The 72,089-nt window shown below is 37.7% G+C and overlaps 2 protein-coding genes across 2 annotated transcripts; one reads left to right on the top strand and one right to left on the bottom strand.

The window, feature by feature from the left end:
* The first annotated feature begins 27,414 nt into the window (after nt 1-27,414).
* LOC115760353 (rabankyrin-5) lies at nt 27,415-67,466 on the top strand. The gene is made up of 8 exons (XM_030701642.1): nt 27,415-27,492; nt 27,700-28,451; nt 42,346-42,480; nt 42,534-42,628; nt 42,694-43,562; nt 51,354-52,776; nt 54,561-54,727; nt 67,260-67,466. The coding sequence occupies exons 1-7, from the start codon at nt 27,489-27,491 to the stop codon at nt 54,685-54,687; spliced, it is 3,405 nt and encodes a 1,134-aa protein (XP_030557502.1). The 5' UTR covers nt 27,415-27,488; the 3' UTR covers nt 54,688-54,727; nt 67,260-67,466.
* On the bottom strand, nt 29,946-32,709 carry LOC115760354. Its single transcript, XM_030701643.1, has 3 exons — nt 32,093-32,709; nt 30,556-30,800; nt 29,946-30,241 (listed from the first exon to the last, which is right to left on the bottom strand). The coding sequence occupies exons 1-3, from the start codon at nt 32,172-32,174 to the stop codon at nt 29,996-29,998; spliced, it is 573 nt and encodes a 190-aa protein (XP_030557503.1). The 5' UTR covers nt 32,175-32,709; the 3' UTR covers nt 29,946-29,995.
* Nucleotides 67,467-72,089: the final 4,623 nt, after the last annotated feature.

Genomic DNA, 72,089 nt, shown 5'->3' with positions numbered 1-72,089 from the left:
AAAGTGACTGATACTTTTCCGATAACAAGTACCAAAATTTGACGCTAAGTCTCCGCCGCTAATTTGACGCAAGTTGGAAACAAACATATGTTCAAAATTTCAGGTCTCTAGCTCTTTTAGGTTCTGACATCCTTGCGTTTATACATACGGTTGAACGGACGGACATACATAAAGAAAATATATACTTTATGCGGCTGGAGATGCTTCCTGCTGCCTGTTACATAAATTTGCGCAAATACATTATACCATTTTTAACCATTTTCAATGGTTTCAGAGCATCAAAAGATACTTAACAAAATTTTATAGCAATTTTGTCTCCGTAATATGTTTGTTTGTTGGTAATAACTCTTAACTCAGCTCGGTGTTGCCACACCTGACACCACTTTAGTGACCAAGTCGGGAGCGACTTGGAATAGGTGCGCAAACACTTTTGGCTGAGAATCGTTGACAGCATCATCTTCCTTTGGTATAAAATCTGGCTTCAGGCGGTCTGTAAAAACGGCCACATTTGACCTTTTATTTAAGTGACACACACCCGATCTATTGGGCGTTCGACCACTTCCTACGGTCCTGAGTACGGTAATTCTACTGAATCGGATCTCAACATGACATGCTCGCCAATCATATGTTTGAACTCAGACGTGCCCTTGTTGGGGCTCAAGTAGTGTAGATGAAGTGGCCTAGACATATTGTCATAAAATTCGTTTGGTAGACGGATATGTGTACCGTAAGCCATTTCAGCCGTTGTAGAAGCCAGAGCTTCTTTATAGCATGTTCGCAGACAGATCGATACTGTTTACAGAATTTCAATCCTAAGTGTCGATGGGGAACCCATTAGTGCGGCTTTGAATGAACGATGCTGTCTTTCAGTCATTCCATTTGATTGGGGGTGATATGCTGTAACACGTATTCGTTTGCTTCCAAACAAATCGTGTAACGCTCCGAATAGTCTGACTCAAACTGTGCCCCCTGGTCTATGTGATCCAATTCAACCAAAACATCGAAGCAATAGGGTCAGCATACCTTTCAATGGGACATCCCCGAACCACCTTGAAAATTCATCAATAATGTTGACAGTAGCGAAATCCTTTTACTTCTGGCATTACGACAATCTCTAGATGCACATGGTCAAACCGGTTGTCCGACATTTCGATCTTTTCTGCGATCATTTTATTATGGCGATGGTTCTGCGTTCGTTGACAGGGTTATCAGCCCACGAAGTCACAACCATCCTCATAAATGGCCATACGTATTTGCGGTGTATTTGCTGATTGGTGACTCTGCTGCTGGCATGAGAAACACCATGAATGGAAACAAAAACACTATAGCGCAGTGGCTGTGGTACGTACGGCCTAAATGCTCCGTTGAAACTGACAGATTGCCAAAATTTATGAACTGCAATATGTTGTTGATCACTGTCGTTATTTTGTGCCTCTTTTTTTCCGAGCATGATAGCATTGGTCATTGTAATGGCATTTAGGCGGGACAATATAGAATACTGGGAAATGTGTTACTGCTGTCGTTAATCTGTCGATTAACAATGCAGGCCTAAATTGAGAACCAGAATGTGCTTGACATAGGGTGAATTGTCGATTGATTTACAGCAAATAGATTACGATTTTTCGCTGTGGTCTTTAATCGGACTTTTGAACGTGTTATAACGGGTTCTACTGAGCCACAGTCGACAAGGAAATATGTCTTTCAATAGCTGTCGAAAATGTGTAGGCAAGGTTCAATTGGACGACTTGCTATGTCATGCAAAGATGCGCTACCGTGTTGCTGGAAGAAAGAAGAATGTATGCAGGCGGGGCGGCATTTACGCGCAGCTGTACCAAATTCTTGGTCTTGGAACCAACATATATTTCGTTGCTCAGCTTCATTGTCCGTTGAATTTTTTGCACTATGAGAACTTTTTGAGACTTTTGATTTCAAGGTGGAGCTAATTCGCAGAGGCTATTAGCATTTACAGTCGAATTGATGTCTGTAGACTTTGGAGTTCGTGAAATAGCTACCACGCTAGCTGATAATTAAATTTGTTTCTGCTGTGTGGTCATCTCGCACATAGCCATTTTGTTAGTTGCTTCCAACATTTTATCAGCAACTTTGGCAAGACTGCTCAAATCATTTTCAAATCATTCAAATCATTTTCATTTTCCAGACAAACAATAGTGGCCGTATCGTTTGGGGCATTTGCTACATGCGTATGATGGGTTTGCTTCAAGCATCTAGAGCAAGACGCTTCATCGCTTCGAACCAACATTTCGGATGACTTCAAGCCAGCAGTTTCTATTCCTTGCAACAGGCGCTGCAGCATGCTTTCCTGTGTTTCTAAAAAACGAACCATCAGACGATCTTATAGTGTTTGGTAGTAATTCGTTAGTGGCTGCGAAGAAACCAGATCCGCAAGTTTTTCACAACTTCGTCTACCAGGTGGACTGCAATCACTTCAAATCTTAATTTCGGCAGGTAGACACGCTACAGGTTCGAGTGAGAATTCAACTGCTGTCTTAAGGAAGCATTAATTTGCTGCATCTTGTTGTCCATGACATCCACATCAATTTTAATCTCTGATGTCAAAATGCTGTCGTTGGATTCAAAAAATTGGTTTTCGTCGAAGATTTCGTTTGATATCGGCTGTACAAAACGCAAATTGTAACGTCACTTTTAGAACCGATCTGTTGTGAAATTCACACAAAGGAATGTGCTTCCGATTTTGCGATGTTGCTGCGAAATATGACGACTGCAGACAATTGCTACGATCGCCGCGTTAGTTATCCTGATATTATTGGTTTATTATTAAACATGCAAGTTTAGTTTTCTTTAATTAGTTGTAGTCTGAACCAATGCAATTTGCGATTCACCATCTCTTATTGGTATCGATTTTTCAAAGCTAAACTCGGCGTTGCCACAACGCTCGGCTAGTTGGCTATTGAATATATTTATTTTTCTTAAACGATTACAAAGTGTCAAAATATACTTTATCTATGACGTCTGAAAACCCTTGCATCTAGCATGTGCTATACCTGTCTTCAACCCTTTTAGAAAAAAGCCAAGTGGCTCCCTTGTAATTCTATTGTCTTGCTCCAGTACCGCATCGATGGCTCGAAGGCTCAACGTGTGGTCTAGGATGAGCAAGAGTGGCTGCATTTGCAATTCTGTATTAACAATTTGCAAATTCCCCAATTCCCTTCAGCAGCCACTCCACAGTTCGTTTGTAATTCTTTTTATGTTGCGTGTAAAATCATTGAGCAGTGCCTACGATTCTGATGCACGTGGTATGCATATGCAGCGCCAATACTATTTCACTATAGCCTGGAAGCGGCCTTGCTCGCATATTGTTTGTTTCCAACCATACTCGGAGATCACCAGGACGCGTTTCTCTGGAAGTTTAATAACTTTGTCATTAACTGTGTAGCATAAAAACAAACCGCAGTCTTTATAAATTTGCATATTTCGTCGTTAAATCTGAGGCCGTTTGCTTGCAGAATCCATAAGACACTATTCACGTGTTGCTTATTCTCCCAAATGCGCTTGACGTGATCAGGCTATTTTCTATGTAGTTGATCACATAGTTGACACCACGGATGAGTTGGTCCATGTAATGCTGGCAATTTGGCGATGCATTTTTGATTTCAAACGCCATTCAAACAAATTCAATCAAACCAAAAGGTGTACGCTATGCAGTTTTGTCGATGTCTTCTGCTGCCATTGGTACTTGATAGTAAACGCGTTCTTAGACTAAAACGTGTAAATGTGCTTAACGGTCAGCGAATAGAACAACGATTAGGAGTTATTATCGCCTTTAGCTTCCTGTAAAGGAAGCTCGCCAACCACTTGCCTATGGACTTTTGAAATAGCGACAGATTCCTTAGTCGATCAGTTAATGGATTTGTGCTTTTGAAGATGCCAGTTTTGACCCATCGCCGTGGACGAGCTGCTGGTGCTACAGCTGTGATGATGTAGTGGCAAACTACTTGTGATGGAGGATTTTCGCATAAGTTGATGACCATGTTGACCGGATGGCCATGTTTTGATGAGGGCTACGGTTGTGTGGCTTTTGTGAATTATTTGCAGCTTCGAAATACTGCGAGCTGAATGAACTGCTAAAAGTTGGGTGTTCCTGTGTGCGGGTTAGAATAACCACTTGAAAGCTCGACCCAGGCTAAAGTAGAACTCTAGATGTAGATAACCGTATATTTGTACACATACAATTGCAGTTTACCTTTTTGTAGCTTGCTGTTTGTCATTGTGCAAGGCCCAACTAACATCACAGATAAAGAATAAGCAAGGAAGATATGACAATTATGCAGATCCTGTACGTGAAGACGGTTGTCGATATTCGATTTTACTACTTAAGTACTGAGTAAAATATAAGTTTAATAAATCCATGCATATATAAATATATATTTCTAGGCACCCCGCACCTACTCAAAATTCTTTTTCGGATTGTCATCTGAAAGTACGTAGAAAGCATCTTGTAAAAATGGCAACATCATGTTGCCATGTTTTGACCACGGAAGGGACCCGCTGCAATTAGCGCAGAGTACTGCAATCGGCTCTGCTTCGTGTCTCGCTTAAATGCGACCGGCCGGTTTCAGTTGTTCGCTCTTAACTTCCTGGTAGACTTCGGAGCATTTTACATACATGATTGCACCATGGTGTCCGGCATGACATTCCCGCAGCACTCTTTGTCGTTTCCAGCTTCCAGGAATGTAATCCCCGTCGTCTCTCCGACGGTCCAAATGTCTATACAGTCGCCTATTTTTCTCCACATAGTCAGAAAACTTGGTCGGCTCTGCGGCTATCCTACTCGCGACGCCTTCGCATGGGCACTCGGCCACCACTGCTTGCTGACAGGTCTCCGGAGGATGCCTTAATAGTGCATCAGCCACGACGCTGAGCTTACTCGTCGGTAGTGGACATCAAACTGGAATTGTTGCAGTTCCAGTGTCGAGTTGAGCAATTTGATTGCCAGGTGATCGACTCGCGCATGCTTTCATCCGCTTCGTCTGCGTCAGCAGGGCATAATCACTCGCGTCACTCTGCTAGACGAATTTGGAGGAAAAGTCCGGACAAGCCAAAACACAGTTGTCAAGCTTTCCTTCAATTGACGCAATTCCTCCTTCTGCTCCTCACCCCATGACCCTTTCCAACGCTTCTTCAGGAGCGCTGTCAGTGGCTGTACTAGAAGGGCATGGTAAGCATCCGGAATGGAGTAGGCAGTAAGTTGCCGGAAGTTCACAAGCCACGCGACCGATGCAACCACCGTCTCTATGTGTACCACTTTCTGCATACCCAACAGAACACGACAACCGCGGTGGGACACTCCCTGGCAAAGTGGACCTCCTGTACACACCTGTGTCATGCCTATCGTGAATCTTACCCTGTTCCAGGCTCTTGGCTCATCATTCTATGGGCAACCTGCACATGGGCCATGTCATGGGAGGTGAAGACCTTTTCGTTCGTACCCGTCGCTTGAGGCCCGTAGGGCAGCGGCCCGCACGGGTCGGGGTGTCCACCTATGGGCTATACTGTCCTCCCTATTTCGGCGCTACCAGTACTCATGGCGACCTGATTTACTAAATCGATTCTGCCTTCTGCTTCATGACCGTCTAGTACTCCACCTTCATCTGTACTAGTTGGAACAATGTCGAGAAATCGTACCTTCGAACGTAGAACCTGTATTCGGTGTAACCCCCACTTCGGATCATACGTGGCGTGATGCATTAAGGGCCTCAACTCTATCAGGCACTCTTTGAACTATTCGTCTTCAAGCCGCCAGCGGAGCTGGATTTTATAGTCGACCCTTTCGAAATAGTGAGGTGGCCAGAAGAACTCTAAAAATCCTCTCCTAAACACCGATCATGGCATATCCCTTAGCCCAGTACTCAGGAACCAACGGGCGGCCCAGTTGCATTATACTTCGCTCATTGCTCTAGGCATGCGATCGAGTATGATACCATACGTGATAGCCCGCTCTTTGAGGTCCTCATGAAATCCAAATGAGTCGGATTGGCCATCATACTTCACACTCCACTTCCAGACTTATTCCGGAACATTTAGAAGTGGACTAGCATCCGACTGAGGACTTTTTTATATTTTTTATACCCTGAACCCATTAAAAATGCGTATAAGGGTATATTGTATTTGTGCAAAATCCAAATGTATGTAACAGGCAGAAGGAAGCATCTCCGACCCCATAAAGTATATATATTCTTGATCAGCATAAATAGCCGAGTCGATCTAGCCATGTCTGTCTGTCTGTCCGTCCGTCCGTCCGTCCGTCCGTCCGTCCGTATGTATGAGCCAAAGGATCTCAGAACCTATAAGAGCTAGAGACTGAAATTTTAGATGTAGATGCTCCTAGTTCCCGCGCAGATCGAGTTTGCTTTCGGTAATCGTTAACTTACTCCGTTTCCAAGCAATCGATAAAAATCGATATCGACATCCTGTTTTTTTTAGCAAATTGGGTAAATAATAAGAGCTAGAGCCACCAAACATGATGTGTTGCTTCTAGAATATTATAGATATTTCAAGTATCTTTCATTTCATACCTATCGCCACCTCCCCACTACCACCCTAGAGCTATAAATCAAGTTAATAACCCAACTTTTATTGCCAACCAATTTAAACCACAATTTAAATGCAATTGATTTTTTCAGAATACACAAATATTCTATGGTACAATAAGATATACTGTAGAAATTTCATAAAGATCGGTTAAGAAAAACCAAAGTTATATGCAACTGCTCAATTGAATGGGGCAGCAGCTTTAAGAATTTCTGTATACATGTACACACACACATTCATGCGCGTCTGCTTCGCATTCTAATAGCATGGTAATTGCATCTTTTTTTTGTAATGTTATTTTAGTTCCTTTTTTTATCATAAGTACTTAATTATTGGTGTGGCTGTTGAGTAGAGGCATAGCGAGTGGTGCGGTCTCTCGCGAGTTCAAGCCCTACCGGGGAAAGTATTATTATTTTTTTTTTTTTGGCTGGTGTGGCTGTTGAGTAGAGTCGACAGTAAGTAATGCGGTCAGTTGCAAATTCGAGCCCTGCCAAGGGAACTTTTTTTTATTAATTTATTTGGTGTTGGAATAAGAGGGTTCAGGGTATCCCCTAGTCGGGAGCTCCCGACTAGAACCTCTTGTTTTTTTTAATCCTTATCGTTTTTCTAGGGTTGGAGTTCCTGCCTTAAAAACTGTAGGTTAATCTATATATGTCTTCTATTTCTTTAAAACACTAATATGGGCATACCTGCAGGGCTTAAATTCGCAAGCATGCCACGCCCTTAAACGATGCCAAGTCCCTGGTCGAGCTCCATTTATCAAGGCCAGGGCACAGATCTCAGTCTTACCAGGGCCAACTAATTTCAAGCCATTTGTAATTTCGCTAGGACGTTTTATATCACGAGCCGTTCTAGATTACCTTCGAGGCTCAGCGGCAGTCACTTCACATGTGAACACACCTTGCTTCGTCTCGGTGTTTTCGCTCATCGCCGTCGAGGTAAAATTGGCTCTCGAAAACAGTGCTGAGTAACCGATCAACGACGCACGGTAGCAGCGGCGGCCGGCGGTGGCATTCAAAATTAACTTATGAGTGTGGCTTCTTTGAAGTTAATTGAAAAATTAAGTGCTAAAAGTCTAATTTGAATAAACAATTACCTCCTACCGATGGAGGTGTTTTGTTTGCCAGTAAAAATTAAAATTATCTTAAATTACTATATAACTTATGAAAACATAATAGTTAAGAAAAAATTAAAAAAGAAGTTGTTAATTAAGTAATGAAATGTATACGAGATGTATAGAGTGTTAAGTAGATAGGAACAAGAGATAGTAATGAGAAGTCAGTGACACGGTGAAGGATAATTTCGATAGATTTAAATACATCATGTTGTACAGAGACAAAGGCCTTTCTGAAGTCAGTGTAAATGACGTCAGTTTGCATTTTTGAAAGGAAAGCATCATTTACCAAGAAAGTAAATTCTAGCAAATAGGTCGTACTAGTCGTAGAAATGCTGCAAATTCGAAGTTATTATTTTTCAAATAATTTAGGAATTGCAGACAGATAAGCAATGGCCCTGTAATTTTGTATATCAGACTCTCTATTTTTGTCGTGGAGAGGAATGATATAAGATTCTTCCCTGATAGTCGGAAAGACATACAAGGAAATTCAAGAAAAATTAAAAAGCTTTAGCAGTGGACGAAGAAGGGAAGAACTACACTTCTTGAGGAGACAACTAGGAATATTGTCAGGACAGGAGAGTAAGAAGATTTGAAAGCATTTATAGCAGAAAGGAGAGAGGAATGGGAAATAATATGAGCAGGTATAGAACTAGGGGAATTAATAGTATAAGGGTAAGAATTATTATTTGGATAGACTGAAGAGTATTTAATTTGAAAAAATTAGCAAAGAGGTTAGCAGAATCACGAGTCATTATTGATTTATATTTTTCCCGAGAAAACAAAAGGAAGACAAGCTTGAAGATTTACGCTTTAAATTTACAAAATTGTAAATCTATCTCGGGAAAACAAGTTAGATAATTCTCATAGCTCTGAGAATTCAGAAAAAAGAAGTTCGATTTGGCTATGGAATATTTAGCCAAGTCAGAGCTCGAACCAGCCTTATTAAACTTTTAAAAGTATTTCGATTTTATTTTTTTTAGGTTTGATAGTTTAGGAGTAAGCCTGGCTGGCTTTGAATAAGCAGTCGAAGGAATTGAATTGGGTATGCAAACATCAAAGAGGGAGCTTAGAGTGTTATAAAAATATTGATAGCAGAATGCATATCAACCGTGCTATATAAAAATGGTAACTGATGAATAAGAAATAAGAGGTGAGCATTGCAACCTCTAATGAAGGATGATATCCATCCTCTGAAACAGATAAAGGACCTAGACGCGTTTGCAATAAGGTAGTCGTTAACAAATACAAGCTCAGGTGTTCTATTCAAATGATTAGAAAATAAATTAATTTTAAATAACGAAAGGTCTAGCATGCAATTTATAAAATCTTGCTGAGGTTGGGGTACTCTATAATTTTCGGCAGTAAAAACTGACTAAGAGACGTTCGCCAAATAAAAATCAGCCAACACTATAAATGGGTCATTATGACGCACGTGAAAGGAATATTCTTTAATACAAGTAATATGTTTCATTGAATATCAGAAGAAGGGCATGTAATATAGATATCGGGTGATGGAAAAGGCACCTTAACTAAAACAATCTCAGCGTAATTAGGCGTAGTAAAACAGAATGGATTTGACAGAAAAGTGGCCATATCGGCAATTAACAGTTCACCACCTCGAGTTTTTCAATCATTTTTATGCAAATAAATGTTTAGAAAAAACTTCAAAATCAGATATGGTTGAATTTAACCAGTTTCTGAAACTGCGATTCGAAAGAAGCTTAAAAATGAGACCTCTGACATTCTGATAATGAAAACTAGGTCGGAAGACGAAGCTAGTTTTTGCGGCAGTAACAGTACCCTGTTTTGAAGGGACCGAAAGGGTGACAGGCTGGTTTTGCGTTTTGTGCTTAACCTCGTGAACAATTATGTGTTGAGGCAAAAATTTAGGAAAATCAGAAAACCCAAAATCTTGTCAAATTTGCATCGGACAGGCAGGCAGGCGACCAACAAGCACACAAACGTATAAATGCTTCTATTCATATACGAAATATGCAAGTGGAAGTGAATATAGCAAGTCCAAAAAATCGTAAATGCACACATTCCTGCGCTTAGGTACCCTTACCAATGATAACGAGCTCAAATGCGGGAAATTCGCATCGATGTGACAAACCCTTTCTTTATTTCGTATTTTCATGCCTTCAAACGGGTAGAAATTCCACCGACTTTTAAAAAAATTGAATTTCTGCGCATTTTTGCTTGTGCGGTGCTGCGTGCAGCGATGGTGTTCTATCGTACAAATCACACGGAAGAGTGTAAGCCAAATCAGTTTCCTGTAGTGAAAGCGATGTCTTCGAATTTTTTTACCCAAATGGTTGTTCAGCATGTCCAGTCTATATGTTGTTTGGTAAGTAATTCTATCCATTGGTTTGGGTGACAAATCAATAGCTAGGACAAAAGAAGAATACCCCTATTCTTGTCTGAATAGTGGGTCAATTCTGTGTGAAACACTGCCGTAGAGTTTCAACTGAAATCAAGAAATTTGTGGTTCGGTTACGATGAGCATGTGGCCACAACAAGGTTGAATCTATTAATGAGGTCTAAGCAATCGTCGGCAAGATTGAAGCGAATCAAGAGGTCAATATAGGATAGCAGATAGGAGACGAATTAAATAGCAAAAAATGGCTTATACAAGATAAAAAATTAATATTAATACACGGATCACCAATATATTGATAGTCATTAAGAAGATATAAAAACCAGAAGCAGGTGATAATAAAATTGGCACCAGATATTTTCAGCCTTGTTATCTTTTACTTTAATGATTCGTTAAAATATATCCGTTAAACAGGCAAACTGAAATATACATGAAATGTTGCTCTTGGCACTTGAATTTTAGATTCAACATCATCCGATGAGAAATGAAAGACAAGCCTAAAAAAAAACAGTATTCTTTACTAAAAATTATATATAATCTTAATTAACTATATCAAGATAAATATAATTTATTGTCAGTACACATTGTAATAGAAAATTGTTGATTGTATTAAATATAAGCTAACAAGATAAGGCCTAATACTTTGGAAGTCGTAAGCATATATTTTAAATAATCTAAATGCCAATGATTGGCAAACACAAAAATTGCTTTGCGTTGAAATCAAATTGGAGACGAGCGTATTGTAAAGAACCAGTATACGAAAGAGGGAATTGCACATTGTCAGTATGTGTTAGATGATAGATAATTTATAAATAAAATAAAAAGTAAAACTCCAAGATCACTAACTAGTGGTACATCAGAGATTAACTGAACCTGTGTCGAGGTAGTATACCTTCGGGCCCTCCAAATTAAATAAGAGGAAACCCAAAATTAAAGAGATAGAATTTGCTTGCTCCAAAATCACGAATTTGGAAACCGATCTTGCCTTTGCAGCTGACCTTTTAGCTTCCTGGTAGCAAACTGGATGAGCTCCTTTGTGATCGGAGTGGTAGGCTGCTGAAAAGTTGACTTTTACTCCTAAAAAACACATTCAACATTGCTCACCTATCAAAAAGCTTGACAATTGCACATCCCATTAACACGCATCAGTCCAATTCATCAGACGCAACCCTTGTGCAGTTCGTATTGATAGTTTTAATATTTAGGTTGGGAACAATAAAAGTAAAAGTCTAGCAGTCTGAGAAAATTTATTAATCAACATTTTGAACAATCGAGCGGAAGCTTCAAAGGTGCCTTGGTTGGCAGCCGCGCCACTGGCCGGGCTCTGCACATGGCGCAGCCAAAACCCAAACATTTTGGTTCGTTCTGTGGGGTATAATTCTTGACGATTGAATGCAGTGCACTTCGATAAGTGCATACGGAAACCCGTCATCCTTAGCTTGTCCGATTGCGAAACAACGAGAAAATTATAAAAAGTCACCTTGATACAATAATTAGGACTATGTTTGACGAGATTTGCATGAGAAAAAAAGCAAAGACTGTGAATGAACAGTGTATAACACCTCCTAAGGCAGCCAAGGTAACCACGGATAGGCTGGCGACTTTCAGCGGTAAATGCATAGATTGACCGGCGACCTAGGAGGTGTTCCTGTCACTGTCAAATTCTTAGTGACTCATGTCGCTTCCATTCTTCAATAGAAATTCACTATCAGAGGAAGTTGCTTAATATATAGAACACTCGACCTTGATAGCGTCGAATCACCTTGTAGCATGGAGAACGCTGGTAAGTTTGTACGTCAATTAACGAATAATCGATGCATTTGATCATCAATTACCAGTTTAGCATGGAGGCCGAGTCTCTAAAGCAGTTTGTGCAGACCTGTTGTTGATGTAAAACAGCAGTCTCCAATTTCGGTCAATTGTATGATGAAAAGGCTACCTAAACACTGGATTCTCAATGTTCATTATCGTCATCGCCAGAGTTATTGAAGTTTGAAAAGCTTTGTGAACCTCGATTCATAATACAGAACGGGTAGTTGCGAGGGTAAGCTTCCGTGTATGGCTTACCTGCAAATTAAAGAGATGCAACAGCTTATTTTATCAGTTAACAAATGGATGTATGCATAGTCTGCGGCAAAAAGAACACCCCATTGGAGCACGATATGTATGAATGGATCGTAAGCCAGTTAAATTGAACCATCGGTCATATTTTAAGTGTCTTAGTCCGAATCATCAAGTGGATAAGACAGTCACATGGATGCGCCTAGACGCAGCAAGCGAGCCCAACGAAATTCCCAGCGAGTATCTACAAGTTTAGTCAATGGAAAGGAAGAAGACCTCTGGTAAGAAGGCCTTGTTACCAACAGCAATGCTGCTGTCTGGGTTGTACAATGATGATGATGAACTATGACTAAATAGGAAATGTGTATATAAAAAAATCAAAATAATGAAATAATTCACCAAAGCGTCAACTGGAATTGAGGTGAACTATAATTCCTATACGATCCACAGGTAAAGAACAAGGTATATGCGTAAGTCCTTTCCAAGGTGAGTCAAAAACGAAGTGGCCACAACTAAAAGACTTTTTAGCCGATTATTTTATACCACAAGGTGTCAACGTTTAGCTTGGAATCGACACTTACGATGATCCGAAGTGTAATGAAGCTTACCGAGAACCAACAGCAACAAGATATGCAATCAGAATGAAAATGAGGAGCTCGACAATGTAAATGAACCATACCGTCATATATTAATATGTACTTCGAGCTCTACCAAATGGAACGGGTTACGCCTCAGACTTATGGCTATTGCCGCATCACCCAGTTATAATAGAAACTACATTAACTTCGAAGGTCTGAGTTTTGTTTGAAGGCTCTAGCAAGACGAGCAATGGGAAGTCATTAAAGGACATTATGGCAATTGGGCCAAAATTACATTTACTGCTGCTTGTAATTATTCTCAATTGGAGTGTTTTAAGATTCGTGTTTATAAGTGATGTAGAAAAATGTACAGGTGCTTCAATATTTCATGGGACAATGCTAAGAATCAGCGCATATGCTGAAAATTGTGCACAGCCGCAAGTTGTTAATTGCTGGTTGTGTGAATATATGATGCATGCTAAATGTGCGGCACTCACTGGGAGGGATTTCGAAAAGATCGCTGCAGTTGCCGGTATGCATCGACAAGAAAATTGATTTCTCCAGAATAAATAATTTTGTAGGAAATCAATTTTTAAAACTCAACAATGTGATTTGGCAGCTCTCGAGTAACTTTAACTGGAGTGTTGAGCTGCTTAGCAAATATAAATGTGAGTCTTCATGTAATCGCCTGTTAGACTCTCAACTTTAATATGCCCTCTATTTCTACTCAAGCACCTAGGTCACTTTGGTCTGTTTCTAGCAACTTTGATTTATCTATAATGTTGTCGTTATCGCCTCCTCCAAGTGACTATCCCTAAATCACCCCTGGAGTAATTCCTGTAGACCCTATATTAGAACCTGCTCCTGTCAGAGAAACGGCTTTAGCACATTAAGCCCCATCAGCTTTTATTTTCACTGCCGTTGTCCCTCATAAGCAAGTTTTTATGTCCCGGTTTTCATCTGATACTACTTAAAATTCATTAGCCGCTTATATTGCTAGCAAATTTTCTGCTAGTGTATTTATATCTAAGTTTAATTTATTTATTTCTCGTGAAAAGCATCATTCATCATTATGCTTGCCATGATTCGATCCCAATTATTTTTGATCCTAAATGTTGGCCTCCACACATGACTGTTCACAAGTTAAAGAAAAAACAATCGGGAGCTCCCGACTGGGGAGTACCTTGAACCCCTTCTTCCTTTAGCGGTAATAAAACAAATTTAAAAAAAATAGTTCCCTCGGTAGGGTTCGAACTCGAAACTCACCACTACTTACTGCCGCCTCTACTCAACAGCCACACCAATAATTGACTCTTCATTAAATAGCAGCATAGAAAACAATACAATCGCAATTGCACTGCTGTTGATATAATTTAAAAAAGACACTCATGAATGAGTGTGTGTACATGTATGCAGAAATTCTTGCAATTTGCGCAAGCTGCCCCAACCAAGAGGTTTCTTAACCGATCTTGATTAAATTTTCAACAGTAGATCTTATTATACCATAGAATTTTTGTGTATTCTCAAAAAGTCAATTGCATTTAAATTTTGGCTGAATTTGGTGGGCAGTATAAATTGGTTTATGTACTCGATTTATAGCTATGAGGTTGTAGTGGGAAGGTGGTGATAGGTATAAAATGAAAGATACTTGATATATATACTATTGTAGATGCTACATGTCAAGTTTGGTCACTCTAGCAGTTATTATTTATTTCGATATTAATTCTTATTGATTACTTGGAAACGGGGCAAGTAATCGACTATCTGAAATAAATTCGTACTGTGTATTGACTAGTAGGACCTACATACCAAATTTCAACTCCAGCTCTTATAGGCTCTAATATCCTTGCGTTCATATATACGGACGGACGGACAGACAGACTGACTTGGCTAGATCGACTCGGCTTGTGATGCTGACACTTTATGGAGTCGGAGATGCTATTTTCTGTCTGTGACATACATTTGCAGAAAGACATTATACCCGTTTTACCCATTTTCAATGGCTCCAGGGTACAAAAAGCGAAATCACACTCGATACAAGGTCCAACTATTAATGCCACAAAACACAAGCCTCCTTTTCCGACCCAGTCTCTAATCATTATCAGAATTTCAGAGGCCTTTTTTTCTAAGGTTTAAAAACTTTTCATGGCTAGCACTTCCTTCGAATCGAATATATACGCACTTTCAGAAATATGCTTAATTCAACCATATATGATTGTCAAGTTTTTTCGAAACAGTTTCATTGTGCATAGCCGACTCGAGGTGGCGCTAAAGCCACTCTCAGAACCATTCTGTTTTACTATGCCCACCGACGCTGTCTCAGCTAAGGTGACTTTTCCATCACGCGATGGAAAATGATCTTTTACCCTCAGCCATAACTTTACAAATTCAATGTAAGGCCGTGCGTTGTTTCAAATCAAGGTAAATTTCTAATCATTTGAATTGAACACATGATCTTGTATTTGTCAACGATAACCTGATTGGTAACTAACTATAGGGTAGCGACAGAGTAGACTGCCACTGTGCCTTGACGGGTATCTTGAATGACTTGTGAATGGACACGACGTCATACCCTGCATGGAAGTTGAACCCGTTCGAAACAGTTTTATTATTTTGTAAACTTGAAGCATAAATCTTAAATACTCCATCTTCATTTTCTCTCGGGATGGATAAAGCTAGCATTGATTTTGTTGCTGCTATTATTTCCCATTTCTCTCTCCTTGCAGCTATACATTTTTAAAATCCTTTTACCACCCTGCTCCTGACAATAATCCTAGTTGTCTGCTAACTTTTCAACTGCTAAAGCATTTTAATCTATCCCTCAATTGCCTCTAAATTGTTCATAGGGTATGTTATGACCTTCTATCGTACCACACCTTATCTTGTCAGTTATACAGTCGACAATACTTTATTGCAATGTATATAACACTTAAGGACCGACGTGTTCTTTTTAATTCTGAACTCTACTTCAATCTTCATACAGTTTGTCAAGTAATTGTTTACAAAATGAAAAACAGCACACAAATTCATTTCTAAACTTATATTTTACCGATTTAAACTATTTATTCTATCAATCATCAATCAAAAGTTACTGTCACATGGGTATTAAGACAAGAAGCTTGACCTGCCAAACATATAATTTGAAGAGATGCCTAGCTAGACTTTCATAAGTCACTATTCATGGGATTGTACTATTGAGCTATTTCAATAGCTTTCACAAATAGAAATAATTAAACTTATTTTATTTCTTGTTTCAATTTGTTTGTATATTTATTGTAAATAACGAGAGTCAGGCAGGCCCGAATTGGTGTGGGCTTATTATTTAATAACAAGACTTTAACAAAGGCAATTGAGGCCGAATTGGTACGTGCCGATTGCAAAACAACAATTGATTTGTTATTAGTACGGCTGAACAATGCCGATGTGTACCGATGTGAAGCGAACGAAGTTAACTAAGTCGAGCCCTTAGTATAAGTTAATGCTAAGGCCATCAATGATTTTAACAACGAAGAGCACCAGGTCATACTGCAATCGAATATGAGCCAGAAGTGCCCGTGGACCAGAATGTAATTTTATCAAAAGAGTTAACGTATTTACAAGAGGCATATATATCAACGAAGGCAATCAAGAAGCCGGCAACTCCAATTTGTTTACACATAGACATTTTGGGCCGTTAAACTGCGTGGCGATTGACTTAATTCACTTGGTGTATATCGTCTCGAAAGTATATTTTCCGCATTGAGTGATGATAGAACTTAGCGCCATTCCATTCCATTACTTAGCTCTTGAACTGCTTACAGTGCTCTCTCTATCCAGGAAAGGCATACAGAAGGATCCGACCAACATTAAAATTTTCCATCGGAGAGTTCTATTCCAGATATCTTTCACATGAGATTATATAATAAGACGGCCCCACAGAGCTCTAGCAGCTTGAAGCCCCCAATTCCAGGATTCCAAGGTTCTGGTTGTTAATTTCCTTTTCTTTTTTAATTGAGTCACCCCCTAAAATGAGGCGTCAACGCAGAATCCGAAATCCAATTGGGAAGTCAAGCTCCTCATCCATAGACAACTGATGCAAAGCGCAGACAGAGAGAAATGATGCTGGCTTTGTTCCATATGCAACTGAATCCAGCTTAAAAATCTTGGCATACTGCTCTGGGAGTCTCGCCACAGAATGCATTGGAGAAAATCGTCTAGTATCGTAACGCGTAAGCAGTTACAGCTTCTGTAGGGACAACCGGAAAATAACAAAAGCGAATAAGGGTTTGAAACAATGATAACAGGACCAGCCAGCAATAGTCAATTTAATGTATATCCTGACGAGGTAGCTGCTGAGCCGTCGAAAATGACTTGCAACTTTGTCGTTGAGTTGACTTCTTTAAAGACACGGGGGTGGGAAAGAAAATACTGGCAATGTCCTGTGGACTCTTATTCGACAGACGGCATATGACCCAGATCTAAGTCTTTAGGTCTGGAAGAATTGGAAGTTTTCGTTCCAGGGTCAGGAACCGCCGAACAGATTGTTCGTAATACTTCCCAAGACATTCCACACTTCACTTCAGGAGTAAAAGGACTGAATATTGGCCGCTAGGCAACCCTCTTCACAATCAGTTCTTCCTTTGAAGGGGTGGGTGTATTTTCAAAGCAGCATGTTTTTCAGAGCTTGCCCTAAGTTTGTTTACAGTATAGTAGCCCCGGGAGAATCTTTATCTGGCCGACGCTGAGAAGCTCATAAAAAAAGGACTAGCTCTGTAAGTCGTATGTTAGCGGAACGTTCCAATTTGTAGTTTAGTTACCGAGCCTTACGCTCGGTTGACTATTTTTTATGGTGGGCGCTACCAGCAATGTGAGACATGCTGAGTACTCAGAGACTTGAGACTGTAAAGTAATAGTGACACTAATTTCTTCTGCGTCGAAACGAGAAACTCCAAGACCGGAGAACCGGAATCGAAAAGGGCACTACAATATTCGAGGAACACCATAGCAGTAGCCAAGAGTACAATATCACTGCTGAAATACTGAGCAACAAGAGAGATGGAAGTAGATGGCGTCGACTTAGAGATAGAAGCATGGGCAATTGACGATGAATCAGCAGACGCAGTCAGACTGTCTCCGTTGGCTGCACAGTTTGGTCACGAAATGTTGAACAGGGCAATATTGAAGAGCGTTTCACGATATCACACCGAAGGACATTTACATCTAAATAGCTAACTCGCCGAAGTCCTCATTATTGTTTAGTTCTTCTAGGTCAGTATGAGTACTTTCAAATGAGGGTTGAAGGTGCTTGATTCGCGTCAGCCTTACACTAAGACTGCACTCAATTGCACAAAGAGTCGTATTGGTTCTAGCATTTTGCAAAGATTGCAAGCTTTTATAAATTAAAATGGCTTTGCATTAAAAAAAAATCACCCTATTTGCAGAGGCACTGCAGCATTTCAAGCGTTGATCGAAAGTGTGTGCGAAACCAGCTGAGTACTTAACAACGGTGATCGTTACATATACATATAAACCGCTTAAAAAACAATAGCTGTAAGAACTTCTGGGAATGCAAGTATTGCTTGGACATAAGTTATGCACGAAGGGCCGAAAAACATTAAGAAAAACACCAAAACGAAGTGTCAGGTTGTTGATCATTTAACTTTATTGCTTTAATGTAATGCAATAATGAAACAACGAAGTATAAAAATCATGTTAGGGTCACCAAAGTGTTGCGCTATCAAGCTTCTTCAATAGCTTTCACAAATTAAAATAATTAAACTTATTTTTTTCTTGTGTTTCAACCTGTTTGTATATTTGTTGTTAATTACTTAAGGCAGGTAGACTGGAAATGGTTTGTGTTTATTAATTAATTGGAAGAGTTTTACAAAGGCAAGCGAATCCCATGTAACATAGCACGTATGTTAGCGAGTTGATGGTCGTGAAGGTGCTAGCGATGCACGCGCTGGTTCCGGCTCTATGACGTCGGCCGGGGTGGGTTCTATATAGTATCACCTTGCTACCTACTCGCATGTATGTATAATTACATAAACATGCGCGTGCTTTTGAGAAATCCGATTGTAATTGAATAAATTATATTTAAATTTAAACTTATTTATTATAACACAAAATTTCATTGTTTCTAACAGAATTCACATCAAGCTCAAGAGAACTAATAATATCACTTAAACGTAAAATCATATAAAAAGGGTTAGTGCCAATACACATGCAAATATCTACACCACATAATTTACTCATTATCGAAGAGATAGATCCTAAATAAAAATAAAAACAAAAAAAAATATATATATATATATATATATATATATATATATATATATATATATATATATATATATAAAGGGTCGGTTATAAGGTTGATTAAAAGTTTTAATTTAAAACTTAAAGTTAAATATGAAGAAATTTAAAATGCACGTTAAAAGATATCTCATTACATAAAACTGTTTGTCCAACACACAGCCCAAACCGTAAGAGCTAGGGAGCAGAAATTTTCACTGTAGATACCTTATGTGATGTAAGTGCACGTTGAGATGGGGTTTTCGGAAATTCCACTCGCAAGTGTGGAAAAATCGCGAAAAACCTTTCTATGAAACTTTTTTCATTTTCAAGAATCTATATGAAAAATCATTTGAGACGTGTTTCACATTTTTCGCTGTATCTCGGTAGAAATGCGATTCTAAGATTTTTTTGGTGCAGTTTTAAGTTTTGTCCGATTTACGCCAAACTTATTTTCAGAGCTCTACATAAGAACTTAATAAATACGTTTTTCAGCGATTTGGGACATTCCACCCACAACGGTGGCAAATTGGCACAAAACGTTTGTATAAAACTTGTTTGTTTACCATCTGATTGACCCAAACTCAATTTCAAACTTCTTTGCTCAAATTCATTTGAGGGGTGTTTCGCACTTTTCCAAAAATCTATCCCTTCTTGGTGGAACTGGGTGTTAAAGATTTTGTGGGTGACGTTTCGCGCTTAGATTCATTTCCTCGGTAAAAAGTGCAACTCCAAGATTTTTATGGTGATGTTTTAATTTTTTCCGATTTACTTCAAAATTATTTTTAAGCACTGCATAACAACTTAATGAATACGTGTTTTAACGATTTGGGAAATTCCACCCGAAACAGTGGTAAATTGGCGGAAAACGTTTCTATGAAAGTTGTTTATTTACCGTCCGATCAGTTTCAAAATCATTTTCAAAGCTTTTTGAGAACATTTATTTTATACGTGCCACGGGCAAGTCCGGTTTATACCCGCTAGTATATATATATATATATGTGTTGTGTATCCTATTAATTATTATTTTTATTTTTGAATGTTAACGATGAAGTGTTAGTAATCAACAGAGAATGTGATCGAAGCTACTGTTATTCAATAATGCTGTCCACTTGTATGAGGGTTGCTGCTGAAGCATGGAGATAGACAAAGAAGATAGTCTCTGCCGAGCATGGTCCGAGCGTGTTGTGTAGTTTCAGATTAGTATTCAGGATTGAGACTTTACTAACAGTACTAAAAGGCTGGGCTACTCAGCTAGTCTTCTTATAAAAAGCAAAAAGTGTATATTTTAAACGGTTTAAAACATGGGAAAAAACTCAAAATGTGCAAATTTAGCCAAATAAATGTGACGTTAATTGTACAGGCCTATTCTTTTTCAGATTCTTTTATTCTTTTTTTAACTTAAGCTTTCCAAATCATTTTCTGTTCCGATTTTAAGAAGTTTTATTTTTTTAATTAGTCTCACTTTGTCTTCATATAAGAGAATTTTATTTTACAATAAATAACGATTCATACGTACCATCCATCTCCTAAAGCGCTTTCGTTGATGTACGGCGACGACTTGCTGTGATAAAAAAAATGTCTCAAAATGGCACAAAAAAAAAACAAATAAGTAAGAGGTTCTAGGCGGGAGCTCCCGAATAGGGGATACCCTGAACCCAGAACTATAGATACATGTCAAGTGTGGTGTATCTAGCTCTTATTATTTATAGATTTGTATCGATTACTTGGAAACGGGGCAAGTTATCGAATATCGGAAATAAACTCGATCTGCGCGGGCACTAGGAGGAGCTAAAATTTTAAGTCCCTAGCTCTGATATCCTTGCGTTCATACATACGGGCAGACGGACGGACATGGCAGATCAACATGAAGGACATGAAGATCAAGAAAAAAACTTTATGGGGTCGGAGATGCTTCCTTCTATCTGTTACATACATTTGCACAAATACATTATACCCTTTTTACCCAGTTTTGACAGGTTCAGGGTATAAAAAAGGCAGTGGTCGCTCTAGTTACTCCCTTTTTTTTTTGTACTCTTCAAGATGTTGCTCTGTTAAACAAAATGCGATCATCACAACGGAGAGAAGGAGAGAAAAAAGATAACAGGAGAAGAAAAAAATTGAAAGTGAATGAACCGATTGAAAAATTACATGTGGCGTCATGACCGCTATGGGCGTCATTGAAATCGGTTAGGAATCGCTAAAGAGCACATGTAATTTTTCAATCGGTCCATTCACTTTCAATTTTTTTCTTCTCCTGTTATCTTTTTTCTCTCCAAAGTAATTTCTAACTGTTCAAAAGTTTGATTTAAATAACGATAAAATTGTTTCTTTACACAGCGCAATTAAACATGCTCATATTATTTTTATGACAGCCAATAAAATGATCACACACAAAACAAAATTCCGTATCTATTCACTATCCAACTTCACCACCGACGTTTGCTGCTTAGGTGCGGAGTAATACTGATTTGGTGATAATGCATCGACGATAGTCTCTCCCTGAAGATCCCCTAAACGGCGAATTTACCTGGTGCGGCGAATTAAATGGTGGGAACAAACAAATTTTTAAATAATTTTTTTTGTTCTCGCGTACACAGCTGTTTTTAATGACTAACAGAATGAAAAAAGAGTGCTAGTAGCAAGGTTCGGCTATCAGAACACCATTAACATGGGATGGTGGCATTCGTCATTTCCAACTTCTTAACATAATATAAAGACCATTTCCACTTTTTGCTAATTTACACCGCTGATCCTGACTCAAAGGTTGCGCTATCTACATATTCGAGTGACAGCCCTAGCCCCGATACATCGGCTAATATATATCGGTTCTACCTCTAGGCTCTCATTCACGGGAAGAAGACGAAAGGAAAGGAATGAGACCAAACAGCGACAAGAGAACAGAAGACGAACTTTTTCATTGATTTCACAAATAAAACTAATATTAAGAATATAACTGGCCAAGAGGCCAAAGTGGTGACCCGGAACGTTAAATAGGACACTATATGATAGCGCACCTAATGAAGAACTTCAAGAATTGAAGGTGCAAGTGCAGCAACTTCACTCGTCGGTTGCACGGCCACTAGCAGGAAATGTTCAGCAATGCTCACAGTTCAACGCTCCGAAGCTCAACAAATGCAATCCTCAAATTTGGTTTGCTCAATTGGAGCGCCTGTTTTTCTTGCATAATGTTGTAGCTGATTTTCGCAAGTTCGACTTGGTGTCGGTACACTTGGAAGAGGATGTCGCTCTCACCATCGAGGATCTCATCACAAATCTACCTCTGAATAATAGATACAGCCCATAATTTCTGTCCGGGAGGAAGACGACACAAACTGCAACTGCTAAGCAAAAACAGCAGAATATAGAAGCGGTCAGTAACAATAGCCCCAGTTTAACTGATGTTGCGGCCGCCTGGGACGCTCTTTCGTAGAAAGTCGATAAGCTACAGGACGAATGTCGTAACCCAAAATAGTCATATGCACGCTCATCAAAACCGAGAAACAACGAGAGAAGTGGGGATAAAAGATCGCTCTGCTTCTAGCACAGCAAGTTTGGTAATCGCGCCCGTAAATGCCAACCAAGCTGTCCACATTACCAACAGTTAAACTAGCGCGGCTGCCGTTAGCTCAGCTGGACGACGGAAGCATTTCCACGACAAGCAACCATTTAGCACCGGCGACGGGGGGAAAGACCACCGTCTACACCAACAGGATCTGCATACTAATCATATCTTCCTCGGTGATTCTGGATCTGTGGTGTCAGTTGTACCTTGCATTGTGCAAGGACAAACAGAAAACTTCAAAAAGGTTAACTGCAATTACATGCCGGAAACCGAACCATAATACAAACATATGGCAACCTACACCTAGAGCTCGACTTATGCCTGGCTCGTGCTTTTAAGTGGTCATTTATCATTGCTGACGTGCAAACGGCAATAATTGGCGCTGACTTTCTGTTACAGTTCCATTTGCTCATGGACATCAAGCAACAACATCTTATCTCTACACAGAAACACCCAATTGTCGGCAGTTTAATCAACTCGCACCATTTCGAAGCTGCAAATAATGCAGGAAAACCACACAGTCATAGCCCTCACGCAAAACATACAGAGGCGGCCAACACGGTCAACAACTTACACGGCAATTCGTCCACGGCGACTGATGGGTGAGAAACTGGCATCAGCGAAAGCACAAATCTATCAACTGATCGACGAAGGAATCTGTCGCTATTCGCAAAGTCTGATAACAACTCCTGATCGTTATCCGATACCACACATGCACGACTTCGCAGACTGGTTACATGGTAAACACATTTTCACAACTTTAGACTTAGAACGCGCATACTATCAGATATCGATGGCACCAGCAGACACTGAGAAAACTAAAATATGTACTCCGTTTGGTATTATTGAATTTTTATACTTGCCATTTGGACTCAAAAATGCAACGCAAGCTTTCCAGCGTTTCATGGACCAACTTTTCCGAGGAGTCGACTATGTGTTCTGCTACATAGATGACATCCTGATAATGTCAAACTCAGTTGAGCAGCATAAGTAACATGTGATCAATGTGCTACGGATCCTGCAAGCAAACGGACTCAGGATTAACGACGAAAAATTCAATTTTCAAAAAACTGAGGCATTGTTTTTAAGCTAGACAGTTAATGGCAATGGTATTTAACCTCCAGAGGAACGCATATAGGCAATCGCAGAGTGCAGTCGGCCACAAACAATATGCGAACTGGGCCGCTTCCTGGGAATAATGAACTACTATCGCCGCTGTATACCACATGCTTCAGAAACTCAGGCACCACTCAACGTTTGACGAGAAACATTAAGAAGAATGACAAACGACCAGTAGAGTGGAAGGCGAAGACAATCAGGGCATTTGAAAATTGCAAAGCCAGCATTGCAAATGCAGCCACTCTCGCTCATCTCTTCCCACACGCAGATCTAAACCTGACTTGTGATGCCTCCGACGTAGCTATCGGTGCGGTATTGGAGCAATACAACAGAGGTACACGAGAGCCCCTTGGTTTTCTTTTCGAAACAACTAAGGGCAACGGAAGGCAGGTATAGCACATATGACAGGGAGCTACTAGCAATCTATGAAGCGATCAAGTATTTCAAGCACATGCTAGAAGCAATTAATATTTATCTCCCAATACTCCACAAAGATCCTACATGTAAACGGCAGCGACAACGTAGTAGCAGACGCTCTCTTCAGGATTAATGCCATAACGAAGCCGACGACGATCCATACAAAAATCATTGAAGCGGCCCAAGCAACGGTCAGAGAACTGATAAGTATGTTAAATGAGGTATAAGTATGTTAAACAGCTACAGTCAATGCAAGTCAACGAGCAAACTTTCCTGTACTGCGTCGTATCGGCACCAATTCCTAGACCATATATTCCACAGATATTGAGATAGAACATATTTTAAAATGTTCACCGACTCTCTCATCCTAGTGGCAGATCTACAGTCAAACAAAGATGTGCTCAATATGTTTGGCGTAAGGACATATTGGAATGGTCACGAAATTGCTGGCCATGTCAGAGGGCGAAAATACATAAACACAACTCGATGATACCTACCAAAATTAGTGTCCCTGACCGTAGACTTGACCATATACACCTCGACCTTGTCGTGATGCCCTTGGTAGGTGGATACAGGTATTGCCTGACGATGATCGACCGGTTTTCTCGCCGGCCGGTGACAGTACCTCTGACACCACAGATGTTCTGCGATGCAATTTGGTCACGCTGGACATCACGGTTTGGGTGTCCCTTGAAAATCACCATCGATCAAGGGGCACAATTCGAGTCTGCACTCTTTAAATCACTAGCCAATTTAGGAGTTTAGGGCAGTGAATACATCCACACGACACCATGCCACCCACAGTCAAACGGCATGGTCGACCGTTGGCATAGGTTTATGAAAGCCGCTTTAATGCGCAACGCGCAGACCCCATGGACCAAACTATTTCAAACTGTTATGCTTGGCCTCCGAACGTGTTTAAAGTAAGATCTTCAAGCATCAACTGTTGTACGTGTGCACACTTCGCCTCCCCAACGAATAGTTCTATGACCTGGACGCACCCTCGAACACATGTCAGTTCGTCAGTCAGTTTCATACCAACATGCAGGCGGTAAGGTCGATACCAGCTTTGCATCATAGCAATTCGAAACTCTTTCTGCACAAAGCCATACATGAATGCTCTCATGTATTCGCCAGGACTGACGCGGTAAGACAGCCGTTGGAGCCTTCATACTCAGGACCGTATGAGGTGATATCTAAGCCATTAGATCGGGTCTTCGTCGTACGGGTCAATGGCAAAGAATCAGCAATGTCGATTGCCAGATTAAAACCTGCATTTATGGCAATTGAAGGGGCTGGGGAAGCCGTCTTCACGAATGACGCAGCTGGCCCCGTGGATGAAGGAGACTCACGAATCGAAGTTCGATCACTTCGCACATATGACATAGGACTCGTCCTTACAATCTATGACTTGTCTAGGGGGAGTACTGCGATCAATCGGCATATATATATCGGGCCTACCTCAAAGCTGCCATTCACGGGAAAACGACAAAAGGATGACAATCAGAGCGAACATCGACAGAGAAAACGAACTACTTCACAATTAAAATTGATTTCGCTAATACAACTAACATTATGAATATAACTGGCCAAGAGTAGAAATTCGTTTTTGTTTTCTTCAGCCGCATCGTCACACCGAATTAGTACGTTGCCGCAAAGCAACAATTGATCGGCATGTGGCCAATATGTACCAAAGGCACGAATCGAAAGAATTTAAGCAAAAATAATAGGGAAATTTAAACAGTTGCTTCGTAGAGCAACGTTATAAGTATAAGTGATGTATGCTGATCATATCAGTTGCGAGGTCGCTCCGGCTGTTTTGGCTGCGTAGTCAAAGTACGACTTCTTTGGGTTTGGCATATATTAAATGTTTTATTCGAAGCTACCGCATGACAAAGTCCGAGCTGAGCTTTCAGAAGGACTGTTTTCAAATGGAATGGAAAGGAATCTGTATTGCCAAGCCGGTTCCAAAGAATATGAACTTATGCACCCGTTAATCCATATTTTGATCTGAGGGATCACGTTTTATGTCTCGAAAGAAGATTTGGCGATGCCATTTTGCCAGAGAGTCAGAAAAAGTCTTATTTATAGCCCTTTAAACAATTTTGTACGAGTCTTGTCGTCAATCATAGTTATGCCTGCACCTTGCACGGGTGATACCCGAAGGTATCACATCTTTCAAAATGAAGCCCCATTCTTCAACACAACAAAAGGGAAATTTACGATCGGTACATGTACGGCCGTCTAGAGCTTATTATGCTTGACCCATTTATATTTACCAATCAAAGGGGATACGTCGCCGTGGTTATATGTCTGGTGGGAAAGGCCGTACACTAAAAACTGGTTGGAGATTTAACGTCAGATTCGTTTTTAGAAGCCTTATATCGATTTATAGGCAGTCGTGGTCTATGTAAAGATAGTTATTGTGATTGTTGGAGCCAACAATAACATACAAGCTGATGGAGAGGCACACAACTCGTACATTTCAAGATTGATCGCACCAAAATTGGTAAATAAACTTTTGGAGGGGTATGGGAAGTTAAGGCCATGAAGTGTCATCTCAAAAGAACCATAAAAAAGGGAGTGTAAGCCGTTAATTTCAATTCAAGTTAAGATACCAAGCCCGATACTCTAAGTAATCGAGGATAAGATCGCATGAAATGAGCAAGTGCCGACGAAAATACATCTGTGCTTAGATCAACCGTGAAAGCGGCTTAAAGTTTCGTCCGATCGACTATAAAATAATTTTTTAAAGCCTACATAAGCACTTATTGAATGCAATTTACAGCGATTTTAGAAATTCCACGCGTAATAAAGCTGTCATAATTATATTCAAATATATTTGTGAAAATATATTTTATGGGTGCTTCACAATTTTGCCAAAATGGAAGACCGTAATTTTAAGTTTAGCTTGAACAACATCGTTTTGCAGAAAAATTTGATATTTGTTTCTGCAAACTTGATTATTCCATAAACAAATGTGGAAACTTGGAAAAAAAATTAGTTTTTATACTCAAGCACAATGTAAAAATCAGCGTTTTTTTCACATACAAACATATTTAAATAATTTGGCGCCAGCCTCTTTTAGGTTGGTATTTATTTTATTCAAAAATTAAGTTTCGTTACATTATTAAATTTTATGTAAATGTAAATCGAACAAAGACATTAACTTATATTATGCAAAACAGTTTTCCTAACATCTCTTTTATCGTGAAACCTTCATAACAAAATTAAGTACAATAAATCGATTGTAATTTTATAATATACAAAACGATACATCGTCGATTCGGTGTTTCTTTAGTATTTTAATACAGTTACGATAGTAATGTTAGCCGATTTAGTATCAAAAGTCAGATGTTCATAAATATATCTTAAAATTTCGTTTATTTTCTAGTAGAGTACAAAATAAGCATGGGTACGTAATGCTTTACACACTGTTAAATTAAACATAGATAGGGCTACATAACAAATGTAGATGTAGATATGTACTATCTGCGAATTCCAATGGTATATAACAAATGTACCTATAAAAATACATATTTATTTAACTATTTTAAGAATATTCGTTTTGTTAAATGCATTTACACAACTGCAATATAAAAGAGAATTACTTTTGTCGTAGGTTGTAACGACTTTGCTTCAATTACTAAACTGGAAAAAGACCTTGCTCTTTTAAAAGAAGAATATACAAAACTTCAGCGCAGTTATGTAGAACTAGAACGCAAGTATAATGAAGTAATTGCCTCAACCGCAGATCCCGGGACTACGGGAGAATTTAGCAGCTTTGTGTCACGACTCGCACTGACGACGGCTTCATTATATGGATGTTCCATTTACTCCGACCTAAACATTAGGACAAATACCCATGGGACAATTATGCCGGCACATAAATTTGTCCTTCATGCACGCTCGGAGAAATGGCGTAATGATGAGTCCTTGGTTAGTGCAAAAGAACTAGATTGGAGCGATTTAGATGAAGATATAGCAACATCGCTGTTGCGTTGGATTTACACTGATATTATTGACTTACAACACGATCGACTAACATTGGGGCTTCTGCGAGTGGCGCATCGTTTTTCCTTACCTGGACTTCTCGGGCTCTGCGAGAGAGCTTTAGTGGCGTCAGTGGGAGTACGATCTTGTGTGCGATTCTATTGTGTTGCTGAAGAAGTGGGAGCTGCTTGTCTCCTTGAATACTGTTCGGGAATAATATCCACGCACTGGGATGATTTAACCCCACAAGACTTTGAACATATGTCAGGACCATTGCTGTTTAAAATGCTCAAAAGCAAAACCAAATATCCCCTTCACTCGGCAGTCAGACTTTTGCGTGAAGATGTCGTATGCTTGTGCCTTACTGAAAATAATACAATGGTAAGTAGCGCAACAACAAAATGGACAGAATCATGTCCGAATGTGTTTTTATGAAAATTATTCTACATAGTCTATTAATTACACTCAAAGCTGCCAATTGAGTTTAAATCCAACCTAGTTGATCCCGCCATTCCAATTTGTATTTACCTTTAACAGAATCCTTAACCGGGTTAGCTGACTAAATTGTCAACCGAACTATCTTTTGTTGAAAGCATTTCTTTTTGGGTAGTTTAAACCCAGTTTACAGCTTGATATCAAAGACAAAACGCAAAGAAAGCAAGCAAATTTTCTTTTAAGAGAAACCGAAAGCATAGACAAACAATCGAATATATGTTACGAACGTTGGTTTTCGTAACATATATTAGTTTTTCAATTGGTTACTTCTAAAAGTAAAAGTTTATATTTATTAACTAGCGGGTATGGCCCGGACTTGCCCGTGGCACGTATACAATAAACAAACAACATGCACACAAACGTTTCCGCCAAATTATCACTGTTGCGGATGGAATTTTCCAAATCGCCTAAACACGTATTTATAAAGATTTTATGTAGCGTATTTGAAGCAAATAGGACCCAACTTAAGACTTCGCCCAAAAAATCTTTGAATCGCATTTGTACTGAGGAAGTTTCTGCGAAAAGTGTGAAACACGTCTCAAATGATTTTTCATAAAGATTTTAGAAAATGAATTTGAGCGCGAAACGTCACCCACCAAATCTCTGACCCCATTTCTACCAAGGAGGAATGGATTTTCCCAAAAATGCGAAACACCCCTCAAATGATTTTGAACAAAGATCTTTGCACTTACATCACATAAGGTAATATGTGATCAATACAGTCAAAAATTTCAGCTTCCTAGCTTTTACAGTATGGGCTGTGAGTTGATCACCAATCAGTCAGTCAGTCAGGACAAATAGTTTCATATATAGAGATTAGTAACCTCAGTTGTTTGTACTCCGCGCTTATTAGTCGGTGCTCAAATTGCTTCGTCTCAACTCAATAAAAATTTTTAATTATTTATGTATTATATATAAGATAATAATATATATAATAAAATAATTATAATTTTAGCAAATAATTATACCCTGAACTCATTTAAAGTGGGTAAAAAGAGTATAATGTTTTTGCGCAAATGTAAGTAGTGGCCTATAAAGTGTAGGTTTGTTTGCGATAATCGATAACTTGCCCCGTTTTCAAGCAGTTCCAATTTTAATGATCTCAATTTTGAGTTACTTAAGCTTTACTGCTTTATCGTGACAGCATGTGTTCAGGGACAGACAATTTTTTGTAGAGTTGGCTTAATTAAAAGATTGTGGTTTTTATGAGGGCAATTTATAATGTGGTAGTAGAGGATTCCAAAGATAATCTGATGTTTTATAGGATGTGATCGTTTGTGTAATTATAAAAATTAGGGAAATCCCTAGTTTATTAAAATAATATAAAATCGTTCTAGTCGGTATAGTTAAACGCTAATTGAAACAACTGAAGTGTTTTATCACAAAAGGGCATTCCAAGTCGTTAATTTATTTATAAATGATCACAACTGTTAATCAAAAACATTAAAATTACATAGTTGTGTGGGAAACCAAATTGGGATCACATTGAATAAAATGATCATGCTTAGCAGTTTTCTATCAATACTAAAGAAATTTGATGAATTGCACAATTCTCCGCGGCAATAGCAGTGAACATTTTTTGATCCCGCCAAGTTGTTAGCCGGAATTTCTGTGCAGCCTTCCTTATACACCTCCTGCACTAAATGCTCCTGCTCCCACTGCTTATTGCGAAATACCTGTAACAGAAAAGCAGCGTAAAGGTTGAAACACGTTTAAAATAAATTTATAGAATGACCATTATTAGTGACTGATCGGACAGAAAACCAATAACTAACTTAGCTTAAAATTTAACGTTCCTAGCTAGTTCCACTAACCATACATATGTTGTATGGTTTGTGCGCTTACGGTTTGGGCTGTGCGTTGATAGCCAATCAGTAGTAGTTGAGTAATGACAAACAGAATGTTGATTTTCCGATTTTTTTTATTAATGATTTTAGCTTGATTTAAAGCATTATGCATATTATATGAATTTTATTTTTAAAAAACAAACCTGAGTGGTGTTCTTCTGCTGTGCACAACCTCTTGTTACGGTTTCTTGCATCTGGCCATTTTGAAGATGTAAATTAGAGATCGTTTTCAAACACATCGTAGAATAGGGACACTGGACCATATATAGTGAAGACTCTTGGAATTTGGAGCACAAGGGTGTCATAACTGTTGCATTGTCAACAAAATACTTCTCCACAGTTACTGAACATCTGTAGCATTGTAAGACGGATCTGTCTGTACACTTCCCTAAAAGCCGAGTTAATGGTAATTTGGTATTATTGTTTTTAGGTTGATATAAATTGTCCAAAGCAATTTTTAACTTTGCAATTTCTTGCAACTTTTATGCCTTGGGGAAACAAATTTGTTGAATTACAATTTCAACACTGCCCCCCTGCTTATGCACATTTATAAATGTAAAAAAAGTAATCTAATGTGCAAACATTTTAAGACAATCATTAGAACGAATATTCCTAATACAATGTAGCCATTTAAACAAGAAATAACAGTTGTCAGTTAGCACGCCCAAGGCTAAATACCCTTGTAGACAATTAACTATGTTTGAAACATATCTTGAAAATGTCTTGGAAATGAGAATATTTTGTTAAATAAAAACTAATATTTCGACCAATTTTTTGCATAGAGCTCTATAATATTGTAGTGCGCTCATTATAATAATTGGTTCATATATTGCTTAATTTATTATCTTGAAAAACAACAACATTTCATATAAGAACCTAACATTCGATCGCTGGAAGCTTTTGCTTATACATGAGAAGCATAATGAAACTAATAAATGCCGAGATGGGTTAAGATATATTGACAAGCCAATAAGTTTTTCATACAAAAACCTGATTTTCGATCAATTGTATCTATGACAGCTATATAATAAGAGATCCGATCCGGCCGGCTCCGCCATAGGTACTCCATTCAGCAGATAGACGGACCTATGTAAACATAGCATAAAAACATTATATGTATATGAATTATGTATGTATGAATATAAAGGCTTCTTGTGTCTGCAACAAAAACGATATGGTGCTCAAAACATTAAGTCTTAACGGGTTTCATTTTATGAATGTACCAATAACATATAACTATTAAAAACTGTTATTTCGAATTGTTATCGCTGGGCTCCATACTTCTATACCTTATGTAGATAAGTAATACTTTTGTTTAATACATGTGGTGATGTATTCATAGGTAATTAACATAGCTTTGCATATGTTTAGAGTAAACGAAACATCTATAAATAACTATAATTTATTCGAAGTTATTTTCGTTGAATTTGCCAACTATAAGGACAACTTCAAAATACAAAATTATAGTTGTGCAAATAGTAAGAGGTCAGGTTTGGTTTGTTCAAGTTTTTTATATACCAATTACGAATAGTATACGATTGTTTCAAAACCACCGTTGAAGTATTGATATGGTGTTGAACATATGTATACATAAAAGAATGGTTTTACCTTTTGTATATACACATACATACATATTTGTTTTAATATACATGTTACTTAATAATACCAAAAAATACCAACCTAAACCTATAGAAGCAGCAAGCAAAAAAACGACCCGGAGCAGGTAACCAAAACAAAGGCTCTGTACATTCGAACCCATCATTTCCAGATGTGAATACTTATGATGTGAATACAATGTTTGTATAAACAAGTGTACACATCATAACTTGACTATTATTTTTCCTCGCGATACAGTCTTAGAAAATGTATGTTCAGTCATTCATACACACGTGTATAGAAATGCGAACAATAAAAATAACAATTTGCCGGTATTGGAGAAAGATCTAATGCTCCGAACTGTATGTAAACATATATGCTAGTGTTGTACGTATGCCTTCTATACATTTGTGAATATAAATACATATGATGTATAAGCTTGTGGAATTATAGTCATTCCTCCGAAATGGGGTGGTATTCAATTTCCATCCCTCATTATCAGTAGATAAACCTTTTACTTTCAAGCGTTATTATAAATAGAAAACGCACAACTACCAAAAAAATTCACGTTTTTTCTATCGGACAAAAAATTAAGACTGACGAATCATGTTTCAAGAAGAATACAAGGTGGCAAAGTAAAGAAATGCTCTAATTCAGATGCGCATTACAATTTTGACGTCATAGCCCCACAGTTTTTAGGGCTGCACAAAAAAGAAAACACAACGCACTGTTTCGACATACATTCAAATTTAAACAAATAATAAATATTAGTCAATAAAAGAATATTCGTTTTATTATGTGTCTGTGTATATTTCTACGTCTCGCAAACAAATTTAATAAAATCCTGACTAGCAGATACCCAGCCCTCAATTCCTCATATACGTAATATACTTTTAGCATACGTTTTAACAAACTATCCAGCGCTTTTCTGTTAGGAATTTTTTCTGAACTAAAAGCAACGATATTATGAATTTGTTTTTTTTTTTTTTATTTATAATTTTCTGCTATTTCCGTCGACTTTGAGAGGGGTAATCGTTAAAATTTACGTTTCTTGTTTATTTCTGTTCAGTCTACTCAAAATGGCAATTCAAAATTTATCGATTCTCGGTAGCTATCGGGAATCGTTAACAGTCGTATTGAGAATGTAGTATTTTTTTATACCCTTGCAGAAGCTATTATAATTTTGTCGTGAAATGTGTAACGCATAGAAGGAGACATCTCCGACCCCATAAAGTATACATATTCTTTATCAGCATCAACAGCCGAGTCGATAGAGCCATGTCCGTCTGTCTGTTTCTATGCGAACTAGTCCCTCAGTTTTAAAGCTATCTTAATGAAACTTTGCAGAACTCCCTCTTTCTGTTGCACGCAGCACATACGTATGTCAAAACCAGCTGGATCGGACCACTATACCATATAGCTGCCATAGGAACTATCGGTCGAAAATTAAGTTTTTGTATGAAAAAACATATTGTTTATCAAGATATCTTGATCAAACTCGGCACTTATTAGTTTTACTAAGGTCCTCATATATATGCAAAATCCTATTAAGATCGGACCACTATATCATATAGCTGCCATAGAATCGATCGGTCGATAATTAAGTTTTTGTATGAAAAAACATTTTGTTTATCAAGATATCTTGACCAAACTCGGCAATTATAAGTTTTGGTAAGCTCCTCATATATATGTAAAATCCTATTAAGATCGGATCATTATATCATATAGCTGCCATAGGAACGATCGGTCGAAAATTAAGTTTTTGTATGAAAAAACATATTGTTTATCAAGATATCTTGACCAAACTCGGCATTAACTATTTTCCCTGTGCTTCTTAGATACGGGCAGAGCACTATAAGCATTATGAAAAGGTTGGGTCTGCAAGGGTATTAGATCTTCGGCGTGCCGAAGAAAGCCTTTCTCGTTATACCCTGAATCCATTGACAACGCGTTTTGTACCCTGAATCCATTGAAAATGGATTAAAAGGTTACAATGGTTCTGAGAAAATGTGTGTAAGGTTAAACCATGCATCCCCGAAATTAGAAAGTATAAGTAACAAGATCCCGAGTTTCGATATAAAATATTTATTCGGCTCAACTGAGCACTTGAGTTTCAAATTAAGAACTAACCTAAACATAGTTAAGCTCCTGACAACGTAACCCATGGCTCGCGGCAGCGCTGGAGCATAGCCCATGGTTCGTGGCAGAGCCGGCAGCAGAACGCTGACTTGGCGCCTCGTGACCGTTTTTGCGGCGATCACTCGGCGCAGGCATGCGGGTGTCAGGTTCCGTTGGCAACTTAGTTGCACAAGCGTCCGGTCCAATGACCTGGTCAGCACAATTTGTCTTGCGCGTGTTAACTCCTCCCGGGGCTAAGTGGGAGCCGTCCTCGGATTTCCCCAAATGTGCTGTTTGTTCTATTCGGCGTTTAAGGGCCAAGTGTCGACGAACTATCCAAAAGCCGAGATAACACAACAAGACAAGGGCAAGAGTAAGACAGCAGCTCAACAGCGGCTTTGACATCAGCTCAGATTGGAGATCGCCGATTCGTTGAAGATTTCTCAGACTAAGGTCATGGAGGAAAGGCAAACTCAGGTGTTCTCGATGGCTGGTCACATTGATTTGTGACGTGACGGACACCGCAGGTTTTTTCCTAAGGACGCCTCGACGGTTTACGTATCGTGTGCCATTCAGGGTAATGTAGTCGTCGTAGGTTGCCAGGTGTGTGCCAGAAACCAGCTGACTGATGCCATTATTATCTTCGACCTTGATGGTTGCGTCATTGATAATAATAAGGCCCTCGTCAACCACTGTAATCGGTTCTAGATGTCCAGGGCGAGTGGCACAGTGTGCAATGGAGCCGGACACCAGTTGTTGGGCGCAAGTTGTGTTCTGCAACCTCTTGCAGAAAGTGGAGCTTGTAGCGGCTTTGCACCCAGAGACGGCGAAGATTTGCACACCGCAATCGGCTACCGTGCTGTTTTCTAAATCTAAGATTATTTTTTTACGCTGAACGGGAAAAACATTAATTTTTTTGCAGACTAACTTAGGTTTAGGATATTTGATCAAAAAGTGTAACATATCGTTATTTTGAAAGGCTTTAATATTGGCTACACCTAAAAAGTCTGCTACGCTAACATTTGTGAAGTGCTCATTTGCTATTTCTTTGACGTCTACGCTGTCCAGAATGAGGGGGCTAATTATATTTACTTTTGCTAGTGTTATGGATAATATTAGGTCTTCCAAGTTAGTGATAATTATTCCATTTTTCGCTAAAATGGTTGCATATAAATGTTCATAATCCGCGTCTTCCTTTTTATGAATTGAGTTCAAAGTCTTTGTAATTTCATTAAGTCGTGTTTGAAATTTGGTATTTATTTCAACTTGTCTGTTTTCGTTTTCTATTAACTGTCCTTGCCGAAACTTAATCTGTTCCCAGTCGTCAAAATCCGGTGTACCGGCCACTACCTTCAGTGCAGTTCCCAGCAAGTTTATGCTACGAGCGTGTCTGTGGTGAACCTTCAGTGTGTCTATTAGTGATTCTATATGTCCGAGGTCCGTGCTGAGTAGGTTTTTCATATGGTCCTTAGTGAATAAGTTCAGTGTCTTTCTAGTCTCGTCGGCGTAGGTTTCGTATGACGTAATGTTCGTTGTATGTCCTAGGTAGCCGTACTCGTCCCAAATAGTCACGTCTCCGTCCGTTACGGGAATGTAGTCAGCGTGAGAGTAGTCAGTAAGTCTTGATGTTGCAGTCGTTAAAGTCATTAACGTCAGTTTCAGTCCGAGCAAATATCCCAAGCTGTAACGAAATTAAAGTGTGATATATCTAAGTTTTAAACCAGGTAAGAATAAAATGTAAAATACAAAAAAAGTATTAGGTAGTCAAAATAAAAGGTAAAACCAAAAATATAAAGTAATTCCAAATAAAATGTAAAGTTTAAAAAAATATTAAGTACGGGGATTATTTTAGGCTGTCTTTATGGACCACCCTCCCTTTTATAAGAACCGTTGTGCCCAGATCTGCTTCTATTATTTCTTCTGAGCATAAGGGTGATAGCTTATTTCCTAATCTTTTATTTGATTTCAACAATACCTTCTCCCCTACTTGATAGGTTTTATGGGCTCTGTTTTTGTTCGTTTGTTCAAGACTTTTTTCCTGTGCTAATTTAATTTTGTTTTCAATGTGGGCTGCGAGTTCTATGGGAGTTGAGTGAATAACTTCTATTGGTTTTTTTCCTGTCACGGAGTGTATTGATCTGTTATATTTTATAGTCGCAAGGAGAATTATGTCCACAGTGTCTATTAACTGTTTTTCTAATTTCAGGCAACGACCTATTTCTCCAAGCGTACTATGAAAACGCTCGACCTGTCCGTTAGAGGTACTATGTAAGGGAGGCGCGTTTGAAATCTGAATGTCAAAATTATTTGTTAGGACTGATCTAATAGTTTCCGAGTTCAGCGATTTTTCGTTATCGCAATATATTGTTTTTGTCTTCGGAAACAGGTTTACTAGTTGTAAAATCGGGGCTTTAATATCTACGATTGCGCGTGATTGCACTGCAAACTTAGAAAATTTGTCAACACAAGTCAAAAAGTATTTCCTATCTGTAGAATAAACATCAACATGCAGTATTTCGCCTGCATATGACGGTATTGGGGTTTTGCCTATTGCTTGTTTGACGGGATGGCGGTTATATTTCCCTATAGCGCAAATTCTGCAATTTGCGGCTATTTCTGTTGCTAATCGCCGCATTTTTGGGAAAAAATAATCCCGAAGTATCTGTTTCACATTTTCTTGGGCTGCGCGATGAGCTCGATTATGTTCTACAGTGGCGATTTCTCTTTGTTCTGTGTTGTTGGTAATATCTGTGACAATATTCTTGCAATATCTGAACACGGTGGAGGGAAACATTTCGACTAGCCTGTGTTGAATGAAAGCTAGTATAGGCAATTCACAAAGTATTGCATTGACGACATCTGCTTTTATTACGTCCTGCAAAGTTTGCAAGAGAGTGTTTCGGTCAGAGAAATTAACAATGTGCCTAACCTTTTCCTTGAAAAGAATAACCGTTTTTACTGTGGGTATGCTACTTTCTTCAACGATTATCTGATTCCGAAAGCAATTAACCGGTTTATCAGTTGCCTCGATAGTGTATGTCAGAGATTCTTCGCTGTGCATTGTGGCAGCGTCTGAATCTATAGAGTCTTCGAGGGAATTTACATTCTGGCGGGACAGGGCATCTGCCACGAAATTCTCTTTGCCTGGCTTGTAAATAATGTTGGCGTTATGCTCGTCAATAAAGGCTTTCCAGCGTTTTATTTTCGCATTTGGGTTTTTGTCTGACGCTGCGAATGTCAGGGGTTGGTGATCCGTGAAGATATTCAAGTTTCTGACTCCGTACAAATAATTTCGGAGGTTTTTTAAAGCCCATACAATGGCTAGAAGTTCTCTTTCGTTTGTGGCAAAGTTTTGTTCATTATCGCGCAATGTTCGCGAAATCAGTGTAATGGGGCGCCCGCCCTGAGACAACACAGCTCCGAGACCATGGCCTGACGCATCTGTCGTTAGGTCGAATGGCTTTTTGTAGTCAGGATACGTTAGTATCACATCTTCGGAAGCTAGTACTTCTTTCAGCCTGTTAAAAGCTTCGAGTTGGTTTGGTGCCCATTCAAGGTTAACTTTTCTTGAATGGTTGGCACTAATCTTGCCGTTTTCGCCTTTTAGGACGTCCGTTAGGGGTCTCGCGATAGAGGCAAATCCTGCTATAAAGCACCTATAATAACTAGCCAGTCCCAAAAATGACCTGAGACCGAACAGTGTTTTTGGGGGCTGAAAATCCTTAATGGCCTGTACCTTTGCAGGTGATGTTTGTATTCCACCTCTGCTCACAATGAATCCCAGATACTCTACGCTCTTTTTGAAGAACTTAGACTTTTCTTGGGAGACCCTCATGCCTGCGTCACGAAGGTTTCTCAAGACCCATTCAATGTGTTTTATGTGGTCTTCCTTATTTTTGGAGAAAATTATTACGTCATCTACATAGACGTAGCAAGTTTTCCCAATTTGATCCCGGAGAACATCATCTATTGCTCTCTGGAATATGCTTGGAGCATTTTTTAACCCAAAGGGGAGTCTGCAAAATTCATACTTCCCATTGTTGACAGAAAATGCAGTCTTTTCTCTGTCCTTTTCCGCCAATTCTATTTGGTGGAAGCCCGATTTGAGGTCCAATGTTGTGAAATATTGGGCGTCACCCAAGTTAGACAGTATTGTCGAAATGGTTGGGATCGGGTACTTGTCGTCTGTTGTCTTTTGGTTCAATTTACGGAAATCGATTACTAATCGCTTGAGTTTATGGCCTGTTTCATCGACACCTTTTTTGTCGACGACCCACAGAGGGTTGTTGTAAGGCGATTTGGACGGTCTTATAATGCCATTCGCTAGAAGTTGTTTAACTTCTGCATTGACAAATTCGGATACGCCCATTGGGTATGGATACAACTTGGAATACACTGGTTCGCCATCCGTACGGATAACGGCGACAGTGTTTATGTTGTAGGGTAGGGACTCATTAACGTCTGCAAATGCCATAATCGTCTGGTCTATCATTTTATTAAAAGATTCCCTGACTGCGGTGGGAACGTCCGCATCATCGATTTGTATAAAATTTACATTTTGGCATTTAGAGAAATTTATCGGTTCCGAACCGTGGTCGTACCTTAAAATATTTTTTGTAAGGTCGATATTTGCATTTACCTGTTTTAATAAATCGAGGCCAATTATGCCGTCGAATTCCTTAAGGTCTTTCAAAATAAAGAAATATGTCCTTACGTTAAATAAATGAATGGGCAATTTCTGCTCAATTTTTGTGTGTCCGTGTAAGGACTTTACTTGAAATGGTGTGTCAACGGGTACAAAATGTGATAATATGTTAAGGGGTTTTATATAATTTTTGGATGCGCCCGTATCAATAAGGAGCTTAATGGTATAACCTGCTACTGTACGTGTGATGTACGGAAGCAGGGAGCTACCCCTAAAAAATTACAAGTTTCAGCCTCAGACAAATCATCGTCAACTGCTGTTGCTTCCGATTGTGAATGATTTTCGTAATCATCGTTACCTCTCTCTTGAGGCAAATGGTTTAATTTTTGCTGACTTCGCATTGATTGGTCACTATATTTTTGGGATTGTTTGCCATTCTGTGCCTGAGTTGGCTGCCTAAAACGCGAAGATGAGTCTACCTCCATCGGTTCAGGACCTTGTCCCTGTGTTTTCTGATTGTGAAAGCGTTGCTTTGAACTACCTGCTTTCTGTTGTCCCTGTTTTTCTTTTTGCCCTTTTTGGAAAACTGGACTCTTTTCCTGAAAATTATAATCGTTTTCCTGCTGACGTGAGCCCTGGGAACGTTGGCCAATTGATTTGTGAGATTTTTCCTCAGTGTGTTTTGCATAATTTGCCATAAAAATGCCTCGTTCGTTACTTGATTCTGCCTCCTGTGCTAATGCTAGGGTTGTTGGCAGATCGCGCGGCTGAGCCGGAAAAACGGCCCACTTAATTGACTTTCTAAGTCCCGAAACGAACGTGTGGAGCGCGTCGATTTTATATTTTTCGTTTAAAATCGCTGCTGAGGCTGGGTCATAAGTCATGAGTGTTTTATTTGTTAGTAGAGTTAAGTTTCGTTCTACGTCCTCATAGTATTTCAAGAGGGGCAAATCACCCTGTCTTAGGATACTAAGGTTCTGTTGTATCACATGTACCGGTGTTTTGTCGGCATACGTGAAATCTAATCTTGCAATAATTGCTTTAAAATTAAGTACTGTGTTAAAAGATGCAAGCACTGCATCTGCTGGGCCTCTTATTTTGTTTCGAATAATGGCTATGGCTTGATAATGCCTAGAACTCCCATTGTAGGATTCAAAAACTTTGTAGGCTGTGATAGCCGCTTGTCTCCATGAGACGTAGTGTCCTGTTTCCCGTCAAATTCAGGAAGAGACTTTACTATGTCTAGCGGTTCGTCGCAACTTTTCCCTCGAATAATTTCGGTAGCTTGGTAAATTTCTACTTCTGGCGCGACCGCCCTAAGACTATTTAACTGTTGGGTGACTGCTGCTAATTTTTGCTCAAATAACTGTGCTTGACAGGCAAGGCTTGCACGCATCTGCTCTTCCAGACTTTTTAGCTGTTGTTCACTCATATTGTTATTTGTCCTGTTTTCTCGGTATGAAGGTATCAGTTCTTCGTCGCTACTGTCTGTCCGTCTTCTAACTCTAAACATCAAGTCCCAGAATATTTGTCGAGCAGTGAACTTTTATATGGTATTTTATATGTTTTTACGGGATTTGTAAAAATAATTTATTTTTTTTTTGTTTCTATTTTTTGTATTTATAAAAATATGTACAAAAAAATTTTTTATTTATAGGAATTTTACACAAAAATTTTTTGGTTTATAAAAATTCTGCACAAATTTTTTGATTTATAAAAACCTTATGCAAATTTTTGATTTGTAAAAAATTTTACACACATCAAGTTTCTAACCAAGTTAAAATAAACAGAAAATTTTTTTTTTAACTGGTTCACCCTAATTCTGGACACACGTTGCTAGACAACTTTTATACTTTATTTTTAGCAGACAAAATGAGCACTCCACTTACATGAATTTCATATTTCCGCGTCTGACAAAATGCTAGCAGCTGTTGGTGGCCGATGCGGGGTGCAGCGCAGTTATGTAGTTTTTCGTTGATTATAGCTTTCGCTGGTCAAATGTTGAAATTTCCTTTAGTTTTGTTTTTTAGAGTTTGTATAGCGGCGTTTGCAATACGATTTTTTATTTATCTATTTAATTAAATTTTTTTTTGTGGTTATTTGTTATTTGTCACCGCGGCGTTGGCATCACGATGCAATTATTACTGATTTTCGATTTTAATCGCGGGTACTTCGACCGTTGGGCGCCAGTAACAAGATCCCGAGTTTCGATATAAAATATTTATTCGGCTCAACTGAGCACTTGAGTTTCAAATTAAGAACTAACCTAAACATAGTTAAGCTCCTGACAACGTAACCCATGGCTCGCGGCAGCGCTGGAGCATAGCCCATGGTTCGTGGCAGAGCCGACAGCAGAACGCTGACTTGGCGCCTCGTGACCGTTCTTGCGGCGATCACTCGGCGCAGGCATGCGGGTGTCAGGTTCCGTTGGCAACTTAGTTGCACAAGTGTCCGGTCCAATGACCTGGTCAGCACAATTTGTCTTGCGCGTGTTAACTTATATAAATTTATGATTTTTGACCATCATCATGTGTGAACGTGTCGATCTTGTAAGCTATAACAGCTTGTTCTGACTCGCCCTGTACGAATGATTAATTTAATATAATTTAAAAATATATTTTAAAAAGATCGGAGTAAAAACGAAAAGTTACAATTAAAGCTTACGGCCATTTTACTCTCTGGGAAAATATTTGAACCACATTAATTCTTAATAAACCCACTGAATTTTTATAAAGGACTTTGTAACGCTGTATACCCTTCCAGAATTATAACATAATTTTATCAGGAAATGTAATGAGAAATTTTTGATTATCAATATACAGACACACACAAAATGATTGGCACAGCAAGCACTTTCTACTTTACGCCCAGGAAAATGTGCAATTTTTTTTTCAATATTTAAATAACATTACTGTTATGTTTTTGTTACAAAACCAATTGATTTTTGTAGAATTTCACTGATTTATACAGGAAAATTAATTTGGATTGATGCTTGTTACCAAAAACGGACCCAAAATGGGTGCAAAGTAGAAAATGCTTGCTGTGCCAATACTTTTGTGTGTGTCTGTACATACATATGTAAACCTGCAACTTTTAAGGTTTACTACATTCGTAAGTTCTGGTATAGAAAGTTTTTTTTATGACCTAAGTCGAGATTTTTTAGTTCCACTATGATCCTTATACAGTGCAAACTCTTCAATATATCATCTAGCATATATATGAAAAATCGGTCGAGAAGTAGGTTATTATATGGTAAGATATTCTGTTTACCGAGATATTTTCTTTAAACTCTGCATTTACGAGCTTCAGTATTCCCACATATCTACAAAAGGAGATGTCTACACGGCTATTAAGTCTTCGGCGTGCAGAATATATCTTTGCCTTCCCGTTTAAAGTATATTAAAAGTGTTGAAGTTAAATAAGAATGATCAATGTTTGGTAAACGGATCCTACACATAAACGGACTATGAAGTAATAGGAACGAAATTATCTTTTGCGCGTGCAAATTAACATAATTTATACACATGAGAAGTTATAAATATTATAAAAAAAATGTTATGTTTTTATTTTTCAGTTACCCGAACTGGTGAATAGCTTGTCTCAACATGGACAGCTGCCACTTCAGATGGCTTTGTCTGCAAAAAGTAATCAAATTGCCCATACTCTTGTGAACAAAGCATCTGCGAACGTTAATGCCTACGATGCTGAAGTAAGTAATATATTCAGAATAATATAACGTCTCAAAATATTTACCTTGAGCAGGGAAATACGCTTCTTATAGATGCTGTGAGGAAAGCTGATCATTTTGCAGCAGATTTTCTTTTAAAACATAATTGCCTTGTAGATCTTGTATCCAGGTAATTTGCACTACCTTTTAATATATTAGAATATTAGAACTAATTCAGTTGATTGATTATTTTAGACCGTCATCCGATACCGCCCTCCATATCGCATGCAGCTATGGAGAAAATCAGAATAATCAGGAAAATTTTACTCATATGCTTGATATCGGGAAAAAAATTTTACGGTGTAAGGCTAACGTAAATATTCAGAACTATCAAGGTCACACCCCGCTGCATATTGCGATTACATTTCAGAATATGTCTATGGTAGACCTATTGCTTGATGTACCCGGTATTGACATTAATTTACGCAATAATGATGAAAAGTGTCCTCTTGAATTGAGTTTAACCCTATTAAATAAGGACAGCTTTAATCTTGCTACAAAACTTCTAAGGATGGGATCAAACCCGAATCCGTTGAAATCGGAGACAAATGACAGTCTGTTGCAAGTTCTATCTCAAGCTGGAAGACATTTTGAAGATGCTGCAATATTTTTGGCTGATTTTGCTAATCTCAATCATATAAATAACGGCGGAATGTCTGCCATTCACATTGCTGCCCAGAAGAATATGACAAAACTCTTGGCTAAGCTTCTTAATGCAGGCGCATCGCCTAATATACAAACAAGTACATCCAAAATGAAAACACCGTTGCATTTAGCAGTGGAAGAAAACGCTCGGGAAGTAATAAGATTGCTTGTTAATTTTTGCAAAGATAACACTAGGCAAATAGATTTCAACTGTAAGGACGTTAATGGTGACTCACCACTAAGCTTATGCTTATCCCTAAATCGAATTGAATTGGCATCAATACTAATCGAAGGCGGTGCAGATGTAAATGCGAGAAATGCGCAGGACTTGACTTTGATGCATCAATTTATAATGAACGGTGATAGCGAGAAAGCAGTATTTTTAATAGACCAAGGCGCTGAAGTCAACGCGATAACAGGTAAGATATACAGAAACAATTCTAGGCTAAATGATTCTGTACTTTGACTGTCTTACAATTTTTTTATTGCACATCCTGATTAGTACACTAGTTAAATAAACAAGGTGGCAGCTCTGACTTTAGTAGGCCGATCCAATTTGAAAAATAACTTGACCTTTCATTAGTATTTAATCTTCATGTGCATGTCGAATTTAGAAATCGGTGCTTCTATATACGATATAAGTTGAAAAAATTGATTTTCAACAGATAACAGCCATCCAGACTGCTTTGTAGTACAGATGTATATTATTATATAACAGAAAATAATATATAAATCGTTGAGAAAACATTGAAATAAAACGTATATTTGCATATCATGTCAGTAATATAAGGCAGTGCATAGCAAAAATTGGAGAGCTTCCTTTACTTTACTTCTGAAGCTATTTGGCATTGCCAAAAATAAAAAGTCGGTCATTTTCTATTACAAACGTAAGCAGGAATTTCCTGATAAGCATCATATGAGCCCTTCAATATGATTTTCGGACAAGTATTTGCGGCCCTAGTACATCGATTAAGATACTTATATATATATATATATATATATAAAATTAAGTTTTACGCGTTCAGTTAATGTAAAAAAATATATTTCAATTTATTATTTTCACTGAAGGGTACTTATGTTGAGTTCAATCCGCTTTGGTTACCGAATCTGAACTAATTTATCTAACCATTGCCGTCGCTTAGCAAACTTCGCTCGACTCATAATTGAGTGAAGTTCGAGCTGCATCAGCAATTATGCGTGGGATAATGCTATGGTGAGAACTTTGATAGTGGCGTGATTTTAGGGTGAATTGTTTATGTCTACCAAAGGGAACAGTTTGATCTTGCCCAATGTCAATGCTATCACCAGACTCTTTGTTTACAAGAATTGGAAATGTTTATACTTGTGCTTAAGTGCTAAGTTATATTAAAGGGTGGGTGCGACTATGGATATGTCACTCCCCCAACCATTAGAAAAGAACCTGTCCTCAGGTGTTTAAGTTTGGGTATAGTACAACATTTTCTTCTTTTACAATTGGTGTATCTTCTGCTATTGTAGGTGTTTCTTCTGTTTTTGGTTTGCTATATTCTATTTCTGTCAAAATGTTATTATTGTCATCCGGGTATGGAATTATTTCGAATACCGGGCTTTTTATTATTTCTCGAGGAATATGGGATAAGATCAGTATTTCGTTTGTATCTGATTTAAACCAAGTGGAAGTTTTTGTATTCAACAATTTCTCAGAGTTAACATGCAACAAATAGTCATGTTTTAGTAATTTGTGGTTAAAAATGCCTAGTCTTGTGAGCTGCATACCCATCTCAATGTCTTCTATATATTCTGTAATGTGTTCTTTCTTTCCTTTTTATTTCTCTTGATCTAGTTCGTTCATAATTTCTATTCCTTTGTTTATAGCTTCTATTATGTGATTTAATTCGTTAACCTGAACGCTGTTTTCTGCTAAGCTGCTTATTTTTTGTTCAATTTCTATCTTGTCTTCTTGGTCTAATATTCCAAATAAGTATTTATGTATATACTGTTACTACTATGTTAACTAAACCTCTTTTGCTGCGTTTGGCTATTTTTAAGCCGTTTATTTCTCTGTTTAGTTTTTCTACTAGGTATTCGATTTGTATTAGGTTATTAAATTCTTTACTTTGTTCAATTAAGTTGTTAAAAGTTTCTTCGGTTTTTGTTATGTTAACCGTTAAACAGTGGAATTCATAATCTGTCGGAATGTCTATGGTTCCTGTTTTAAATATGAGATAGCCGTTATGGGCTTTAATAGGATTAATTTCAATGCTTTGTGCATTTATGTGGTTTACAGTTATTGATAGTAATATTATAATAATTAGTTTAAGCTGGTGCTTGTATGTCTTGATCGCTGTCTGTTGTTGACCTGTAATTGTTATATTTGCTTTGATTAGTCTTCTTTTTCTTTTTAAATTTGGTTTTGTAATGTGTTATCTTCCTGCCTTTGTTTGTTTCCTCAAAATGTTTTGTCGTCGATTTGTCTTAGTTCTCCTGTTTTCTTGAACGGGGCTGTCGTCTTTGATTTAACTAATGGTGAATATTTGTATCTAGTGTCAATTTCGTAATTTGTTCGTTTTTTGTTGAGGTTATTTATTAGTTTTTCTTTATTAGTTTGAGTGTCATACTCTGGTGTACCTGCGTATATGAATATGTCCGCTGGTGTTCTGTTAGTCGTTTTGTGCTTTGTCTTATGATTGTACGTGTAGAGTATAGTTTCAAATTTTGTAAGTTTATTTTCGACGTCTGAGTCGCTGTTAATGATTCTTAATTTTTCGTTAACTGTCTTATGAAATCGTTCTACGTCGGATATGCCATTTTTACTAGTGGTTATATTAATATTTACTGCTTCTGATTTAAGCCATAATTGTAAAGCTGTGCACATAAAAGCTGAGTCTTTGTCTGCTTTTATTTCGATGGGTTTACCCATTTGGTTGAATACTTGTATTATAGCTCGTTTGGTTTCTAACCAGTCTCTACTTTTTATACCCTGAACCCATTAAAAATGGGTATAAGGGTATATTGTATTTGTGCAAAATCCAAATGTATGTAACAGGCAGAAGGAAGCATCTCCGACCCCATAAAGTATATATATTCTTGATCAGCATCAATAGCCGAGTCGATCTAGCCATGTCCGTCCGTCCATATGTATGAGCCAAAGGATCTCAAAACCTATAAGAGCTAGAGACTTAAAATTTTAGATGTAGATGCTCCTAGTTCCCGCGCAGGTCAGGTTTGTTTCCGGTAATCGATAACTTACTCCGTTTCCAAGCAATCGATAATAATCGATATCGACATCCTGTTTTTTTAAGCAAATTGGGTAAATAATTGAGCTAGAGCCACCAAACATGATATGTTGCTTCTAGAATATTATAGATATTTCAAGTATCTTTCATTTCATACCTGTCGCCACCTCCCCGCTACCACCTATATATAAATCAAGTTAATAACCCAACTTTTATTGCCAACCAATTTAAACCACAATTTAAATGCAATTGATTTTTTCGAAATACACAAATATTCTATGGTACAATAAGATATACTGTAGAAAATTTCATAAAGATCGGTTAAGAAAAACCAAAGCTTTATGCAACTGCGCAATTGAATGGGGCAGCAGCTTTCAGAATTTCTGTATACATGTACACTTACACATTCATGCGCGTCTGCTTCGCATTCTAATAGCATGGTAATTGCATCTTTTTTTGTAATGTTATTTTAGTTCCTTTTTTTATCATAATGGTGCGGTCTGTCGCAAGTTCAAGACCTACCGGGGAAAGTATTATTATTATTTTTTTTTGCTGGTGTGGCTGTTGAGTAGAGTCGACAGTAAGTAATGCAGTCAGTTGCAAATTCGAGCCCTGCCAAGGGAACTTTTTTTTATTAATTTATTTGGTGTTGGAATAAGAGGGTTCAGGGTATCCCCTAGTCGGGAGCTCCCGACTAGAACCTCTTGTTATTTCTATTAATGATGCAAATTTTGAATAGATATCAATTCAAGATAAAAATTGTTTATCTCCTACTCGGATATTAGCGATTTCCGGAGTTATTTCGAAAGTTAATTTTGTATCCCTGTGTTCTGTTTTTGCGATGTTGCAAATCTCACATTCGTTTATTAGATTTTGAATTATGTTTTGATAATCTGTGAAAGAGTGGGTTTCTTTGAACCAATTGATAGTTTTTTCAATTCCTGGATGTAATAATTCTTTGTGTTTTTTTAATATTAGTTCTTTGAATTCTGCGAATGTTTGAAGATCTATTAATTTTTTACTAGTTTTCATTGCCTTTGTTGATTTATTCGGACTTATTATTTCTAAGTAGGCTTCTTGAAAAATTGAAAAATCTGCTTCGTTGTGGAAGTATAGCACACTTTTCTTTGTGCATAAGTATTCTTTTATTAATTCTTTGGCATGCGTGTTAGTCATGTCTTTGTATGTAATTTGTATGTTGGTTTTATGAAAGTAATTCATAACTTTTGTTTCGATCTCGGTTCCTTTTTCAAATTCTATTTGTCGATTATAGTAATTAAGGGGTCTTTCTGTGATTTGTAAATGGTTACTGTTGTGTTCTTGAGCACTATGTATGGTTGCTCTTGTGCTAATGGTATCTTCGCCTAAGAACTTTTCGTTTAATTGAATTCTGGACAGAATATCTGCCACATAATTTTCTTTTCCTGGGACGTATTTAATTTGGAAATCAAACTCATTTAGCTTGATTTTCCATCGTTGTAATTTCATGTTAGGTTCTTTCATGTTATTTAACCAGACGAGTGGTCTGTGTGTTGTCGACTAAAAAGGTAGGACCTAAAGTATTTAGTGGCCCAAACGATTGCTAATAATTCCTTTTCAATCGTTGAATAATTTATCTCATGCTCGTTGAGAGTTCTACTTGCATAGCATATAGCCTTATGCTCTTGCGAAAGGACGGCCCCTTTGCCATATTACTCGCGTCGGTAGTTAATGAAAATGGTTTTTCGAAATTAGGGTATATTTAAATTGGGTCGGATGTTATGAGTACTTTTAGCTTTTCAAACGCTAATTTATAGTCTTTGTCATTTATATTGATTTTTGGTCCTTTTTTAATTTAAGTGTTAATGGATTTACTATATTAGCGAAGTTTGGTATAAATTTCCTATGGAAACCACATAAATAATAGAACTGATTTAATTTCTTTTGGGGTTTTTAGAATTGGGAATTTGACAATTGCTTGTATTTTGTTGGGATTTGGTTTTATACCCTCAGTTGTGATGATGTGACCGAGAAATTCAGTTTCTTTTCTCATAAACTCACATTTATCCAACTGTAGTTTTAAGTTAGCTTCTCTAAGCTTCTCAAATACTTTTTGTAGCGACAAAATGTGTTCCTCCAATGAAGTGGAAAAAATGATAATGTCGTCTAAGTAGACCAGACAATCCTTAAAAATTAAATCTTCTAAGAGATTGTTCATACAACGTTGGAACGTTGCAGGTGCATTTTTAAGACCAAATGGCATCCGAGTGTACTCGCAATGGCCATGTTTAATTGAAAATGCGGTCTTGGGTATTGAACCATTTGGATCCATTTGGAGCTGGTGGAAGCCTTTGGCTAGATCAATGGTTGTGAAATATTGACATTTTCCAAGTTTGTCTAATATTTCATACATGATCGAGATAGGGTATTTATCATTAATAGTTAGTTCATTGAGATTGCAGTAATCTATGACTAACCGGAATTTTTGTTTTCCAGATGCATCGTTTTTCTTTGCAACGATTATTACTGGTGAGCAGTAAGGGGATTTGGATTTACGTATGATATTTTGTTTTATCATATCGCTTATTTGTTTACTAACTTCCTCATCCTATATTTGAGGATATTTGTATGGACGCTTGTAAATTGGGTCCTCATGTTTTGTTAGAATTTTGTGTTTAATTGTACTAGTGAAAGTCAAATTGTCACCTTCATGGTACTGGATACCACGAAATTCATGTACAATTTTTTTAATTTTTTCTTTTTTTTCTGAGTTTAGGTGCTCTAGCCTAAACTCATTGTTTTCTATTAATTCGTTATTAATAGCGAAGTTAAATGGTCTGTCCTCTGTTGAGGGTGGATCAAGGCACTCTTGTGCGGTCATGTCCTCTTCGACCGCTTCGTCATTATATCTAAAACAAAAGTTAAATTCCCCTTAGGTTACGAATCCTTGTGCATAGTCTATTTTTGCTTGACACGCTTCAAGGCATTCTCTCCCAAATAGAACATCATAATGCTCTGAGAAGTCGTGAATATAAAATTTTTGTTCACTCGGACAAATTTTGCTTGCTCCTAATCGTATGCTTTGTTTTAATTCAATAACACCATTTATGGTATGAACCTTTAATGTATTCTTGTAAATAGGAAAATTTAAACGGTTTGTTTTCATTAGATTTATTGTTGAACCTGTGTCAATGACACATTTTAAAACTTCGTCATTCAGAATCAATTTTATGAATGGATTTCTTCTGTTTGTTCCGAGGCTTGCTGATGAAAATTTTCGGATGTATCCATTTTCATCTGCCCACTGTTACTATCTCTTTGACGTGTAGTCAGAGGGTTTGGCGCATTCAAGAGTGAATGGGACTAATTTTTATAATTTAAGGGATTTTGGGATCTACCTTGATTTAATTTCTGTTGGAACTCGTGTTGAGCTTTCTGATTGTCTTCGGAATTATTATTCTGTTTATTATGTACGTGGTAACTCTGATTCGTGTTGGAATAACCACTTGAAGTGGTGGTTGGGTTAGCATTTTGCTGATATTTTCCCATGTTCCTACGATTGTTATTTTGATTTCCCTGAACATTATCAGCTTTAGGTTTATCAGTTACACTGTTTTCATATAATCCCTCTCTTTGAGTTACTTGCTTTAATTTTTGTGTCGACGTAATGTTTTATCTGGCTAACATCATGAAAAGCCTATCTGGTAATTTTTTTGTAATTACATCTTTGATTGTGTTATTCATCGCATTTGTGTAAAGTGTCGTATTGCTAGGTATATTTTCTAATGCTAACTTATTTAATATAACAAAAGATTTATTTTCGAGTCCTCGATGAACTTACGGACGTTTCCCTGGTAATTTGCGTTGTATAAGCGTCGAAGGAGTTCTTCAAATGGTGTTTGCACTTTATACTCTTCAATCAATCAGCTTCTGCCAAGTGTCTGCTGTCCTCTGTGAAATTCTCTGGGCGTCTCCAGTGACTTGCAATTCGATGGCTCCGTATTAGATGCTGTGTTGTCTAACATCTCGTGTTGGATAAAGGTGTAGGATGTAATCGATCCTCTTAATGAAAGCGTTGAGATTTTCCGTTGATCCGTCAAAACTTGGCACCTGTCTCAGTTTTGAGAGGGCCTGGTTGAGGTGTTGTTCTGATAATTCCATGGTCATCTTAGTGTAATACACTTTTTTTTGTTTTTATGTGTTGGATGATTTTAAATAGTTTTGAGTTTGTAGTTTCGAACTTTTTAGTTCTTTGATTTTGCACTTTTATTTCTTTGCACTTTGTTTTTGTACTTTGTACATTTAATTTAGCTTATTGTTTGTGATTGGTTATTTGTTTTAATGTTTTTTTTTTTTGTGTGTAAGTAATAACATATTGCAAGGATCAAAAGATATGCAAAGCCAGTTGTTATTAACTGTAGTAGCTTTATTGCCCAAAGGGTCAATGTTATTAGACTACTAGTGACCCGAAGGTTCTTGTGCGGATACGTATTCGAGAAATCGTTTATTACACACTGACAACAATTTCGGTCGCGATTGTGCGTTACATCTGGGAATTAATTATCCTTTAGCGATCTTCCCTTTTTCCCGACGTATCCTACCAGCTGCGCTAATTAAGTTTTACGCGTTCAGTTAATGTAAAAAAATATATTTCAATTTATTATTTTCGCTGAAGGTTACTTATGTTGACTACAATCCGCTTTGGTTACCGAATCTGAATTAATTTAGCTAACTATTGCCGTCGCTAAGCAAACTTCGCTCGACTCATAATTGAGTGAAGTTTGAGCTGCGTCAGCAATTATGCGTGGGATAATGCTATGGTGAGAACATTGACAGTGGCGTGATTTTTAGGGAGAATTGTTTATGTCTACCAAAGGGGGACAGCTTGATCTTGTCCAATGTCAATGCTATCACCAGGCTCTTTGTTTACAAGAATTGGAAATGTTTATACTTGTGCTTATGAGCTAAGTTATACATGTATGTATATAAATATATATTTTTTTATTTAATTTGTAGGTGAACAAAAGTCTGTCTTGCAGCTGGCTATAGACTCTCATTTACCCAACGTTGTAGACGCGTTATGCATAAAAGGAGTGGATCTTAGTAATTTAGATAGTAGAAGAGATTCGCCATTATGGACAGCTTTGGAATTAGGATATGAGGATATAGCTCAAATTCTTGTACGTCATGGCGTTGACACTGATTGTTGGAGCGAAGGTCCTGAGGGCTGCAAGCAGACGCTGTTGCACCGAGCAATTGATGAAAACAAAGAATCCACTGCAATTTTTCTCGTTCGTAACCAGTGCGATTTGGACTCGCCGCGTCAACTTTGTCCGAATCGTGAAAGCGGTGATGAAGCACGAGACAAAGCTTCTCCTTTACATCTCTGTTGCCAATGGGGTCTAACAAAGGTTGTCCAAGCGCTGATTGATCACGGTGCCAATGTGAACGCTTTAGATGTTGAAAACAAAACGCCAGCACACATAGCTATTGAAAACCAACATGAAGAAATTATAAATATTCTTCTCTGCCACCCTGGCATTGACTTGAAATTGCAGGATAAATCTGGACTCACACCCTTTGCTACTGCTCTGGCCAGCCGTAATCACAAAGCAGCACAGCGCATACTTGAAAGACTTCCAAATGCAGCGGAAATAATGGATCAGCGTGGGCGTAATTTTCTCCATGTTGCTATATTAAAAGATGACCTAGAAAGTGTACTTTTCTTATTGGCTATACAAGTAGATGTCAATTCGCGTGTACATGACGCCTATCAATCAACTCCACTTCATCTAGCCGCTGCATCGAAAAATGAAATGATTATACGAAACTTAATATTAGCAGGCGCTCGAATAAACGAACGAGATGCTATCCAAAAAATGCCACTTCATGTAGCAATTGAACGTGGAAACCTCCCTGCAGTTTCAGCGATGATTCAAAACAATGCCGATTTTGATGCAAAGGATGCCGAAGGAAACAACGCGTTACACCTTGGGGTGCACGGGGGTCAGCTATCGATAGTTAGAGAGTTGCTCACAGAATCACGGGTAAACGCTGAGGCATACAATGCGAAGGGCCGGAATCCCCTGCACGAATTATGTAGAGTTGGAGAAGATAATTCTGGTGCAGCTATTTGTGAACTGTTTCTTGAATGTATGCCAAAGTATCCAATTAATATTCCAGACATGGACGGCAACACACCACTACTTCTCTCATACATGCGAGGACAGGCACCACTTTGCAAAGTTCTTGTAAAAGCAGGTGCTTGTCTTGGCGCTCAAAACCGAGAAGGGATTAGTATTTTCAATTACAAATTAGCTACAGATCAATTGCTTAACAAATTGTTGGACCAATTGCCACAGGAGTCGCCGTGGGCGGAATCAGAGTTGTGTCAAGAGTGTAACTCAAAGTTTTCACTTACTATAAGAAGGCATCACTGGTAAGTAGTATAAAACTACTGCATTAAATTGATTTAAACCAAATCCCAACATTTTGATAGTATACGTCTAACAAAAAGCCTGTAAAATTTATAAACTGCAGAGGTATGTAACGGGCAGGACTCATATTTATCTAGTCGTGTTCGTCGGTCTGTTTGAAAACGTGTCGACAACGAGTCTCTAAGAGCTAAAGAATTAATAATTTTGTATGCACGCCAATAGGAATTCCAAAATGATATATAGTAGATATATATATACACGGCGGTACTAAAAAAAAAAGATATATACATGATCTGTATAGACTATAGAAGCTACAATCCAAATTTGATAACTAGGCGACTTTCAAAACCTATAAAATGTGCTTCAAAAGCCAGAATTCCGATAGTTTCGTTTTTCGATTGCTTGGAAACGGGCAAGTTATGGATGATCGGAAACAAACTTGAACTGCGCGGGCACTTGGAGATCGATGTGAAATATCTTAATCGACCCAGCTCGTCGTCCTAATCTAAAATAAATATATTTTGTGTGGTCGGATGCCTCCATCTGCCTGTTACACACACTTGCACTTGCCTTTTTAATGGGTAAAAAGAGTATTTTCAGCTCCAGAGGGTATTTGAAATTTTTCTGGAATTTGCAATGTATTGAAGGAGATGTCGTCGACCACATAAGAAGTCAATATAGCCTTGTCCGTCTGTGTGCCTCTTTCAAAGTAAATTAGATCTACAGTTTATCAGCCGTGGCACTACATAATAGGAATCGACCGTTTCGGATGTAATTTTACATCTTTACTCAGCAGCGTCACTATGCTCCTGACATATAAACAAAATCATCTCCCATCGAAATGTGTTATCAGATATCTTTTATAAAGAGTTATTAACGAAATGAAAAACAAGTATTTAAATATAATGTCTTACCGGTCTGAATAAGTGTTTTCTCTATATATAAATGATGCATGATGCGTGTTTCACACTTCTCCCAAAACCACTCCACTTGAATTTGCTACAAAATTATTTTCAAATCTAGATATAAGAAGTTAACGAATGTGTGTCAGTGGTTTTAGAAATTATTTCCTTTAAGGTTTGTAAATTGGCAGATAAGAATTGTATGAAGTTTTTTGATTTCCATCCGATCGGTTTTAAAAAAGTTTTCAAAGTTCTTTGTGAAAGTTAACCTTATACGTGCTACACACTTTTTGCTAAACAACTCTACTTGGATTATAAACGAGGGTCAAATGTTGAATGGGCGAAATTTCGATTGGAAGCTCATTCGCAAATATCTTTAAGAAACCCCATATGAGGCGTGCGGGTCAAACATTTTTTAGTCTGGCCTTAAGTTTTGTCCGATTTGCCACAAGCCTATTTCCAAATATCTACTAAAGAAATTACTGGGCACGTGTTGCAACAAATTTGGAAATTCTATCTATATATATGTATATGGAAAACGGTTGTATGAATATATATATATGTATATATTTGAACAACACTTTCCTTAAAAGACCGGTCTTTTAAGGAAAGTGTTGTTCAAATGTTTAAGGAACGAAAAGTTAGTTTTTGGCTTCAAGACTCTCACCAGAATCCTAACACGGGAAACCGTTGATTCCACCTTACGGTTCTCTATTCGATGGACTTTAAAAATGTTTTCAAAAAGAAGTGAAGTGTAGGATAGTACGGGTGGAAGTAAATTTTCACAGGCGGAAACTGTGTGAAAAAGAAATATTAAAATTTTGTAGCGCAGACATATATACATACATATACATTTTATTTATTTATTTTTTTTTTTACTTCAGTCGACATTGTGGGCGAGTTTTGTGTTCTAAGTGCTCCAACAATGATGTACCGATTCTTAAATTTGGTATTAATAAACCTGTAAGAGTTTGCAATGTTTGCTTTGATGTTCTTCATGGAGGAAGTTAAAGCGGTACCCGTTAATATCGCTTGTCTTTGGAAACATTTGGTATGTATTGTTTTTTTTTTCATATCTATATTTCATAATATTCGTGTTGCCTGACTAATTGGTAAAAAACGCGCAGAAATATAAATATTTGAGGCAAAGCTGTTCTTCATCTGATCGGCTTATTTTCAGAAATCGATTAATATACATCATCACCATCAGCTTGTTAAACCTTATTTTAACAACATGCGCTTTTGTTTATTATTATTAAGATTATAAATAATACTATAGTTAATTACAACAGAAGAGCGCTAGCGTCGAGGCCTTCAGCTCTACTTCAAATAATTACTTTTAAATTTGACTCGATAAGTTGCATTATTTGATAAAGTTATAAATCTTATCTATATTTGAGGGTGGGATTACGGATAGGTAGGTCGATGGTAATGAGTAAGGATAGTGGTTGTCGATAGCTCAGCAGGTGGGCGTAGGTGACGCTGCTATGTCTGATGCGGAGGCGAACGAAGATTAAACATTTCGATCGGGAAGAGTTGACAGCTCCCGATTATCTTACTTCGTAAATGGTGTTGAATAACATTTTGCATATCCTTTTCAGTGGATGGAATTAGCGTGAAGTTGGAATACTTTGATATTGATGTAGCTGCAGTATCGGTAGGTCGTTTCCGATAATACCTTTGTGACTAGGTACTCAAAAATGTGTAGCTTTACAGGGGTTTCTATAAGTGAGTCTCGAATCTGGTCAATTGTTGGGTTGGAGTTAGAAATAATGTTTATTGCATTATCGCAGTAGACAGACTGTCGGTGCAAAATGGCTACTGCTTCCGCCGCGAATATCGAGCAACACTCTGGGATGCATCCAGCTGTTATAATGTTGCCATTTTCATCGACACCCGCAAAAGCAGGAATATTGTCTGTTTTTGTAGCGTCAGTGAATAACCAAGTTCGGTTTTTAGAAATTCGTTTGGCTGACTATTCGGAAAATAGCTTGCGGAAAGATTCGCAATTGGTGGTGTTTTTTTTTTTTTGGAAATTGGCGTAGCGCGCTGTTTATGGAAGATGTGCGCAGAAGCCACAGTGGTGCTATCTTGGGCTATCTAACCGGAGGTGGTATAATGTTGAGTTGTCTGTAGAGGGCGATGATCATTGTAGTGTGGAGTGGTACTTGAATTACTTTCTTTTATTGACGGCCTGGCGGTTTGAAGTAGTTGGTTTGGAGAGCAGAAAAGCTTTGGTATACGATTTTTTTTCGTTCTTGTCATCGATAAACGGAAGATCAGCTTCCGCTAGAATGCACCTTATTACGGATGTTGGGAAGGCATTAATACTTCGGCATCCAAATGTGTGACTTAGCACAACAACCAAATATTGGCAATGCATATTCATTAAAATATAAATGTTAATTAGTGAGTGTTTGGCAGTAAGGTATTTAATTATATTCAGTTTTTTTCGAGGCTCTCTTTAATATAAACAATGGTTCTTTCAAGTCATTCTCTTATCGAAATATACTCCAAATATCTTAGAAGCCAGGACGCATTCTATGACAAATTTATAAACGCTTAAACTAGTGTATGTACACATCGGCTTATTTTTGGCAGATATGCAGGATTTTACATTGATAAGGTAAAAATGTTGCACCAGAGCGTAGGCCCCAATTATACATTTCATTAAGTATATTATTAAGAATTATATTAAGCTTAACAAAATCTTTAATTTTTTTCTGAAGATTGTGGCATTATCTACGTACATTATAATCTTTATTTTTTTATATTTCAAAGCAATTTTGTTTATTTCTTCAAATGCGATAATGAATAAAATTACGGTCAGCGTCGATCCTTGAGGAATGCCGTTGTGTAAATTATGGATGTTGGATAGCACGTTGTTAATCCTAACCCGAAATGAGTGCTTGGTCAGAAAAGCCTTCATTATATTTCACACCCAACCCCCATTTAGCGAGCTGTTGAGGAACTAAATGGACTTCACGAAGTAAAATGCTTTTTGAAAATCTGTCGCCAATAAATGCATGAGAGTAAGGAAATAGGTCGGTAACTGGAAATTTCCTAAGTCGGCGTGTTAGTCTTTGGAATAGGCACTACAATGGCTGATTAACATGAATGAGGATATCGACCTACCCTAAACATACAATTGTATATCCCTAAAAGCTCTGCCTTGCCTGAAGCTGGTAGATGCTTTAGCATAAGATATGAAATGCGATCATGACCGGGTGTTTTACCCTTGTCCTTTTATAGCGCAGTTACGAGTTCTACTTCTGTAAAGTCGTATTCCAGTTCCCTAGCTGACAAGCTAAGGATACTGGAAGAGTGTATATATTCAAGGGATAATTTCATTTGTCGAGTATATATAAAAGTTACTGTTCCTGGACTACTCTGTCTAGTTTATGGTAAATTCGCTGTTCCTATCCAAAGCGTAGGCTGGGATTCCCACAAGTGATTTTATATCAAACCGAATTTGTTTTGCTGTGAACTGAGGCGTTATGTTTGATGTGAAAGTACCAAGGCACTCCCTCTTAGCTTCTTTTACTGCACGCTTGAAGAGAGCATTCAATCTTTTGTAGGCAATGAGGTTAGCGTCGGTCATTTTATGCTTATATTGTAGGCTTGCTAGAGCTGCTGCTTTTTTCCTGTAGATTCCCCAGATTATTATTTCGTCAACGTACTTTTTTATACCCTGAGCCCATTGAAAATGGGTAAAATGGGTATAATGTATGTGTGCAAATGTAAGTAACAGGCAGAAGGAAGCATCTCCGACCCAATAAAGTATATATATTTCTCATCATCATCAACAGCCAAGTCGATCTAGCCATGTCCGTCCGTCTGTCCGTATGTGACCTAAAAATTTATATGTAGATCCTCTTAGTGCCCGCGCAGATCGAGTTTGTTTCCGATTTTCTATAACTTACCCCGTTTCCAAGTAATCGATATCGAAATCCTATGTGAGCAGTTTTGGTAAATAATAAGATTTAGAGTTACCAAATAATAAGGAGTGCGGCTGGTTTTATTGACAAAAATAAGATTTGCAAGGTAAATGCATATCTTGAAGACATATAATATCTTAGTTTTTGCTATTGATTAAGATTGTAAATGCATCGTAATTATTTATGTAACCTTATAAATTCCATTGTACAACTTTAATAGTCATAAATAGTCAATTTATGTGATACACTGTGCTTCATCAGATTAGCGTCCCGTCATCGGGAGGTCCCGACTAGGGGATACCGTGAACCCTCTTATTCCAACACCAAATTCGGCTCGCGCTACGTGCTCTTATGCTTTAGTAGTAACAAAGATAAATGAAAAAAAAAAAAGTTCCCTTCGCAGGCTTCGAACTCGCAAGTAACCGCAGTACTTGCCGCCGTCTCTACTCAACAGCCATACCAGCCACAAAAAAAATATATAAATAGTTTCGCCGATAGGTCTCGAACTCGCGACAGACAACACCACTTGCCACCGCCTCTACTCAACAGCCACACCAATAATTGAGTCTTCGTGAGAAAAAAAACCAATTTAAATAGTAGCACAGAAAACAATACAATCGCAATTATAATGCTGTTGATGAATACGAAACAGACGCGCATGAATGTGTGTGTGTACATGCATACATTATATTCTTCGAATTTGCGCTGGTGGCGCTAACACGTGTTTCTTTACCGATCGTCATGAAATGTTCTACAGTATATATATACTGTACCAGAGAATATTTGAGTATTCTCAAAAAAGTAAATTGCATTAAAATTGTAGCTTAAATTGGTTGGCAATATAAGTTGGGTTATTATACCCTGAACCCATTCAAAGTGGGTATAAGGGTATATTGTATTTGTACAAAATGCAAGTGTATGTAACAGGCAGAAGGAAGCATCTCCGACCCCATAAAGTATATATATTCTTGATCAGCATCAATAGCCGAGTCGATCTAGCCATGTTCGTCTATCTGTCTGTCCGTCCGTCTGTCCGTCCGTCCGTCTGTCTGTCCGTCCGTCCGTCCGTCCGTATGTATGAACGCAAGGATTTCAGAACCTATAAGAGCTACAGACTTGAAATTTTAGATGTAGGTGCTCCTAGTGCCTGCGCAGATCGAGTTTATTTCCGATAATCGATAACCTACTCAGTTTCCAAGCAATCGATAAAAAAATCGATATCGACATCCTGTTTTTTTTTTAGCAAATTGGATAAATAATAAGAGCTAGAGCCACCAAACATGATATGTTGCTTCTAGAATATTATAGATATTTCAAGTATCTTTCATACCTATCGCCACCTCCCCGATACCACCCCAGAGCTATAAATCAAGTTAATAACCCAACTTTTATTGCCAACCAATTTAAACCACAATTTAAATGCAATTGATTTTTTCAGAATACACAAATATTCAATGGTACAATAAGATATACGGTAGAAAATTGAATTCAGATCAGTTAAGAAAAACCCAAAGTTATATGTAACTGCGCAATTGGATGGGACAGCTAGCGAATACCTCAAGAATTTCTATATACATGTACACACACACATTCATGCATTCAGCATTGCAATTGCAATTGTTTTCTGTGCTGCTATTTTATTTCGTTTATTTTTCTTCTCAATAATTCACAATTATTGCAAGTCGACGCATAGCAAGTGGTGCGGACGCGAGTTCGAGCCCTACGCGGGAAACTGTTTTTTTTTTTATGGCTGATGTGGCTGTTGTTGTCGTCAGCAAGTAATGCGGTCAGTTGCGAGGTTGAACCCTGCCAAGGGAACTTTTTTTTAATATAACTTTATTACTTGCATTGCGCGAACTTCATTTGGTGTTGGAATAACAGGATACAGGGTATCCCTAGTCGGGAGCTCCCGACTAGAACCTCTTACTTGTTTTAACTAAGCAAAGTAGGTCCACCGTAGACAACAAAAATATAATAAAAAAATATACATTTTTCCATGTTTTTAATGTTTTTATTTAGTAAAAAAAATCTGATTCTTCCCACGAGGCCTGCCTGGGCGTAGAATGAAAATTCGGAACTAGAATGAGCGAGGCACTCGCAGCACATGCATTCACATATGTCTTTGGGCTGCGAGAAATTAAAAAAAAACTAACATACGTAATAACAGCAACCGAAACGGCGTTATGCACGAGACGCGATACGGATTGTTCCTGATCCTTCGGATATCGAGGCTCTCAGGCTATCTCCAGGAATAACAAAATGGACAGAACAACTGACAACCATTTATTTGTCGAATTGGCGACTCTATTTATTGTATGCGTAGTAGCATAATTCCAAAAAAACTTAAGAGCTATATACTCATATTTTGTATGTAGGTCCTCATGTAGTATACACAAATTTATTTATGAAATATTCACTTTTTATAAGCCTGTAGAGCGTATTATAATTTTTTCATGAAAGATGTTACGTATAGAGGGAATATCTCCGAGCCCATAAAGTATATATATTCAGAATCAGCATCACCGAGTTAGTCTGTCTGTTCTTAAGCTATTGCTATTGTCTTAAAAACTTTCCAAAGGTTCGTCTATCTGTTGCAGGCAGTACATTTGTCGGAATCAATAGGATCAGACGACTATATCATATAGGTGCCATAGGAACGAACGATCTGTCGAAAGTTAGGCTCTTGTATGAAAAACATTTTGTTTATCAAGATATCTTAACGGGAAGCAGGCAGACTCGATTTAGTCTATGATATTTTATAAATTTATAACAGTCATACTAGGCAAGCGAACCTGAACAGTTGCAGTAAAGTGTTAAAGTTATTTGTTTTGATGTCAGAACAATTCAAGTGGAAGAGCAATCTAATCATTATAAGAGATATGTGAGCATAGCAGTTGCTTCGCAGATCAACGTTATCTGTCGCGAGGTCGTTCAAGCTGTTGTGACTGCGAAGCCAGACACTTTTAATAAATGTGCAAAATCTTATCAACATCGGACCACTAATTATATTGCTGTCATAAGAACGATCGGTAGAAAATAAGGTTACTGTACGAAAAACTTTTGTGTTTTTCAAGATATCTTGATCAGACTCGGCATTTATAATTTTCCTATATTCAAAATCATATTAACATCAGACTACTTTATTATATAGCTGCCATAGAAACGATCAGTTGAGAACTTTTTTATAAAATATATATTGGAATTTTGTGATTTGCAAACAATCCCAATCCGAAATCATAAAATACACTGCCTCGCTCTCAAAGAGCAAGAACGTTAATTTCTGTTTTTTTTTTTTATACCCTGAACCCATTACAAATGGGTATAAGGGTATATTGTATTTGTGCAAAATCCAAATGTATGTAACAGGCAGAAGGAAGCATCTCCGACCCCATAAAGTATATATATTCTTGATCAGCATCAATAGCCGAGTCGATCTAGCCATGTCCGTCTATCTGTCCGTCCGTCTGTCCGTCCGTCCGTCTGTCTGTCCGTCCGTCCGTATGTATGAACGCAAGGATTTCAGAACCTATAAGAGCTACAGACTTGAAATTTTAGATGTAGGTGCTCCTAGTGCCTGCACAGATCGAGTTTATTTCCGATAATCGATAACCTACTCCGTTTCCAAGCAATCGATAAGAATCGATATCGACATCCTGTTTGTTGAGCAAATTGGGTAAATATTAAGAGCTAGAGTCACCAAACATGATATGTTGCTTCTGGGGTTTATTTAGCTTTATATTATTAGATGATTTATTTATTTAAATGACTTTACACGAAGAATAGAAGACTCCGAGCAGAATACTCTATCTTGCTTGTTATAATCATTACAGAGGACCCGGAACGGTTCATGCAAGGCATAATTAGTTTAACGAAATTGAATTTAGTTAGCCCAGGTGAGGCAACTTCGCCCGTAATTAACATAGGAATAAGTATACCAAGCAAGCTCTACGATAAATTAAAAAAGAAAGATTTATCATCAGAAATCTACTGGAGTATGACGGTAACCGCACACGAGGATCCCACTTAAATCCACGAAGGACAAACAGCAAGAATTGTTTCTGTATAGATTCAATTCTGTCCAGGTGAATATTGTGGCGAGAAGACATATGAGGCATACTCTAGAACGATATTAAAAAGGTCTTGGTTGTGTACGGATTGTCAAATTCGTCAAACAATGGCATTATTGACCATGGTCGTAACATGAGAGTCGAACTTAAGTTTATGTTCAAGAATGACAATTATCATTGACTTCATTACTGTTACTGTTGACAAGTTCGAGCTGTATGCTATCGAGGGTGTAAGAAACCTTTTCGAGAGGGCATCTATCGGAGGACATTACCTTGCATTTGGAACAGTTTCAATTAAACAAGTTAACAACACTGAAAAACATCAATATCGGCTTGTAAAAGATAACATGAGACCATTAATTTATATGCAGGGCTCAACTTTATATGCAGGGCATAACTCTATCAGCATACAATAGTTCTTTAGGGTGAGACATAATCGAGGGAAGGTTATTGATGCAGGGATTAGACCAGGTGACTACCTTAGAGGACATCAGAGGTCATCTAAATACATTAAGAAAACGAATATCAGAAAAAACCTTTTGCGTTCTGTTACGCGAATTTTCTGGAAAGTTCAGATGATTGACTGGGAAGCCGACAAGGCATAATTTCTGTCTGTATTCTTTTTTTAAAACCGTCAATTATTAGGGAAGTTAATCGAAGAATGTTAGTGGTTGGAGATCTACGCTTCACGAATCTATGCTGGGATGGTGAAATAATATAGCTACATAAATATTGCAGTTGAGATGTTACGATTCTCTTTAGTGATAGCGAATAATTTGGAAATACCTCTATCGTTTTCGACATCAGATTTACTCCCCGTCTTATAGAGAGACTGGGAACTGCGTAGAGGGAAAATCAGAGTGATTTCCCGATTTCTTAAAATTGTGGATTCTAATTCTAAAAATGCTGTGTATGGCAACATCAAAGGCTGTACAATTGAGAGCAATCGAATTGCAGAATAAGATCAATTAGCTATTGAAAATCAACCTTACAACAGCAACTCGAGGGATGAATTTAAATTTAGACGCAACAAGTAACGTTTAGGCGCCACTAGTAGAGGTGGTAATAAAATCGGAGTCCGATTTGGAATTTTGGCTTTGTATTCTTTAACTTTTAGAAACAAAATTATGTCAATTCGGTGGAACAACCACTAAAGGCTTAGGCACCACAGGTGGGGCAGTAGGAACAATATTAGCTGTGGTACCTAAAACAGCCGGTAGTCCGGAGGACGAGCCTTCTAGCGGCCGCCGTAAGGTTAATAGTTGCTGTCGCTCGGTCGGCTTTTTTCGTACCGATGCTACACATAGCGGCACTGAAATCATGAGAAATGACTTACATACGTATGCACGTATGGAGCATGACGCTACAATATTGGTAATATTTCAGCCAACGTTGTCTCATGAATTGTGTCATCCGATTGGGAGAGCGTTTACCTCATCCATAGAAAACTAATGCATAACGCGGAAAGCAAGAAATTATACAGGCTTTGTGTCATATGTTACTGTATCCAGCATACAAATCTTGATATCTCGTTCTGAAGAGTTCTGCCACATTGGAAAAATTATCTGGTGCTGTAACGCGATATCGATACATTTTACAACATTTGCTGTTAGGGCGAAGGGCAACGTGAGGAAATGAAGCAGATTGTCAAGCAGAGAAATCTAAACAACAAGATCCGCCAATCATAGTTAATTTAATTACTCTTGCTATAGAAAAAATTTTACGTTTATTTTATACCTTGAACCCGTTGAAAATGGGTAAAAAGGGTATTATATATTTGTGCAAATGTATGTAACAGGAGGAAGCATCTCCGACCCCATAAAGTATATATATATTCTTGATCATCATCAATAGCTGAGTCGATCTAGCCATGTCCGGCCGTTCCGCCGTCTGTCCGGCCGTTCGGCCGTCCGTCCGTCTGTCCATCCGTCCGGCCGTTCGGCCGTCCGTCCGTCTGTCCATCCGTCCGGCCGTCCATCCGGCCGTCCGTCTGTCTGTCCGTCTGTCCGTTCATGCGTCCGTCCGTCTGTCCGTTCATGCGTCCGTCCATCCGCCCGTCCGTCCGACCGTCCGTCCGACCGTTCGTCCATCCGTCCAACCGTATGTATGAACGCAATGATATCAGAACCTATAAGAGCTAGAGACTGAAATTTTAGCTGCATGTCCTCCTAGTGCCTGCGAAGATCGAGTTTGTTCCCGATATTCGATAACTTGTCCTATTTCCAAGTAATCGATAAAAATAGATAACAAAATCCTGTTTTTTGAGCAAAGTTGGTAAATAATAAGAGCTAGAGTCACCAATGTGATATGTTGCTTCTAGACGAGTATCTATGTATATCGAGTATATTTCATTTTATAGCTATCTCTACCTTTCCGCTATTACCTCATAACTATAAATCAAGTTAATAAACCAGTTTATGCTGCCCACCAATATAAGACACAATTTTAATGCAATTGATTTTTTGAGAATACACAAATATTCTATGGTACAATAAGATATACTGTAGAAAATTTAATTAAGATCAGTTAAGAAAAAAACAAAGTTATATGTAACTGCGCAATTGGATGGGACAGCTAGCGAATACCTCAAGAATTTCTATATACATGTACAAAGACACATTCATGCATTCAGCATTGCAATAACAATTGTTTTCTGTGCTGCTATTTTATTTCGTTTATTTTTCTTCTCAATAATTCACAATTATTGCAAGTCGACGCATAGCAAGTGGTGCGGACGCGAGTTCGAGCCCTACGCGGGAAACTGTTTTTTTTTTTATGGCTGATGTGGCTGTTGTTGTCGTCAGCAAGTAATGCGGTCAGTTGCGAGGTTGAACCCTGCCAAAGAACTTTTTTTTAATATAACTTTATTACTTCAAACGAACGCATTGCGCGAACTTCATTTAGTGTTGGAATAACAGGATACAGGGTATCCCTAGTCGGGAGCTCCCGACTAGAACTCCTTATTTGTTTTAACTAAGCAAAGTAGGTCCACCGTAGACAACAAAAATATAAAAAAAAAATATACATTTTTCCATGTTTTTAAAGTTTTTATTTAGTGAAAAAATCAGATTCTTCCCACGGAGCCTGCCTGGGCGTAGAATGAAAATTCGGAACTAGAATGAGCGAGGCACTCGCAGCACATGCATTCACATATGTCTTTGGGCTGCGAGAAATTAAAAAAAAACTAACATACGTAATAACAGTACCGCAACGGCGTTATGCACGAGACGCGATACGGATTGTTCCTGATCCTTCGGTTATCGAGCCTGAGTATCGCCAGGAATAACAAAATGGACAGAACAACTGACAACCATTTATTTGTCAAAATGGCGACTCTATTTATTGTATGCGTAGTAGCATAATTCCAAAAAAACTTAAGAGCTAGATACTCATATTTTGTATGTAGGTCCTCATATAGTATACACAAATTTATTTATGAAATATTCACTTTTTATAAGCCTGTAGAGCGTATTATATTTTTTTCATGAAAGATGTTACGTATAGAGGGAATATCTCCGAGCCCATAATGTATATTCAGAATCAGCATCACCGAGTTAGTCTGTCTGTTCTGAAGCTATTGCTATTGTCTTAAAAACTTTCCAAAGGTTCGTCTTTCTGTTGCAGGCAGTACATTTGTCGGAATCGATAGGATCGGACGACTATATCATATAGCTGCCATAGGAACGAACGATCTGTCGAAAGTTAGGCTCTTGTATGAAAAACATTTTGTTTATCAATATATCTTAACGGGAAGCAGGCAGACTTGATTTAGTCTATGATATTTTATAAATTTATAACAGTCATACTAGGCAAGCGAACCTGAACAGTTGCAGTAAAGTGTTAAAGTTATTTGTTTTGATGTCAGAACAATGCAAGTGCAATGCAAGTGGAAGATCAATCTAATCATTATAAGAGATATGTGAGCATAGCAGTTGCTTCGCAGATCAACGTTATCTGTCGCGAGGTCGTTCAAGCTCTTGTGACTGCGAAGCCAGACACTTTTAATAAATGTGCAAAATCTTAACATCGGACCACTAATCATATTGCTGTCCTAAGAACGATCGGTTGAAAATAAGGTTACTGTACGGAAAACTTTTGTGTTTTTCATGATATCTTGATCAGACTCGACATTTATAATTTTCCTGTATTCAAAATCATATTAACATCAGACTACTTTATCATATAGCTGCCATAGAAACGATCAAATGAGAACTTTTTTATAAAACATATATTGGAATTTTGTGATTTGCAAACAATCCAAATCCGAAATCATAAAATACACTGTCTCGCTCTCAAAGAGCAAGAACGTTAATTTTTGTTTTTTTTTTTATACCCTGAACCCATTACAAATGGGTATAAGGGTATATTGTATTTGTGCAAAATACAAATGTATGTAACAGGCAGAAAGAAGCATCTCCGACCCCATAAAGCATATATATTCTTGATCAACATCAATAGCCGAGTCGATCTAGCCATGTCCGTCTGTCTGTCCGTCCGTCCGTCCGTATGTATGGACGCAAGGATCTCAGAACCTATAAGAGCTAGAGAAATTTTAGATGTAGATGCTCCTAGTTCTCGCGCAGATCGAGTTTGTTTCCGATAATCGATAACTTACTCCGTTTCCAAGCAATCGATAAAAATCGATATCAACATCCTGTTTTTTTTAGCAAATTGAGTAAATAATAAGAGCTAGAGCCACCAAACATGATATGTTGCTTCTAGAAAATTATAGATATTTCAAGTATCTTTCATTACATACCTATAGCCACCTTCCCGCTACCACCCCAGAGCTATAAATCAAGTTAATAACCCAACTTTTATTGCCAACCAATTTAAACCACAATTTAAATGCAGTTGACTTTTTCAGAATATACAAATATTCTATGGTACAATAAGATATACTGTAGAAAATTTCATAAAGATCGGTTAAGAAAAACCAAAGTTATATGCAACTGCGTAATTGAATGGGGCAGCAGCTTTAAGAATTTCTGTATACCTGTACACACACACATTCATGCGCGTCTGCTTCGCATTCTATGGCATGGTAATTGCATCTTTTTTTTGTAATGTTATTTTAGCTCCTTTTTTTATCATAAGTACTTACTTACAGGTGTGGCTGCTGAGTAGAGGCATAGCAAGTGGTGCGGTATGTCGCGAGTTCGAGCCCTACCGGGGAAAGTATTTTTTTTTTTGCTGGTGTGGCTGTTGAGTGGAGTTGACAGCAAGTAATGCGGTCAGTTGCGAGTTCGAGCCCTGCCAAGGAAACTTTTTTTTATTAATTTATTTGGTGTTGAACTAAGAGGGTTCAGGGTATCCCCTAATCGGGAGCTCCCGACTAGAACCTCTTGTTCGCTAATTTTTGTGTTGTTCCCACTTTCAACGTTTTCCATAAAATGCATTTTCACAAATTTACTACAAGAATTCAGCTTCACAGCTCGTACGGTTTGGGCTGCGCGTTGATCCCCAATCAGTCAGTCATGATATATAAATTAGATTATATGTTATTTCTTTTAATGTACATTTATTATTCTATTTATACAATATTTTCTCAGTTTGTAATTAAAAAGTATGTTTTCAGATTTAAAAGGATACCCATACCGGATTTTGAATTTATGATATGCTATGATATATATAACATATACATGAATATGAATATTAAATTATTAATATACACTACATCCAGACCTCAAGCCGGCTAAACCGTTAACTAAGTAATTAAAATTATATATATATATATTGACCTTTATTTTAGCGCACACTTCAAATCGTATGTAAATAATTAACAAATATAAAATAAATGTACTATACAATAAACATTAAATAATTTATTTTATTTTTTTAGGAAAATATTTATTTTTTATAGAACGTTCAAAAGCTCCTATTTGAAGTGTTTATTTGCAATTTTCCAAGTTGGCAAACTCATCAAAGTGAACATGTCTTAATCTTGCAACTCTGCACAAAAAATCAGATAATATTTGTTAACATTTTGGTTCCTTTAATTGCTATTATTACTAATGATGCTAAAAGAAATAGAAGTGGGGAAAAAGAAACTATTCGTTTTATTGGTTTTTACATCAGTCAATACAATATTTTGGTTTTTATCAGAGTGCTTCGAATTCCTCAAATCAAAATGAAATTCAGAATGCATATGCAGGTTCATATAGTTAGATGCATATATGTACAACACACAAACGGTCAACTTCGCACCTTACGCAGCGGCAGGTATGTTTTTCCTCCTGAGTGACAATATGTTCGTTGCTCGCTCTTTATGAAATTTTAAGGGCATAAATATTGCATACAAAAGTATGTAAATACCAAATCCAATGTACTAGCTATCCAAAAAGCAAAATATTTTTAATCTGTGTATACTGTACGAGAGCCCACACACCAAATTTTTTACACATATCTGTTACAGTTTTTAAGATATTCTTAACCACTTAACCACTAACCAATTCTCCAAATAGGTTCGTATTGATATTTTGGAAATGGAACGAGACATCAATAAAAATGCAAAAGCTTATTTTGCGCATGCTATAGGAGATTATATACAAGAGTCTAGCTTATAGTTTCCGAAAACAACGCGATCATAAATATTGGTATGGCTAAATCTCCTCAGCTTGTCCTGGAGTCGGAAATGCCTCCTTTTGCCATTTACCTGGATATACTTATGCAAAACCAGTATGCCCTTTTTTATCACTTCTCAATGGATATAAAATAACAAATTAAAACCCAAATAGCAGAGCCGAATAAAGGGAATTGAAATGTTAAAAATATAATCGAAATTGCTTATAGACTTTATCGAATATCCGAAAAATCCCAAAATGAAAAAATCAAACGGGGCCATAGTAACCGATGCAAACGGGAAATTCGACGTCTTGCTGATCAATAAGAAATTTCGTGTAACGAAATAAGATCCCACTTATGCATATCATAATTAAATTAACCGCAAGGAGAGCTAACCAAATTTTAGTGGAAAATAACAAACTTAAATATACCTTGCGGGAGCCTGTACCAATACTAATCGCCACGCCACATAAAGATTCGATGGATCTATACAAAAAGAAAAGTTAATTTTGGATGGCCCAGATACTTGCCATAAATTTTGGCGCGACTTAAAACGCGACATAAGCGAATCTAGAATGGCTGATCAACAAATGAATAGACTGCTTTTGGGTACGCAGGAAAGTCCGAATATGTTACAACCCAACTAGAATTATTTTAGATATTTATATTTCAATGTTGGAGGATAAACTTATAAGTTTGAATATTTCAACAGAACAACGCCACAATTCTCACTGCACGCTCTATAAAGCCTTCTTATTCTCCAGACAAACTAATTCCAAGCTTAAATCCGATTGAGGCCTCTGGAGAAAACTGCCAGCCAAAATGTATAGGAATGATCGACAGTTTAAGCAACATAAAGAGCTAAACAAAGCGTAACACCGGCCAATCACCTCTTTTCTACGCACAATTTGAACAGTGGGCAATATTAAAGTATCCTTTATCCAAAAAAAACCTGTCTACCTATTTTTTCAAAAGATTGTTCTATACTACGACAGACAATGAAGTTTAATATTTTTTAACGTGATATGTACTTTCGTAGGGGCTTACTACCACGGTACATAGTTTTCTTTAAAGTTACTTAGTTAATTATCGGACTAGACATACCATAGGCATACGATGGGTATGAAAAAGTCATGTTATTATTTTTGATTTATTATACAAAGTTTGATTATGATAATGTGTGAAATAAATACATTGTTTTACGTACAATGCGCTAATTATTGTTATATAATCAATCCTCGGAGTGGATATAGACATATGATGGCTCCTGGACGCCTAGCCTTAGGAAATCTACCGGCGTATAGAGAATTTCGGGGTCGTGCACTTCCTGCTTTTGCTACTTAAGCTCGTCGGATGGGGCGTGGATTCTTTCCCTGATTACACTATACTGACACCATAAGTGTAAGTAACAAGTGCACTGTCTGTAGTTATTCTGAAAAGGCTAAAGGGTGAATCAGTATGTTCCACTTGAGCGAATTAATAACTGTCTAACTGATAATAATAAATTAGAGTACTGAAGGTGTAGCAGGACCCTGTTCTCTAACCACCCTACTTTGACGGTACCTATAAGCTGTCTGTGGCCGCCCCTATTTCTACATCACTTTCGTTCTAATGGTTATGCATAAAAGCGTTCATGTCGTACCGGCGACGAACCCTTCGAAGAGATTAAACGTTCAAGTTTCGTGCAGGGCCTTTTAGTTTTGTCTGACAGGTGTTGCTTCATGATCTTTTAGTGAGTCTTTAAGACTCAAAGCATCATTAAAGCTTTGTAAGTTTCTGCCTATCCATCAAACTGGTAAGAGAGATGAGGCTAGTTTAAGAAAACTTATAGCTGTTTGGGCCACTGTGTTGTCAATTGATTGTGTATTTATTTCAGAATCTGATGGTTTAGTATCAGCTGACAATGAAAGTTGTTTCTCGTCGAATGACCGTGAAGTGTTAATAGAGTTTGGAAGGAATATTGTTGTATTATGCCTTTCCGAAATTCGTCTAATGTTTTCTCTTAACATGCTTAATACATCAGGTGTCTGTGTTAAATGCAAATCTTTTAGTTTAGTTTCATTGTCACATATAAGTTGACGGCAGATATTGTTGGAATCTACAAGAATTTTAACGTGTTTTAACTTTGTCTCGTTTCAGACAGGTGCGCTTTTGTTAAGGCACTTGAAAGATTTATTAAACTCCTCACGTTGTTCCCTAAAGAATAAGAATAACGATTTGCGTCCATTCCATTTATAGACATTTTTAATTTATCTGTGCAAACGCACAATAATAATGGGTCCTAAAATAGGGTGTTCTAATTGTTGATTTTATGTATATTTAAGCAGCTGCTTAGACCTTGTCTAAGTTGTTGGCTCGACTCATGTAACGCTTTCTCAGTGATTTTTTATGCAGAAGATAAATCTTCAGAAGGATGTTTACTGAGGCTATTACAATGAGTATAGTTAACAGTATGTTTGTTAACTGCACATGGGGAGTGGTGTCTACAACTTTTACCATGTTAACTACATTGGCAGTGTTATCAGCTGCCTTTGATTGTTTTCCACCCATATTTTATGTTTTTTTTTTTTTTTTTAGTTATACATATATGCCTCTTTTTTTTTTACCTGTGCAGACGTATTAGAAGAATTGATGTTGGCCCTAGGATGGGATGCTATTTTGTATGATTACGTGTGGTAGAGTTGACAAGACTATCCCCTCTCTATTTTAGAAAATGAGAACAGTGGGCTTTAAATGAAAAAGCCAGCACGTCGGTGCTGTTTAGTATATTGGTTCTGAATAAATTAATTTATACAGTTTTTATAATGTTCGCTTAGCCTACGGATATACATATATACTTATGCTGTTATTCGTTAACAGCTACAAAGAGAGGGAGAGTGAGTAGCTCGCATATGCCTGTATTAGTGAGCATATATATTGCTCACGGAATGCGCTCAGACGGAGCGTGGGATATGCAGCATAAGCATAAACGGTCAGCTAGTGAGGCTAGTGAACCGCGCTGCGTAATATGAGACCGAGCCAATACAAAATGTGGCTCTGGGCTCGTTTACTATATTATTGTTATTGTATGCAACAAAGTGCTGCGTACTTTATATTTAAGTACAGGGTATTCTGTAAGGCATATAGTCACTACACCTCCCCTTTTAGAGAAATAAAGTAACATTATGAATGTGTAGTTATTAGATGAAGTTAATTATTGAGGTTTTCGTTTTTTTTTTTTTGTAAAAATTGAAAAAACATTTTTTTTTGTATATAATAAGAAATTTAATATGTTGGATTGTTGGAGTATAAAAATACAAAATTATTAAAGGTATAAAAATTTATAATTCGTTTAATTGTAAAATTTTTTTTTTTTTCATTCGGTTGATCAGGCCGTCATATATTTTTATTTTATTTTATTTTTTTTTTTTGAGTTCGAATTCATAAAGAGAATTTTGGATTATTAAGAATTAAAAATTTGTAATCTATTCTTATTTACTTTTTGTTTTTTATCTTTACTATCTTTAATAAAAATGTTGTCATTATCTTTTATTTTCTCTACTATATGTGGTCTTAAATATACTGGGTCTAATTTGTGCTCTGTTTCGTTTCTTATAAGTACTTTATCTCTTACTTTTAATTCAAAGTTTTTTGTTTTTTCGTCATATGCTAATTTCCTATAAGCCTTGGCTTTTCCTAACATAATTCTAGCTCTTTTGTATGCTATTTCTAATCTAAACTTTATTTCCTTAGAATAGTCATCCAAATTATAAATAGGATCTATGTAATTGGTTTTGTTTAAATCTATGAACTGTTTCGGTAGTCTGCCAAATACTAGTTCGTATGGACAATACTCATGCGTTGC

The sequence above is a fragment of the Drosophila novamexicana genome, unplaced genomic scaffold (genome assembly GCF_003285875.2).
Source record: "Drosophila novamexicana strain 15010-1031.04,08,12 unplaced genomic scaffold, DnovRS2.1 tig00000434-arrow-pilon, whole genome shotgun sequence".
Taxonomy (NCBI): domain Eukaryota; kingdom Metazoa; phylum Arthropoda; class Insecta; order Diptera; family Drosophilidae; genus Drosophila; species Drosophila novamexicana.
The sequence above is the reverse complement of the archived record's forward strand: the minus strand, read 5'-3'. Positions and strand labels throughout refer to the sequence as shown.

Coding starts and splice junctions, on each gene's coding strand:
- LOC115760353 (XM_030701642.1), top strand. Junction 42,481..42,533: donor TTAATGCCTACGATGCTGAA/GTAAGTAATATA, acceptor TACCTTGAGCAG/GGAAATACGCTTCTTATAGA. Junction 52,777..54,560: donor ACTATAAGAAGGCATCACTG/GTAAGTAGTATA, acceptor TTTTTACTTCAG/TCGACATTGTGGGCGAGTTT.
- LOC115760354 (XM_030701643.1), bottom strand. CDS start 32,174: ATGATGGGTTCGAATGTACAGAGCCTTTGTTTTGGTTACCTGCTCCGG. Junction 30,801..32,092: donor TGCTGCTTCTATAGGTTTAG/GTTGGTATTTTT, acceptor CTCGGCTTTTAG/GGAAGTGTACAGACAGATCC. Junction 30,242..30,555: donor AGCAGAAGAACACCACTCAG/GTTTGTTTTTTA, acceptor TTTCTGTTACAG/GTATTTCGCAATAAGCAGTG.